Source organism: Humulus lupulus, chromosome 4 (assembly GCF_963169125.1).
Source record: "Humulus lupulus chromosome 4, drHumLupu1.1, whole genome shotgun sequence".
NCBI lineage: Eukaryota > Viridiplantae > Streptophyta > Magnoliopsida > Rosales > Cannabaceae > Humulus > Humulus lupulus.
The window spans coordinates 106,631,036-106,703,124 of NC_084796.1; the positions used below are offsets into that span (position 1 = coordinate 106,631,036).

General features: G+C 39.2%; 3 protein-coding genes across 3 annotated transcripts; all 3 read right to left on the reverse strand.

Annotated features, from left to right (window-relative positions):
* Positions 1-18,833: 18,833 nt before the first annotated feature.
* On the reverse strand, positions 18,834-20,252 carry LOC133832460 (uncharacterized). Its single transcript, XM_062262800.1, has 3 exons — positions 19,784-20,252; positions 19,548-19,690; positions 18,834-19,454 (listed from the first exon to the last, which is right to left on the reverse strand). The coding sequence occupies exons 1-3, from the start codon at positions 20,250-20,252 to the stop codon at positions 18,834-18,836; spliced, it is 1,233 nt and encodes a 410-aa protein (XP_062118784.1).
* A 906-nt stretch (positions 20,253-21,158) lies between these two features.
* On the reverse strand, positions 21,159-22,873 carry LOC133832461 (uncharacterized). The gene is made up of 3 exons (XM_062262801.1): positions 22,664-22,873; positions 22,143-22,510; positions 21,159-21,900 (listed from the first exon to the last, which is right to left on the reverse strand). Exons 1-3 carry the CDS (start codon positions 22,871-22,873, stop codon positions 21,159-21,161), a joined length of 1,320 nt encoding a protein of 439 aa, XP_062118785.1.
* Positions 22,874-22,908: 35 nt separating this feature from the next.
* LOC133832462 (uncharacterized) lies at positions 22,909-26,362 on the reverse strand. The gene is made up of 2 exons (XM_062262802.1): positions 25,889-26,362; positions 22,909-23,373 (listed from the first exon to the last, which is right to left on the reverse strand). Exons 1-2 carry the CDS (start codon positions 26,360-26,362, stop codon positions 22,909-22,911), a joined length of 939 nt encoding a protein of 312 aa, XP_062118786.1.
* Positions 26,363-72,089: the final 45,727 nt, after the last annotated feature.

A 72,089-nucleotide genomic window follows, 5' to 3' on the forward strand; every position in this document is an offset into this window, starting at 1 on the left:
GTTTTACTGAAACTTTTCTTTTACTAGTTTTTGTGTGTTTCTCTTCTTTCTTTATCATGCTAATCTGTACTTCACCGTCATTAGCATTAGGCTGTTTCCAAACGTTTTTGGTACATGGGTTTTGGTTTAGGTTTATTGAGTAGGTTCTAAAATATACCTAGGATTGTGATGTTCATAAACTGGGTAAATCTTTGGGTGATTCCTGGGAATTTTTTTTTTTTAAAACACCCATTCAACATGTAGAAGATGAAAGGGTTTTATGGCTCGACATTGGGTTGTTTAGGGGCTACGCTTCTTGGGCAGTTTTGCTCTAAACCGCTTCCCCAGGAGGGTAGTGGCTTGATTCTCTGACACATGGATCCCTAAACATCAGGGGTCTGTTGGGTTACCTAGGCGTGTAGTATAGATAGCGCGTGGCACCACACCGCGGGCTGAAATTGCATAAGCTCGTGTGTTAGAATCCTCAGCCTTTCTTTGGTATTTCTTTCCCGTATAAAATTCTAGGTTGCCCACTAAGGTTTCCATCGTTCTTGTTCGATAGGCGAGCTAATGGCACCCAAGAAGAGTGCTTCCAAGAAGAACGCAGCTGGCTCATCATCTCAACAAGCCAACAAAGGGAAGGAGGTCGCCTCTGAGTCCACCATCCCCCAGTTCGGCCCCGTGTTGGAGAAGGAGGTCGCGGTCGGACTTGATGCATTTTTCGAGGCCGAGATGATAGTCTCCAAAATAACGACCTAAGGAAGGCTCAACAAGATCATGCTATCCCACAACATCGAGGTTGGGATGGGCGTTCTCATCGCCCGACCTCCCTTCACGGGAGAGAGGAGCTATGCACCACTCTAGGACGATTTCGTGGCCTGGAGTGATGAGCACTTAAAGGCCTGGGCCTTCCTCCCCCTCGATCAGTACTTCGATGACTTTCTCAATTACGTGAAGTTGGCATCATTCCAGCTCCCCCCAAACTCATACCAACTGTTGGTGGGGCTGAAGTACCTCTTCCTAAAGCAGATGTGGGATGTCCCTACCCCTGCGGATATCTTGTACTTGTTCTGCCTCAAGTCTAGCTCGGACCAATGGGGACGAGGCGACGAGTTCTACTATCTGACCCGGTTTCCAAACTCACCTGCAATCATCGAGCTGCCCAACCATCCCAACGACTTTAAAGATCAGTTCTTTATGTCGAATAGGTTTTGCAACTACGAGCACCGGTACTTCAACCGTCCTCGTAAGTCTCATTTCCTTTCTTAGCTCGCATAATTATTATTTCCATACTTAGTCTTCTCGCGTGTATGCTAACTAGAGTATCTTCGTGCAGCCATTTTTGCGAGGACGGCAAAGTCAGTGACCCTTGGGGGTCAATATGATACCTTGGTTGGGCTTCCGCCCAGCGGGAAGGACTACTGCCAGCTCGTGTCTGATGACACGATGTTGGCGTGTAAATTAATTTCTGAAGGCCAGACTTTGGCCTTGAGAAGGACGCGAGCTAACTTCCCGATAGCCCACGAGCTAGTGCCCATTCCAGAGGGAGGCGCTGCTGCTGACGACAGCGAAGAGCAAGAAGAGGCCGAGGTGCCGCTCGTGCGAAAGAGGCGAGCTCCTGAGGCCGCTCGGAACCCTGACGCGGACCGAGCTCTATCGGGGGCAGCAGCCGGTCCCTCCGGCCAAGGTAACCCATACCCTTTTAGGAATCTAGATAGGGCTGCCGCCGACCTTAGGCTAGTTAGGTTTAACCCCAACCAGCTCGTACATCGCCACCCTAGAGACCCTACCCGTAACACAACCTTACTTCAGTGTGTGGATAAATTAGTGGTACGGTACGACATGGGCTGTCCTAAAGGAACTGTAATCGTAGACAACACTCTATCTTTTAGGTCAGCCCTTTTTGAAGAGTATGGGAGCAACCTTAGGTCGTGGGACTCCCTGCGCCAGGGGATTCTCGCCTCTGGACTTAGGAAATATGTAGAGGAGTCCAGCCCTGAACTAGATACTGAGCTCGAGCCTCCCCTAATCCAAGAAATTGTAGATTTAGGTTCTCCTTCTCTTGTAATGGTTCTGAGGCCGGAGGTTGTGGCAATAGACTCCTCCTCTAGCTCGGAGGGCAGGAATTTTTATAATATCCTATACATGCATACATGCTTTATGTAGACTGATGAATTTGTACACATATTGACGTACTTCCCATTCTTTTTCAGGTGAGGAGATGGCACAACAAGGGGATCCTGACATCCACGCGATGTTACAGGAAGGGAGATCCAGCTCGGGTCCCCTCGTGAAGAAACTCCGGCCCACATCAAAGAAGACGCCTCCCTCGGCTACGACTGTTTCCAAATCCCTGGCGAAGGGGAAAGGCCCGGGCTCGGGAGCTCCATCTGCCGCAGCCCAGGAGAAGAGGGGTCCGACTGCACCTCCTCCTCGATTTCCCTTAGCCCCTGCTCGGGACCAAGGAGCACCAACTGGTCTTCCAGCTCTGATGGTCCCCACCGCCACCTTGCGCATCCCGGTGAACACCCAGGACCTGGAGCAAATTCCAAACACTTTTCAGGGGACTGTCTATGAGACGGCGAATCATGCGGTGGAGCACTTTTTTAAGGCCAAGCCAACGGACCTGAGGGCGATCGAGGAGAGGAGCCCGAAGAATGTTATGGAGTCCGCTTTGGGGATGAACCTCATGGTAAGCTAACTTTCCTTGACCTAACATATTCTTTTTGATTTTATCCTGGTATGTGCCTAACTGTTTTCTTGCTTTTTGCAGGCGGTCTTGGCTCAACATTGCAACATAGCTCAGGCCAGGGCCAGGAATAACGAGCTTAAGGCTGAGCTCCAGACTGCTCAGGCCGCCCTGACTGCGACCCAAGCTACCCTTGCCGCCGCTCAACAAGGCGAACAAAGCGCCAAGGCTGCCTTGACGGCGGCCCAAGCAAGCGAGCAGGCTACAAAGGCTGCCTTAACCACGACTCAAGAGGGCGAGTAGGCTGCAAAGGCTGCCTCAGCTGCCCTTCAGGCCAAGCTTGCAGGGGCCAAGGCCAAACAGCTGAAGGCCGAGGCTGTTATTCAGGAGGAAAAGAAGGCCTCGACATCCTCCATGGAGAGCATGTTTTACCACTTCTGGGCATTCAATCAGGATGGCAACTTCTCCTTCATGGCCTTCGAAGTATGGGGGCACTACCTCAAGAAGTTCAAAGCTCGGCTTCAACAAGAGCTGTCGTTTGAGACTGAGGAGGCCTCTATCGCTGGAGAGCAGGAGATCGAGGAGGTGACATCCTCAGAGCGGCCTGGAGGGTCTTAGTTTTTGTCTTCATTTACTTTACATGTTTTCTTTTGTAAACATTTGCCTTTTTTGGCTTGGTACGAGGTTATTTTCCTCGAGGCAATTTATTTATAATTTCAGTATCTATTTTTTTTTTCTTATGTTTCACGACTTGTAAATATAAATTTTTTTTAGGAAATGACTCTTAGGTCGAGGTAGATACTTCGATTTTGATCGTAACCAAAATTGACGCTGATTTATATTCTACCTGTTAGGTATCAGGCCTTGGACCCGGTTGTATTCAGGGTTTTTAATTAAAACTTAGTTCGTGTTAGTTTTATTGACACCTCGCGTATTTAGAAAAAATTGGTTAATCAATTTTACCAACTTCCAAGTTTCGGACCTGGTTGTATCCAAGACAATTAATTAAAACTTAGTTTGTGTTAGTTTTATTGACACCTCGTGTTTTTTTAGAAAAAAACATTAGTTAATCAATTTTACCAACTTCTAAGATTCGGACCTGGTTGTATCCAGGATATTTAATTAAAACTTAGTTCGTGTTAGTTTTATTGACACCTCACATTTTTTTAGAAAAAAACACTGGTTCAACAATTTTACCAACTTCTAAGCTTTGGACCTGGTCGTATCCATGATATTTAATTAAAACTTAGTTCGTGTTAGTTTTATTGACACCTCGCGTTTTTTTAGAAAAAACACTGGTTAATCAATTTTACCAACTTCTAAGTTTCGGACCTGGTTGTATCCAGGATATTTAATTAAAACTTAGTTCGTGTTAGTTTTATTGACACCTCGCATTTTTAGAAAAAACACTGGTTAATCAATTTTACCAGCTTCTAAGTTTCGGACCTGGTTGTATCCAGGATATTTAATTAAAACTTAGTTCGTGTTAGTTTTATTGACACCTCGCATTTTTTTTTAGAAAAAACACTGGTTAATCAATTTTACCAACTTCTAAGGTTTGGACCTGGTCGTATCCATGATATTTAATCAAAACTTAGTTCGTGTTAGTTTTATTGGCACCTCGCGTTTTTTTTAGAAAAAACACTGGTTAATCAATTTTACCAACTTCTAAGTTTCGGACCTGGTTGTATCCAGGATATTTAATTAAAACTTAGTTCGTGTTAGTTTTATTGACACCTCGCATTTTTAGAAAAAACACTGGTTAATCAATTTTACCAGCTTCTAAGTTTCGGACCTGGTTGTATCCAGGATATTTAATTAAAACTTAGTTCGTGTTAGTTTTATTGACACCTCGCATTTTTTTTTAGAAAAAACACTGGTTAATCAATTTTACCAACTTCTAAGGTTTGGACCTGGTCGTATCCATGATATTTAATCAAAACTTAGTTCGTGTTAGTTTTATTGGCACCTCGCGTTTTTTTTAGAAAAAACACTGGTTAATCAATTTTACCAACTTCTAAGTTTCGGACCTAGTTGTATCCAGGATATTTAATTAAAACTTAGTTCGTGTTAGTTTTATTGACACCTCGCGTTTTTAGAAAAAAACACGGATTAATCAATTTTACCAGCTTCTAAGTTTCGGACCTGGTTGTATCCAGGATATTTAATTAAAACTTAGTTCGTGTTAGTTTTATTGACACCTTGCATTTTTTAGAAAAAACACTAGTTAATCAATTTTACCAACTTCTAAGCTTCGGACCTGGTTGTATCCAAGATATTTAATTAAAACTTAGTTCGTGTTAGTTTTATTGACACCTCGCGTTTTTTAGAAAAAATACTGGTTAATCAATTTTACCAACTTCTAAGTTTCGAACCTGGTTCTCGGGTTATATGCCCCCCAAGTAATCAGAAAGTGAGCTTTCTGGGTTACTTTGGACCAACGCTACCATCCGAACTAACACGCAGATGAAACCATATAGAGATATAAAAAATACACAATGCCTTTTATTTCTCAAATTAAATGGCTTTTATAATTGAGCCTTACATAGACAGGTGGTACGATCATTGATAATACTTTTTTAGGTACATAGTGTTCTAGGTCCATGGAACTGTTTCTCCATTAAGCCGAGCCAATTTGAAGGTTCCCTCCTGTATGAGTTCCACTATTTGATAGGGCCCTTCCCAACTCGAACCCAAGGCACCATCTTTGGGGTTCTTGCCCGCTAAAAAAACCCTTCGGATTACCAGGTCGCCTAAACCAAAGGTACGCTTCTTGACCTTTGAATTAAAATAACGAGTGATTTTTTGCTGATAATGTGCGAGCCGTAGCTGCGAATCTTCTCATTTTTCATCAATTAGGTCGAGGCACGCATTGAGCAATTCATCATTCCGCTCCTGGCTGAAGGTCTGGAGCCTATGCGTGGTTATCTTTGTTTCGAAGGGAAGGACGACCTCACTCCCGAAAATCAAGGAGAACGAGGTATGCCCCGTAGAATTTCGGTGAGAGGTCCGGTACGCCCACAGTACACGTGGGAGCTGCTCGGGCCAGACTCCCTTGGCCTCGTCTAACCTCCTCTTAAGGCTTGCTTTGAGAGTTTTATTTACGGCCTCGACCTGCCCGTTGGCCTGCGGGTAGGCAACCGAAGAGAAACTTTTAATTATGCCGTGCCTTTCACAAAATTCGGTGAAGAGATCGCTATCGAACTGGGTTCCATTATCTGATACAATCTTTCTTGGCAGTCCAAACCGGCAAACAATATTCTTGACCATGAAGTCGAGGACTCTTTTTGAGGTGATTGTTGCCAAGGGCTCCGCTTCCGCCCATTTCGTAAAATAATCAATGGCCACCACTACATAGCGAACTCCTCCTTTCCCCGTGGGCAGGGCTCCAATTAAATCGATTCCCCACACCACGAATGGCCATGGGGACGAAATCATTTTCAACTCGACTAGTGGAGCTCGGGTGACTGTGGAAAATCGCTGACACTTGTCACACTTTTGGACATAGGAGATGGAGTCCTTTGATAACGTGGGCCAAAAGTACCCCTGCCTTAATATCTTTAAGGCTAGGTTTTGCCCCCCAGCGTGATCCCCACAGAAGCCTTCATGCACCTCTTGCAAAATAGTTTTGGCTTCCTCTGGCAGAACACACCGCAGAAGAGGCAAGAATGGCCACGTCGGTACAACATCCCGTCTATGATTGTGTACCTTGGAGCTTGATAGAGCATTCTCCTCGCGTCTTTTTGCTCATCATGCAATTTCCCTGTTGTAAGATACTCTATTATGGGATTCATCCAGGTCGCCCTGATATCGATCATCTCGACCTCCATCGCACTCTCTGCCACGCTTGGACTTTCCAAGAATTCCCCTGGTACTATGCTCAGAGTCTCGGCTTCTTTGGAGGTAGCGAGTCTAGCCAAAGTGTCGGCATTGGAGTTCTGCTCGCGAGGGATCTGCTCGACTAGGCCATATTCAAACCCGGACAACTCCTTCTTTACCTTGGCCAGGTAAGCCGCCATCTTGGTCCCCCATGCTTGATATTCCCCAGACACTTGGTTTACCATGAGCTGGGAATTGCTGTAGCATTGGACGGCCCTGGCCTTCAACTCCTTCGCCACTCTAAGCCCGACCAATAAGGCTTCGTACTCGACTTCGTTGTTGGACGCTACGAACCTGAACCGCAGCGCGGAGTGGAAACGATGCCCTTCTAGAGATATCAAGATGATCCCAGCTCCAGACCCGTTCTCGTTAGATGAACCATCCACGAAGATTCTCCATAATGCCTGCACTGGTTCTCTCAAGGGCTCCTTCGATACTAAGATTCAGCTCCGAGAAGTCTTTTGCTTATATAATACACTGGCTTTTGAACTCGGTCCTCTTCCCGGACCAGCACGACGCCGGCTGCATTTTCTGTCATAACTAAATAAAGAAAAATGGGCTCTTCTGCCATTGGTTTAGACAATACTGGCGGCTCGGCCAAGTGTGTTTTTAGATCGAGGAAAGCCTGCTCGCACTCCTCAGTCCATTCAAACATTTTGTTCCCTCAGAGCAAGTTATAGAATGGTAAACACTTGTTAGTCGACTTAGAAATAAACCGATTAAGGGCTGCCACTCTTCTTGTTAGACTCTGGACATCTTTATGTGACTTGGGCGAAGGCATTTCTAGTAGTAATCTGATTTTGTCAGGGTTCACTTCTATTCCTCTGGTGTCGACTATGTACCCCATAAATTTTCCCGATGCCACTCCGAAAGTACACTTCTGGGGGTTTAGACTCATACTATACTTCCTCAGGATCCCAAAACATTCCTTCAGGTCAGAAACATGGTTATCGGTAGCTTTTGACTTGACCAGTATGTCATCAACATACACTTCCATGTTTTTCCCGATCTGATCAGCGAACATTCTGTTGACCAATCTCTGGTAGGTCACCCCAGCGTTCTTCAGCTCAAAGGGCATGACCTTATAACAGTAAACGTTGGTCGAAATCATAAAGCTATTATGCTCCTGGTCCGCGGGGTTCATAGCGATCTGGTTATATCCAAAGTAGGCATCCATGAAGGACATGAGCTCGTGCCTCGCGGTGGCATCCACCAATTGGTCAATCCTTGGCAAGGGGAAACAATCCTTGGGACAGGCTTTGTTCAAATCAAAGAAATCGATGCAGGTCCGCCATTTCCCATTTGGTTTTGGGACCAGGACAGGATTGGCGACCCAGATCGGGTATTTAGCCTCGCGAATAAAATCGCATTTTAAAAGTCGAGCTACTTCTTCTAGGGCCTCAGCACGGTTTGTACCCAGGCGCCTCTGTTTCTAGGATTTCGCAGGCATGCTTTTGTCCAAGTTAAGCGTATGCATGATGACATTCGGGCTGATCCCTACCATGTCTTCATGGGACCAAGCAAAAACATCTAGATTTTCTTGTAAAAATTCTACCAGCTTCGCCTTTCTATCAGCGTCAAGATTTTTCCCGAGCTTAACCACCCTCGAAGCATCTTTGGGATCGAGGTTTACTTCTTCGAGTTCTTCAATAGCCTGGAGCTTGGACCTATCTTCACCTATTCAGGGATCAATATCCTCACTCAGGGTGGTTCCCCTGCAACTGACTTGTTGAGGTTCTTCCATCCCTGGATCAGCTCTGACTTCCTGGGATTCCTTGCCTCTATCCTACACGGCCATCATTTGCTGCCCGGGTTATGATTTTCCCTTCATGGAAATGCTATAGCATTCCCTGACAGCGAGTTGATCACCTCAGATAGTACATATTCCCATAGTCAAGGGGAATTTGATCACAAGGTGGCGGACAGAAGTTATGGCTTCAAATGCCATCAGCGTCAGCCTACCCAAGTTTGTATTGTATGCGGTCGGACAATTGACGAACACAAACTCGAGCAGCTTGGAAGCACTTCGTGGTCCCTCACCCAAGGTTATCACCAACTTGATCATCCTGATAGATGCCGATCCCTCGCCAGAAAATCCATACAACATCATGGAGGTTGCCTTCAGCTCGGTCACATACAATCCCATTTTCTCCAGTGTGGACCTGAATAGCAGGTTCACAGATTTCCCGTTATCAACCAGTGTCTGCCTAACTCTCCAATTGGTGAGCTGGGCGGTTATGACCAGAGGGTCGTTATGCGGGAACTGGACATGACTAGCGTCTTCTTCAGTAAAACTGATTGGTTGTTTCTCCAATTGTTGTTGTTTAGACAAACGCTGCTCTGGGACGAACTCAACTCCATTGTGAGACCTTAGCTCATTGACATACCTCTTCTAGGCATTTTTTCTCGTTCCTGCCGGATGAGGGCCTCCGGAGATGGTTGTTATCTCTCCCCTGTTATTGGAGGAGGGGTATCCCGATTCACCTGAGCTCCGGTATGATTCGCGGGGGTTCCAGAGCTGATTGAATGTTCGCCCAGCGAGCTGATCAGGGGTGACTCGATTCCGGGCGTATTGAGCCAGATGCCCGACCCTGATGAGTGTAATGCCTCGAATTCTCCGATGATGTTTAATGGCGGGATTAGTAGGGCGGGAGGGCCATACTTGTTTAATTATGCCATTAAAGGATATTATGCATGTATATGTGAATTATATTATAATATGATGTTAAATGCATGCATGTGGGTCCACATTTTAATTACAGGGGTGTGATGGTAATTTGGCCCGTTGAGGGCATAATTGTACAATTGTATGCATGTCGATGATATGTGTTGAGACCACATTATAATGTGGGTTGGTTCGAGCTATTCGGCATGAGACGATCTTAGAATATTGATTAGCGATTTAGTCACAACAGGTTTATGTGCCGGGGCTTGGATTGAGTCTCAGGGTGATTTTAATGATTAGAGCGTTACCGGGTATTAGAGGGTAACGAGATGTGAATTATTGGTGTTTGAGATTATCGAGAATAGCGGGAATTGGAGAGCGTTAGGTATGATTAACGAGATAGGAGGAAAGTACCAGATATGCCCTTGGGAGCCTTTAGAAACTATTAATTGACATAGGGGTAAAATGGAAATTTCACCCCTAGGATAGATATACCTGATGTTGGCTGAAAGAAGATAGTGAAAAACAGAGCATGTTTAAGAGTTCTCCCATGTCTTCTTCTCTTCACCTTCCCTTGTGATTTTTGAACCAATTTTGAGGATTCAAGCTTGGGAAGCAAGCCTTGGGAGTTTGGGAGTGTGTTCTATCATTGAAGAGCATCATAAGCTGAGCTTTGGGTAAGTTTCTAACCATGGAATTCTCTGGTTTGCCCTGTTTTGGTTTTGTTTTGCAGCTGAGATTTCTAGGGTGAATACTTGGTTTTGTTGGGAGTTTTGGCTAGGGTTCCTATGCTTGTGATGTTTGGGATGTGTTAGGATGGTTTTTGGGTTCATTTGGAATTAAGAATGGGATTTGGAAGCTTGGGAATCAGGTTGGAATCGAAGGAGATGAAGAAGGTCAGTTCAAGGGAGTTTGGGTCTGGAGGTAGCGCTATAGCGCCCACCCTAGGGCGCTACAGCGCTCCTCAGGAGGGTTTTTGGCATGTTGGTGGTTCTGAGTATAGCGCTAGGGCGCTAGGGGTTGAGTGCTGTAGCGCTACCCTGTTCCTTCTAAGTCCCGTTTTGAGTGTTTTTAAGGGTTTTTGACTTGGGGTTTCAATCCTTAAGGCCCGGGATCGAATTTACTCACCGTGTGGGCATGTTTCGAGGTCCCGAGAGTGGTGTTTAGGTTAAGACCCTATCTATGTTGATTCTCATTAATGGAGGTTATAATTGGTTGTGATTAGGTAACCGCTAAGGAACTAAAAGATCGATCGTTCTCAGGGGTCGCCCTTACTATACTTCTCGCTCGAACCTGAGGTAAGAGAACTACACCTTGTGTATATGTGACATGCGAGTTTGGTATTGAGGCATGTTGATTGATAAATGTGGACATGGATTGCATATTAAATGCTAGTGAATATTGATTATCTGTGTATGGCACTGACTAGTCAGGGACACTGACCTAAGAGTCAGAAACGGCATAAGCGTCCTGAACGCAGGGCCGAATGAAGATTAGATCTAATCAATATCAGCATTGAATGGCTCTATGGCGTTAATGCTGGACCGGCTCTAAGGTCGATGAACTTATAAGCGCTTGACTAGTCTAAGACTAGTTATTCGAAGCCAGAGCATATGGCCCCGATGACTGCTTGTCACATGGCTAGGGAACGCTGTTCCAGGGTTATGACTCTAAGGTCACGAGGAAGGTTATGTTGGTGACCATTCACCATACACCTATCCTGTTCAAACTTATGAAGGATTCACTTACCAATTAAGCCCTGGTGATCCTATCATCACATGGCTAAAGGGTGCCGTCCCCATATTGGTGACTTTTGCGACGGTCACCTATTTTTTTGGACTGTTGGTCCTGAATGATTATTACAGTCATTGTTGATATTATATAATGTTTTATTATGCTTTTCTTGCTGGGCCTTGGCTCATGGGTGCTATGTGGTGTAGGTAAAGGGAAAGAAAAGCTCACCCAGCCTTGAGTGGAGAGCTTAGGTGGTGATGTGTACATATGCGGCCGCTTGACCACCACGGCCAAGGCGTTCTCAGAGGAACTAGGGGGTTTACCCTATTTTTGCCGCTTAGGTCGGCAGAGTTGTAAATTTGAATCAGTAATGACTATTTTGTACTGAGAACAACTTGTAAATGTTTTGATTAGCTCTGCAGAGCAGTTTGTAATGAAGATATCCATTCCCTTATTATTAGTTTTTCACCTTAACATGTTAATTACACTTAGAGCACGTTTTTTACCAAAGGACTCGGGTAGCGAGTCAAATTTCTGGTCCACCGTTCACCGTAACTGTTCTGTGGTAACCAGGGCATTATAATGAGGGTCTCGATCTCATCCTTCAAATGCCTAAGTCATCGGTGTTGTGACCAATGCCATTGTGGAATCGACAAAATTTTGAAGGGTCTCTCTTCGCCCTTTGATTTTTTAGAGGCTCCGGCTTCTACCACGGAAGGCGGGCAGAATTTGCCAAGAAGATGCGCTCCCTGGTATCCGTGAGTTCAGCGTAAGTTGCATAGATTGGTTTAAACTTCTCCACGGGCTTATTTTTCTTTGAACCATTCTGGCCCCCCTCGCCACTTCCCTTCCTCTTGCTACCTCCCCCTTGGTTATTCTGGGTAACGACATTGAGTCGTAGCTGTAATGTCCGTTACCGCTCCAACGGGCTGGGCAGGGACTTGGCTGGTTCCTGCGACCGAAGCTCGCGCCTCTTCCAGGTTGATCCATCTTTGAGCTCTGTTCAGGAACTCATCCACGGTGTTGACTCCATTTCTCTGGATCTCTTTCCACAGGTCGCCTCCAACAAGGATTCCTGTTCTCATCGCCATAAGCCTAGAGCTTTCATTTGCATCTCTAGCTCGCGTAGCAATGTTGGCGAACCTACTCAAGTAAGCTTTCAGAGGCTCTCCGAGCTACTGCTTTACATTTTCAAGGGAGCCTACCTTTATCCGAGCTACTTGGGAAGCCTGGAATTCCCTCTTGAAGTCAGCGGAGAAGCTCTTCCATGAGCTGATAGAATGATTTTTCTATTGCTTGAACCATTGCCTAGCCGGTCTGACCAGAGTTGAGGGGAATACCAAGCACCTTAACTCAGGTCCGATGTTATGGGCCATCATAAGGGTATTGAACATCCCCAAGTGGTCGAACGGATCTCCGTCTCCGTCGAATTTTGATAAATGGGGCATCCTGAAACCCAGCCGCGATGTTGGGGGCGAAGAGCTCGAGCTCGTCCCCTGAATCATATTCGTCTTTCTCCTTTTCTGATAGGAGTCTTTTCATCAGTTCCTCCATCTGGGACAACCTTTTGAGGGTTGGGTCCTTGGTTCCCTGGGGCTGTTCAACAACTCCTGTCTGACCGTACGCATTTGGTGGGTTATTGTCCCTCCAAGTTCGAGCTTGGTTTGGTGGGACATTCTTGTTATCGCGCACTTCGGAAGGACTTCCCTCGCGGTGAGTGCCACTGACTCCATCGCGAGCTGGATTGGTTCTTTGTGAGTTTAGGCGATCTAGCAAATGAGTATGTGGATCAACTCGAGGGTTTTGAGCTGAACTCAACTGATTCCTCAAATCTGCGCTGGTCCTATCACTTCGACGACCCTCCATCCAATAGCTTCCATTAGAGAAGCTCAGATCTTGCGGCCGAGGATGGGGATCTGGGATATTCCCGCGTGCTTGTGGGACATGAGCAGGGGCAGCGGTGGGAGGATTCCTCCTGCTGTTTCCGTAGGTAGGAACATCTCGAGCCGAATGAGGTGGGGACAGATGCCTTATCAGCGATAGAGGATGCATAATTGGTGAGGCGATTCTCCTCCCATCTGGTCGGACCAAGTTAGCTCGCGGTCGCTCAGCTCCACCATTTTTGGTTCCCTGTGTCTGGCGATTTGATCGTGGTATAGGGAAGTCGGTTAGGACATGCCATCTTTGTGAGTTCGTCCTTGACCGTCTATGTGGGTTGCCATGGGCATTTGACGGTGGCGCTAAACTCGGAGTCAAGGTTCTGACCGATCGGTTGACTCGTTGATGATCCCTGGGAAAGCCACCAAACGGGGTTTCTTGGGGATTGTGCGACATGGGCGCAGAACTTGGAGTTGAGGTTCTAGCCGATCAACTTGGCCTTGGTTGACTACCCCGGCGGGACTTACGAGTCCCGCCTTGCCTCTTTCTGACGTTAACGTGGTTGTAAGAGGGGTAGCCGAGCCAAGACTTCCTCGATTTTCTTGTTTTCTTTGGCTAGATGGCTCCTCAACTACATGTTCTCCAACTCTACCGCAGTCAAGTAATCTGGGTTCGGATTTGGCCGTAGAGGCGCTGAACTTCCAGTGTCATCGTGGCCCATCGGTTGCTTTCCTGACCGCTGCTGAATCTCTGGGTTTTGTTCATCGGAAACAGCGGTATGGTGAGCCTCCTGCCCACCATGCTGATCCGTTTCATTACCGTGCCTTGAATAAGTGACCACCATGATGAACTTTCATCTGAATATTTTTCAATGGCACTAATTTGCAACTCTCAATGAAAGCACCAAACTATCGACGCGGTTTTTTGCCAACAGTGTATTACATAATTAGCTGGAGAAAACTAGTGCTTAAGGATAAACCGCAATACGAATAGCAATTCTTAAGGAAGCTTAGAATGAGATAGTTAGAACACTCGTTCCTTTTTATGTGGTTCGGAGGCTAAAATCGCCCTAGTCCACGAGTCGATATTATTACTGTATCTCTCTCTATATTTTAACAAAGTATTTGTATTACACAGAGAAAACCCAACCCCTTTTCTATCCAAGGTCTTGGTATTTATAGAAGAACCATCCCAGGATAGGTGTAGGGGTCATCACGTGAATACCCATCCCATTTGTGAGCTGTCTTGCACAAATGGTGAATATTACAATATATATTAAGGTATGGTCTAATCATTAGGTAAAATTGATCATGGGTCATCTAGCATAATCAGACATGTGATATTTGATCATGCATGTTTATGTTACATGTCTGAGAATTCAAGGATAACAGACATGTAGTGTCTGACCACACATGTTTATAAATAACGTATCCAGGTTTATAAAGACTCCTGGGTATGACAGATTGTCAGAGTACCACGACCTGAACATAATGTCAGCTTGCGCCTAGGAGGCTGTGCTTTATATCCATCTCCAGATCGTGCCTTAATGCTTCATATTCCTCAACTCGTGTTATCACCTGGGGAATCGCACTGCCTTCGCAGAGGAGATGTTAACTTATAGATCCTTTAGTACTGTTCTTAGATAGCCAGCTGTACTCGAGCTGCATACAAGACACAGGCTGAATATCAGGGCGTACAAATTGATTTACGTGTTAATGATAACACAACCCTCTCAGGTATTTATTCAATTATTAATGTTTGTTAATCTTTATTCAATTATTAATGTTTGCTAATCTTTAAAGTTTTTATTTTAGATTATTGATCTTGATATTCTAACATCTTCATCTTATTTTTCTATTATGTTTTAGATGTTATCGGATGTTTATTTTGTGTGGGTGATATTGAGATTGTTGAATGTAGTTGGGAAAAAAGAGACATCGAAGTTTTAACAAATTAGTAAGTATAAGTTAATCGATAAATCTTCAAATAGATTCTGTAGGATCATTAATTGAAAGAATTTCCACTGTCTCCAATGGGGTGGAAGCTATTATGAGTTATAATATATTTATATTTTATTTAATTATTATTATTTAAAATAAATATAAAATATAAATATATATAATGAGATCATCAAGAAGATGATGTTGTACTCTAAAAACTCTTCAAATCACTCTATTTATTTTCTTCTTTAATCTAATTTTTTATTCATTTTATAGATTATAATAATAATAAATGTAATTTTTAAAATTTAAATGAGATATTTATAAGATATTATTATTTAAATATAGATAAATATCTCTTTATAAATCTATATATATATTCCAAGTATTCTTTATTAATATCATATTTTCCTCTAATCTAATTTTTTTTCTCTTCTTCTCTCTAAATTCTTTCAATTTCATTTTTCAATGAATTCCAATTCATATCTGCAAAAAGTAGATGATGTGGCACTCTAAAAACTCTTCAAATCACTCTATCTATTTTCTTCTTTAATCTAATTTTTTTTATTCATTTTATAGATTATAATAATAATAAATGTAATTTTTTAAATTTAAATGAGATATTTATGAGATATTATTATTTAAATATAAATACATATCTCTTTGTGAATCTATATATATTCTAAACATTTTCTATTAATCTCATATTTTCCTCTACTCTAAATTCCTTTTTTTTTTCTCTTCTTTTCTCTAAATTCTTTCAATTTTAATTTTCAATGAATTCCAATTAATATTTCTAAATATGATTGATTTACGTGTTAATGATAACACAATCCTCTCGGGTATTTATTCAATTATTAATGTTTGTTAATCTTTAAACTTTGGGTATTTATTCAATTATTAATGTTTGTTAATATTTTAAGTTTTTATTTTACATTATTGATCTTGATATTCTAACATCATCATCTTAATTTTTAATCATATTTTAGATGTTATCAGATGTTTATGTTATGTGGGTGATATTGAGATTGTTGGAGGTGGTTGGGAAAAAGAGACATCAAAGTTTTAACCAATTAGTAAGTATAAGTTAATCGATAAATCTTCAAATAGATTCTGTAGCATCATTAATTGAAAGATATTCTACCATCTCCAATAATGTGGAAGCAATTGCGAGTTCTAATATATTTATATTTTATTTAATTACTATTATTATTTAAAATGAATGAAAAATAGAACTATAATTAATATAATCATCTTATTTTTATCTGTTTATTTGTGGTTAATTAATTTACTATTATTATTTTAAATTTAAATAAGATGTTAATTTATTTATTTATAATAATATGTTCATATCTATTTTTGTAGACTTTTTTTTTTTTAAATTAAAGATATTTTATAAGAAAAAATATCTTTTTGTATATGAATATAAATATAAATAATTATTTTTTAAATTAGTTAAATATTATTCTCGATGGATATTATTAAATATATTATTATTATTATATGTGAAGTTTTGGTACAATTTGAATTTGAATCTTATAATTATGATACAAAAGCCTATAATCTCTCTTAATAATCATTCCTTTTTTTCGGAAGAGATACGAGTAAAAAGACAGGAAAAAAATCGAAATTTACCATCCTATCAAAATATGCTAATACATAGAATTTAATATATGTATATGTATTGTATTATCTTTTAGTAGCAATAGTATATAATAACTTATCACACCTGTCAACTTCTAAAACTAATAAGTATGAATAATGTCACTGATCAATAACATATTTGCACATTTAGGAAGTTACCACACAAGGTAAACAATAATCATGTCCAGAAATCCAATTCATCAAATCTAAATAAAACGATCTCTATGCATAAAGGAACTTAATAATAGGAAGCAAAAAACCATTAAAACTTGGCCTTATAGAATTAAGCTATTCGAGTTCAATTTGTTCATAAGCTCAAATAATCAACAAATCAAAATCTGGGACACTGTCATTGCCTTGACAATAATGTGATAACCCACTTGAAGAAATTTTATTTGGAAAAAACATAAATAATATCTATAAAGTTCGTCATCAGATATATTTTAAATGACAATGTCAAAATTAGAAAATATTACACGGTTAACGGTCTCTATGCATAAAGGAACTTAATAATAGGAAGCAAAAAACTCTTAAAACTTGACTTTATAGAATTAAGCTACTCAAGTTTCATTTGTTCCTAAGCTCAAATAATTAACAAATCAAAATCTAGGATATTGTCATTGCCTTGACAATAATGTGACAAGTCAATTGTAGCAATTTTATTTAGCAAAAACATAAATAATACCTAGAAAGTTCGTCCTTGGATATATTTTAAATGACAATGTCAAAATTAAAAAATGTCACACGATTTTTTTTAGAAAAAATAAAAGGAGAATTCAAGTCTAAATCTCTAATATATTTCTAATTTTTCTATATTTTTTATTATATTATATTTTATTTAATTTATGATTATTAAATAATTAAACAAACAAAATATCTAAAATCTTCAATAACGGCAATGCCTCTTCCCTAACTCTTTTTTTTTAATATTTTAATAACTAATTTTCTAATAATTATTATAATAAATCAACCATATATAAATTCACATTTATCTTGAAAATTTTCCAATTCATGATAATCTTTTTATTGTTTCATATTTCATATTCAAAATTTAAAATATCTTAAGTTATCTATAAATAAATAATTTTTTAATAATTATAATAATAAATAATCATATATAATTGACATTTATTTCAAAAATTTCCATCTGTATTTATCTTTTTATTGTTTTAACATGTCAAATTTAAAATAAAAATATTTTTGTTTATATTTAAATAAGATATTTAGGACTAACTAATTTTTTAATAATTATAAATGAATCATATATAAATTGGCATTTTTCTTCAAGATTTATTGTTTTGATATTTCAAATTTAAAACCAAAATATCTTAACAATTAAAAATATCAACATGTATATACGTGATACTAATTTCATTGAGAACATTATTAATTAAATTAATAAAAATATTTATTTTAAAAAAATGAATGATTGTGCAAAATGTCATGATTTATAAAATTTCTACCCTAAAAATATAAAAATCTTAAAAAAATTTATATAAACAAAAAACAAAATAACGCAAAGCGTATAAAATAATACTAATATTAAATAAAAGCACACATACAACAAGTAGTTTGAATTTTATTTTTGGCACTTTAATTATTCAGAATTTCTCGAAAACTTGGAGGAGACTCGCTATATAATGAACATTATCATGAAGAAAAAATTTACGATCAAGACACTCTTACGTATCCATATAAGGAGCATATGTGTACGGGTAGCGTGAAAATGAATCCCTTACATACAATCTCCCAAAAATTATTTAAAAATGTATATTTTTTAATATTACAAAAAAATGTGCGAAGTGCGGTTATGTTTTCTAGTATTAACATAATAGAATCAAAATTATTAATAATTTGTTTTCAGTACTCCTCTCTTATTATATTATTATCTATTCATATTAACAAACAAATTTTAAACAAAATTTATTGACACTCTAGAATAATTAATGAGTGCTTTATTAGCAGGCAGCGGCGGAGGGAGGTGGGGGCATGTGCTCCCACTCAATTTTTACAATTTTTTAAAAAAATGGGGTTTGAACCCACCCCCAAACATACGCACACAAATTATAGTGGGGTCAAATAAATAATTTTGTCTATTTTGTATATAAGTTAAAAAAATATTACATACACGTACAATACATATATATAAGTAGTGTGGTTTTTGGTATAAAACAAAAACTTTGATCAACCATTAAGTTTTTTTGATCAAGAAGAAATAGCTTCATTGAACAACCAACCAATACATCTGAACAGGCAATTCACCCAAAAACAATCCAACCTACACTATACAAACAAAGAAAGGAACAAACTAAACACCCAAACTAATTACATTAAAGTTTTCATATAAAATTATGTTCCTGTAAAGATAACTTCCTATTTTTAACAATGAAAAATCTGTACTGGACAATATTCATGACATCCCTTGCTATACAGTCAGCTGTCCTAGTAAACCCATCAAAAATACATCTGTTTCGGTTCCTCCAAATGTAATATATAACAACAGCCAAATCATATCGGTAATAGAGGAGATGATTCCAGGTCTTCTACTTGCAATCCAAACTGTCCAACTAATAAACTCACCAGGCCAAGCTCTAAACCCCATCCAAGCAAAGATTAAATCAATTATCTTCTTAGAAAGACAACACTCAAAGAAAAGATGAGTGTGACTCTCATTATGGGAACCACAAACAGGACATAACAAACAGTCAATAGTAATACAAAACCTGAGCATGTTGTCTCTAGTGAGAAGCTGAGAGTTAACCACTTGCCAAAGTAAGAAACGATGCTTAGGAATAGAAAGCTTACACCAAACAACTTGATGATATCCCACCGGCTGTTGCCTCAAGGTACTATTATAGAGTTTAGAAGCCATAAACCTCCCTGTTATACAAGCAACATTCACCTCAGCTAAGCTAAATTTTCCCCTCATATGACAAAGCTTCCTCCGATTCCAGTTGCAATCAGGCTTCAACTTGTAGTTCCAGAAATTAGAGCCTTTCAAGTATATTGAGTTAATCCATTTGACCCACAGTAAATCATGCTTCTCCTAAATGGCCCAAATATATTTAGCTAAAATAGCTTGATTCCAACTAGAACCATCCCTGAACCGGAGACCACCATAAGCCTTAGGGAGGCAAACCTTCTGCCAAGAAACAATATGGATCTTGCTTCTATTTCCAGTTATTCCCCAGAGAAATTCATGGCAAAGTTTTTCCACTTCCTTAACAACACTTCGGGGAAGCACAAAGATGCTCATCCAGTAATTACGAAGCCCAAATAAAACTGAATGAATGAGCTACATTCGACCAGCAAAAGACAGGTGCCTACTAGCCCAAGTATGGAGCCACAATTTAATCTTTTGAATAATAATGTCACAGTCTTCATGTTTCCACTTAGTTGGCCGCATAGGATCCCCTAGATAATTAAGAGGAAATGTCCCTTCAGAGAGTTGAATCTCACGATCTATAATCCTTTTATCTGTTGCATTAACTCCTCCAAAAAAGATGTGTGATTTACTAGTATTAATAGAGAGCCCTATTGCAGCACTAAAATCCTCAAGAGCTACTTTGAACACTCTAACAGCAGAAAGAGTCCCCTTGCAAAATAAAATAAAATCATCAGCAAAGCAAAGATTAAGGAGTTTAAGACTTTTACACATGGGGTGAAATCTGAAAGTGGAATCATGAGCTGCCAGTTGGAGACCCCGAGTAAGATACTCCATGATTAGAACAAACAAAAGCGAAGACATAGGATCACCTTGACGCAGCCCTTTCTCTCCCTTGAAACTACCTTGAACCCTACCATTCATAAGCAAGGAGTAAGTTGTGTTTTTCAGGCATGTCATAATCCAACCTATAAACTTCACAGGAAAGCAAAAGCATTTAAAAGATCTTCAAGAAACCACCAATCAACAGTATCATAAGCTTTGCTTAAGTCTATCTTAATAGCGCATCTAGGAGAGGTAGAGATCCTCCCATAATTCTTGATGAGATATTGGAAAATCAAGATGTTATGAGCAATGGATCTACCCTGAATAAAAGCTCCTTAGTTCGGTTGAATAAGATCAAGAAGAACCATGGCCGTACGAGAACATAAAAGTTTAGAGATGCACTTGTATATGGTAGAACAACAAGCTATAGGTCTGTAGTCTACAGTCCGAGAAGGATTAGCAACTTTAGGAACCAATGAAAGAGTTGTATCATGGAGCTCAGAAGGGAATATCCCCTGTCTCAAAAACATGGCCAACAGCTGTACAAACTTCACCACCAATATCCTGCCATAAAACCTTGAAGAAACCAGAACCAAAGCCATCAGGACCCGGGGATTTGATGATGGGAATACTGAAAAAAGCATCTCGAATTTCCTTATGAGAGAAAGGTTTCAAGAGAGAAAGCTGCTGGTCAACCGAAAGCTTGGTACCCATCTCAATACAGTGTAAATTGATCTTAACAATAGCTGAGCTTGGACTTCCCATATAACTTCTAAAGTGATCCAAAAAGTGAGAAACTACATCAGGAAAATTATCTATCAAGCTACCTTGTTCAGTGATGTAGGTTGCAATTCTATTCTCTTCTTTACGCTTCTTCAAGCAAGCATGAAAATAAGAAGTGTTCATATCTCACTTCCTTATCCAAGTTATTTTTCTTCTTTGAGCCAAAAAACTGTGGTACATGTGCTCCTGAACAGTAAAAGCTTCAGCAACAACCTTAACTAACTCTTGATACCCATAGTCTCGGGGGTGAGATTGAGCTTAGAGTTGAGCATCCTGGTAAAAATCCTTTGCCTTCTGATATTTCATTCCAATATCTCCAATATTGTCCCTGTTAAACCTCTTCAATATATGCTTCAGCCTCATAATCTTCAAGTAAATGGTCCTCAAACCAGTCCCATTTATAGGTTTCCTCCAACTATTCAGAACCACCTCTTTGAAATCTTGATGTTCAGTCCAAAAATTATAGAACCGAAACAATTTGATACCCATATTCTCCATGGTCGTGGTAGAAATAACACACGAACAATGGTCAGAGACAACTTCCCACCGAAAAAATGCTGTGGAGTTAGGAAAAGAATCAAGCCAGTCCTCATTAGTAAAAACATAGTCTATCTTAGAGTATATTCGAGCTGGTCCATCTTGATTATTAGTCCAAGTAAAATAAGAACCAGTACTCTTAAGCGACTCCACTTGATTCCCAGCAAGCCATTGAGAAGGATCTGTCAACTCTAGTTTGGAGACAGGTTTTCCACCATTTCTATCCTTAACAGTAAATATAGCATTAAAATCCCCCAATATAATCCAAGTAATAGCAGGGAGCGGGAGCCTAGGTAACCTTTTCCACAATCTCTTCCTTCCCTCCATTGTATTGAGCCCATAAACAAAAGTGGCACTGAAAGCATGCCTCTGACCAGCCATTTTAACAACACAGTGTACATACTGATTAGTCTCCTCTATAATAGTAACCCTCACAAAAGTCTTTCGCCAAATGACCAAAATTCTGCCTTCAGTAACACAACTTGAATAAAAATCTCAATTAGGAAGTTTATGCGCCATTAATTCCATGACTTTATTCCCCCTCATTTTAGTTTCTAAAAGAGTACCAACCCCTACTTTATTCCTACTACATATATCTATAATTGCTGTCTGCTTATTAGTACCATTCAATCCCCTTAAATTCCAGCTCAATATGTTGTAATTATCCATAAGAAGAGTTAGGGACAGAAATACCTCCTTTCTCACCGTCCACCTGCTCTTGAAGCACCTAAAATGCATTTTTTTGGTTCTGTCCTTGTCCAATCAGATAAAGAACTAATAGCTTCAACTGGTCCTTGTTTGGAAAGAGTAGCCACTTTCTTTGGAGTTTTCCACCTAGCTTCACTGTTATTTTGTCCCTCAGCATCAGTAGCAACATTAGCCGAACCCTTCTTCAGATCAGGTACATCAACCATAGGTTGGTTGCCCTTATCCCTCTCCTCCTCTAACTCATCTTTAGGTTGAGCACCCTTCTTGACCCATTGAGTTTTCATTTCCTTACGACAATCCACCATGGAATGACCATATCCAGAGCATACTTTACATTTAATAGGAAGCCATTCATAATCCACCCCCTATTCCACAATCTTTCCATACTAATTAAGGAATTGTATACTCCTAGGAGGATTATCTGTTATATCCATTTCCACAAGAACTATAGCAAATTGAACTCTAGAGCGCTCTCGAATAAATTTGTCTACCATGATCAATTTACCTAGTGTACTCACAAGTGCACTAAGGCATTTACTTCCCCAATACTGAAGACCTATGTCATGTAACCGAATCCACAAAGGAACTGAATGAATTAGTCGAACTGGGCTGAGATCAGCAGTCCATGGTTGGATGATAACAGGTTTCCTATCAAACTGAAGGATACCATTTTCCAGTACATGGTCTCGAGTAGCATCATCGTTAAATTTGACCATAGTCAGCCCCATTGTCATTCTAGCAATCTGAGCAATCCCCAGATGCCTCAAACTCTTTTGATGAACCCTTCAAAAACAGCCATTGGGGGATTAGCACCAAGAACCATACAAATTACTGCAGAGCTCCAATTAGCAGATTGACATTTGACCTCTTCAATATCAACCCTAGCAATTTTTCTACCATCTTTGAACAAAGGTCCAGCATGCTCAAGTTTTTGGTCACGAAAGGAGAGTTTACCCGCCATAAACTGTTGCCATTGATTGTGAGCCGAGGCCTGATAATCCCCTTCCTCCACCTTGTCCGCCCAGCTAGAAGGGTTCAACTCCAGAGTGGCCATCCCAGAGCCCCGAAGATCAGCTTCCTGGTTTCCCCTAAGTTCTACCACTCGAACCTTTTCAATATCTAGATTCAGTCCCTTAGATTGAACTTCATCTTTAGAGATTGTATCACCAGCAGCATTGCCTTCAAAGATCGCAGCATCAACAACAGTGCCTTCCTGGTCCTTCTCATTCTGAATTGCCAGAGTGTCCTGATCAACCACACGAGACACGGGCTTCCGAGTCTATTCCTTCTTCTTCGCCATGGAAGAGAGCAAACCGAGTCACAACCCTCGATCAACCAATAAGGTTAATTATGAGACATTTAAAAAAAATCTCACCTAATTTTGTTGTTCCTTCTTATTTAGTGCTTCTTCTTTTTTAATATTTATTTACATTTAATTTATAATGACTTATTTTTTTATGAAATAATTATACTCCTATTTAAATTTATATGCTGTTTTTAGAAATTTTGAATTATTTACGGTGTCGAAATCACAGTTCAAATATTTTGTGGCACTCGTGTATAAAAAAGCAAACACGTGTGTTAACATAAATGTTTGAACCATGTTTTCGGTCCCTTAAATTATTCATACTTTCCTAAAAATTGGTGTGATGTCTGTTATGACTACAATGTACACAATCATATAAAAACAATTAAGATTCTAACTATCTACATACCAAAAACATAAATGGTACACCGGTAGCCCATTTTGGGGAGAAATTTCTCAATATTTTTTATATCAGTAAATTTTTTTGTCCCTACTGTACTTTGTCGCTGGCTCTGCCACTGTTAGCTAGTAATGTTTTTTTTTCTCATAATAGTAGCACATTTTTTAAATACAATAAATCAATATATTTTGTGTTATTAGCAAAACGAAAGTACATTGAATTATTGGTGTTAATTATGTTGTAGATTTTTCAATACGCAAATGCACGCAATCGAACAAGTAGTATATTTAAGTAAAGTGTCGAACCCATAAGGATTGTTTACTAATTATCAAGAATCAATCTTTATTTTCAATTGATTTAGATGAAATTGCATAAGTTATTAAATAAATTAAATGAAATAAATATCAAGAACAAAAAAAAACTCAAACAATAAAATTCTAATTCAATTGATTAAATATACGGTTATCAATTTCATCAAGTATCCACCTATACTTCTCTAAAACAATTTCCAGAATTCCTACATCTATCGTGATAGCGAATTACAATTGCAAATTATATTATTATTAGGACATATAACTCTTTACAATAAGCAAACTTCCTACATCTCTATAGTAAATTAAACAAATTGTAGGCATTAAACACGTAATCCATAAGCTACACAAATCATACGGGTACTCTCGTCCAATACAAATCTATGATTATTTGACTAAAACATATTTAACCTTCACTTATCATATTTTAGATTAAAACCATATAGATCATGCAATTGGAGGCCAATCAATCACAAGCATTAATTACAAATCAAATAATTCACAATATTGACAAGAAATTCATAAAAATTGCATTAGATAATTATAAAGTTTCAAGAAGAATCCATTAATACCCTAACAAGAAAATTATTTCATGCTGGACATAAATAAATCCATAAAATTAGATCTAAACAACACTATAGCAGAAAATAAGATAAGAAGAGAAGAAAAATAGTGATAAAATATTGAATCTACAATCCTTAGCCTCTGTCGAACGTTTCCTTGAGTCTCTAGGGTTCCACCTTCAAATTTTGACATAATTATGTGAAATACTCATTTTGCCCTTCCTAAAAATGCCTTTTTCTGCACTCACTGAATCGTGCGCTGCGACTCAAGAAGAAAGCGTTGCGGCCCTAAAGTGATTGCGCAGTGGCTCAAAAGTCCAGCGTTGTGGCCCTCGTTAAAGCTAGATTTTTTCCTTCTCTGTCTCCCATAGTGTTGCGACCCTTAAGACACAGCATCACAACTCAAAGTAATTTTTTTTTCAAAATTCCTCTTTTCAATCCCGAGAACCTCGTCGAAGGCTATGATCATTCCAACAGAGATCTCTTAACTTCAGTTTCTCTAATTTAGGCAATTCATGCTCAGAATCTCAATATATCTCCATAATTTGGTCAATTTTTCTATTCTGCACAGGATCCTGAAAACACTAGCAAACACAAGCGTCATACTGCACAAACACAATAAAAAAGGCATATAGATTCCCTAAAATTACTCTCCGAAACACTGTAAAAACTAACCTAACAAATTATTTGAGTTATGTGGCCCTTTATATATAGTTATAATATATAAATATTTATAAACCATCTTCTTACACAAGCATGCATGTGGCATAAAAAATTTTGGTTGGAGATTTGACGTACTTGTATGGTTGTTTTATGTAAAAGGAATGATATAATCCTTTCTAACCTTCCATGATATTTTATTATTGGTTCTTATCTCAACACATCTGAAGCATTTAACTGTAATTGTTAACCAAAAAAATTAATTTGCTTTATTTTTAATTATGATAAGAATTAATTTGATAATTATTTTTGCTGCCGAAACACGTGAAATTGTGGTTTCTTCTTGAATTGAATAAAAGAACTTGCTGCCCCAGTTAAAATTCCTTCAGAATAAGGTTCTTATCATGCCACACCTTGGTACGTTCCTTGTAGATTTTTTCATTCTCATAGGCCTCGTTTCTAAATTCTTCTAATTAGTTCAATTGCAGCAACCTTTTCTCTACCGCTGCCTTTGTATCCATATTCAACCTCTTCATGTCCCAAAATGCATGATACTCCAACTCAACAGGTAAGTGACATGCTTTCCCCAAGACTAGCCTATAAGGCGACATACCAATGGGAGTTTTGAATGTTGTTTGATATGCCCAAAGCGCATCATCTAATTTCTTGGACCAATCTTTTTGAGAGTTGTTCATCATTTTCTCAAGGATACTTTTAACCTCTCTATTTGAAATTTCAGCTTGTCCATTCGATTCAGGATGGTAAGCTAGAGTGGCTTTGTGTCGAATGCCATATCTTGCACACAAAGCATCAAAACTTTTATTGCAGAAATGACTCCCTTCATCACTAAGTATTGCTTGGGGAGTGCCAAAGCGGGTGAAAATGTTCTTGTGAAGGAAGTTTATAATCACCTTACCATCATTTGTTGGGGTTGTTGCTGCTTCAACCCACTTCGAAACGTAATCTACAACCAACATTATATATCTATTGTTATGCGATGATGGAAAATGGCCCATGAAATCTATTCCCCATACGTAAAACAACTCCACCTCTAAAATCGTTGTCAATGGAATTTCATTCGTCCTTGAAATATTTCATGTTCTCTGGCATCGGTCACATGGCATGACAAAGAATCCATACTATAAGCACTTTTGCAGCTGTCCTCGAACCACCACATTCAAGAGTATGGCACAGAGTCAATATGGAATTCATTTATTCTTCAGGCACACAACGACGAATAATCTGATCGACATAGTGCTTATAAGGAATTTGTTCCTCCCAATAGTAATGCTTAAATTTTGAGTAAAAGTTCTTCAGTTGCTGTCTAGATAACTCATGAGGCACTATGTTAGCTGCTAGATAGTTCACATAAACTGCATGCCATGGCACTATGAGATTCTCATTCACTTTAAAAAATTGATCATCAAGAAAATCATCGTTTATCTGGACTTCTTTCATACTAAGACTCTCTTCTACTTCAAGTCTAGACAAGTGATCTGCAACCAACTTTTATGTCCCCTTTTTATCTTTGATTTCCACATCAAACTCTTGCAATAGTAGGATCCACCAAATCAACCTGGGCTTGGAATCTTGTTTTGTCATAAGGTATTTAATTGCTGACTGATCAATGTAAACAACCACCTTATTCTTAATGAGATACAATCTAAATATGTCGAAAGCAAAGACTATTGCCAGTAATTCCATTTCTGTAGTGGCATACTTCATCTGGGATTTATTCAAGGCCATGTTGGCATAGTAAATGGTACGAAACATGTTGACCCTCGTTTTGGTCAACGACACGGAGTCAAGAAAACGACAGAAAAATAATACAAAGCTTGAGAAAACAATCTAATGGGAAATAAAGAACACAAAGAATTATGGTGGTTCGGCCCCAGTGATTGGTAATAACCTACGTCCACTTCATACTATTATTAATATTGAGCTCTAAAGGTGTGATCAAAGAACTAGGGTTCTTGAGTTTCACAGACCTTAGAAGGAGAAAACAATACAAACGATGGATAATAGTAATATAATTCGGAAAAAGAGAAAAAGATCCCCCTCCTTGAGCTATTTCTTGTGTATTTATAGGCTCAAGAAGGGTTACATGAGTCAAGTAATAATATCTTCCCTTAATAAACGGATCTTCAGGTCATAATGAAGAGATATTCTCGGATATCATTACAACTGTACAAATTTATTCATAAATAAATGGAGTATCCGACCAGGCTGATCGTATATAAAATTTGAACTTCTCATACGGAAATATCTCTGGTTGATATGCGAGCAGTATCTCTGCCTCGTGTCGGCCACGTGTCAAAAATTCTTGCCACGTCATATACAGCTGTTTTTTGGATAAACATTTTCCCCCCAAGTTTATTTATTGCGACCAGCAATAAGTAAACTTAGGAAACTCACCTTTCGTATGTCCCACGAAATTTGTCAGAGCCTCTCGTGCATTCTCGAAAACTGTGACCTAATCACGTCCAATCATGCATTTTCGGTTTCCAAGTAACCTTTCCAATGGCTATTACACTCTCTCATGCCTTGAAAAAGGTAACTCATGATTACCCCTTTTCAACACATCTCAGCTTCTATAAATAATCCTCACATTTACCTTTTAACTTTTTACTCGCCATTTTCTTTCCAAGAACTCTCAAGAACTCCATCTCAGAGCTCAAAACTTCGAAGGTCTTCCGTCGCTGTTCTAAGGATCCTTCGTTCGTTTGTCCAAAGTCACTTCACTTCAGAATCTCCAACCTTCATCTAGGTAAATTTCCTCAACTTTTAAACCCCTTGAGATGCCATGCATACTTCTTTTGAGTTCTGAAACTTTTTGTGTTCTTGGGTAAAAATTCGTGAGGATTTTATGTATACCATTTGATGCTTGATAGGGTAGTGTAGTTTCGCTCTGTAGGAGTTAGGAACCAGTTTGATAGTCAGGATCATAGGTTTAGGGCGTAAAATTGAAGTAAAAATTCAATTTTTAAGCTAGCTGAAAAACTAGGTTTAACCCGCCCCTTTGGAGTTGAAAAAGCTTTTTCCAGAAAAACTTTTTACTTTCACTTTTTGATCCATTTTTCAAACTGTTCGCATAAAACTTAGTGTTTCGGTTAGAATGCTGCTGGTCATAGACGCGAGCAACGTTATTCTAACTTTCAACATAAGCTCCCAAGCTGTGCGTCTTATCTCCTCCTTTCTCTGTTCGCAGTTTACATGCAAGACCCGTGGGGAGGAGAAAGACCCATCGACGACAACTTGCTACCTCAAATGCTCGAGGACGAAGAACAACCCTCATCATTGATACCCGAAATTTCATTTTCTCGTGCCAATCCAAACACTTCCCCTGTCTTGACTCAAAATATGGCTCGCACTAAAACCAAAGCCCAGAAAAGGATAACTTCCGATCCTTCTCATCAGCCTGCTCCTTTGGCTGATGCTTACTCGACCAGTGGTCGAGATGAAAATGCTCCTGACCCCAACATCCAAAGACATGCTCGACCCCGACATGCCATTCAGCCAAATGTTGAGTGACACTTAGTCCCTGAGAGCAGAGTGACGATCCGAATGATCGCCAATTATATAAGGAAGTACGGTCTCACAGGGGTGACCCTAGTCAAACCTAACCAAGACCAAAGGGCGAATCTGCCTGGAGGCGCCTTCAGCGCCTGGTCGAGGTTTCATATCGAGGCAGGGGCTGCCTTGCCTTTTCACTCATTTTTTCAGGAGGTGGCCAACTATTTTGGAGTTGCCCCCTTTCAAATAACCCCAAACTGATATAGGATGCTCGCTGCACTCTATATCCTGTATAGCCACAAGAAATGGCCCGTGCCAACGCCTCATGAGGTCAACTACCTGTTCGACCTCAAATCCAACCCCAACCAAGAAGGCACGGGGTTTTTTCACTTCTGTCATCAGGAAACCGGGCGCAACTTCCTGACTGACACCACCCACATCTCAAATGTGGGGAGGTACTACCAGGAGTACTTCCTCACAACTCACATGATCGCAGACAACCTGGCCTTCGCACAAGGAGGTAAAACTTTCGTATCACTGGCTGTTACTTCTTCACTTAGTGTTCCCCTCTACATTTTCTTAAACTGTTAATGTCTTCCAAGCCCATGGTTGCGACCAGACCCAACTCCAGACATGGAGTTGAGATCGGTGCTCCTAGCCAGCATGACTGATGTAGAAAAAAGCGTCAAGTATCTGGTTACGGAGGCTAACCTTAGGTTGTTCTGCCTCTTGACCCCTCAACCGGACATGAGGGTGCCTTCAGCAGGGAGTGCCTTTGCCGAGGAGGAACCCGAGCAACAACCTCCAGCGTCACCTCCACGAAGGAGATCGACTGGGGTCATGATCAGGGAACCTACTGGCACTCCTCCAGCAGAGAGGCCCTCGGCCCCCTTAGGGAAAGGAAAAAGAAGGCCACCGAGCCTGTCGAACTCTCTGACGATTCATCGGATGATAATGGTATAGTTATTTCGATTTTAGACAATTTGCTAATTCCCTGTCATCTATTCGACAGGGACGACAATTTTAAATATGCTCCACATTTAGGTCCATACTTCTTCATGTCAAAGAGTGAGTATTAGACTAGTAGAGTCTATAGGATAGCGACCAGTAATAATAGCTCGAGTATTTGACTTTGCAATCCTTCTTTGCTTCTTTTTCTGATGTAATGTACTTGGTCATTCATGCTATCTCACTGTTCACCTTTGTTCTTCTTTTTCAGACATGTAATCCGTCAATGTGTTCGACATCTACAGCACTCTTGAGACTGCCGCGGCTCCCCCGAGCAAGAAGAAAAGCAGTAAGAGACACCACGGGGAGAGCAGCAAAGCGCCTCAGACGAAGAAGGCTAGAAATACAGGCCCTTCAGAGGATAGGCCCTCCTCCACCACAAATCCATCTTTTCCTCGCGAGCAGCAGACTCCTTCTGTTCCGGCCGGATCGACTCCTCCTCCCGCGGCCCCGACCGACCAAACTCAGCAGGCTGATCTTGCTTCAACCGGGGGTGAGATGGTTGGTTGCGCCTTTAAATTGGTCATGGAGAGGATTTCCAAGATTGCGAAGCACGACTGCTGCCGAGAGGCAATGGCTGCTACAGAGACGATAGGAGTTGACCTGATCCTGAACCGTGCCCTGAACGAGTTCACCAGTGTAAGTCATCTTTTTCTGCGGAAACAGGTCTTCTTTAGTTTATTGTTTGTCTAACTTCTATTATGACTGTAGGCCATGCTGACCCTCATTGCCGGCCGAATCTGCTTGGGTGCCGTCACCGAGAAGGCCAGAACTTCGGAGCAACGGCACGAGGATGAACTTAAAGCTGCTGAGGCCAAACATGCTGAACAACTGGAAGTGGTGGTTAAGGAAAAGGCCCAACTGGCTAAGGAGTTGGAGGAGAAGCAGAGGTCTCTGGAGAAAGTTCACGAGCAGAGGGACCAATTTAACGAGTCTAATCGCTTTAACTTCCGCATGGCCCAACAGCTCGAGGTGGACTTGGTCGCGAGCAGGCAGGAGACCACTACTCTGGAGGGCTGGATTGAGGAGTAGGAGAAGGCCAACGCCAGCAACTTGGAAAGGTACAAGAATGCCACTCTTCGATGCTTCTATGATTTTTGGAAGCATAACAAGGGTGAAAACTTTGACTACCTTCCCGAGAATGCGAGAGATGCCGAGCTTGCTCGCTGCGCTGCTCAGCTGGCTGAGGAAGAAAGATCAAGGGTTCCTGCTTCCCCTAAAATCTCACTGGCTGCTGGGATGGACGGGGCAGACAACGAGGCTACGGGCGTTGTCGACCAGAACCTTCCCCAAGATCCTCTGGCTCCTCAAAATCCTTGAGCTCCTTAGTCTTTTCTGTTTATGTTTCTTCTTTTTAACTACACGACCTATGGGTCGTGATGTAAAAACAATATAATTTTTGTTTGCTGCATGGGCAGTTTTTACTTTTACTTGAACAATTACATCCGAGCAGTGACTGCTCGCGGTGTAAAGGGATTTGCTTTGATATTATAATATATTTACATATTATTATAACATTTGTTCGCATGACCGAACTTAGCATAGCACTTTGGTTTGATTTAACAAAATAACAAAATTTTGAAAAATACTCTAAGTGCTTTAGCATGCTTTCAATTATTTTGCTTATGTGTTTACATACCTTTTAATGACATGCTTTGCTTACTTGTACCTTGTATGCCCCCCAAGTGATTGGGGAGCTTTAGGTCCTTGGTCACTTGCCTTGACTAGAACCTGCTCGAACATTACTGCTCGTAGCAATATGATTAGAATTATAATACAACAAAACAACACACGTAATGAGCAAATACTTGTAATAAATACAATAGTTGGCAAGAAATGACTGGCTGAGCACAGTCCCTTTTATTTCTCGTAATAAATGGACTAAACATGTCTGTACGAGTGATCAATAAGATCTTACACTTTTCCAAAACTTGTAAAAAGTAAATTTATACAAGCCAATTCTTTAAGAAGAATTGTTCATTGGTAATACTTGCGCAGGTGTTCTCCATTCCAATAGCGAGGAACGAGATCTCCGTTTAAGTGGGAAAGTTTATAAGTGCCTGGGTGAATGACTTCATCAATCTGGTAAGGCCCTTCCCAATTTGGCCCGAGTACTCCAGCAACTTGGTCGCGGGTGTTAAGGAAAACTCTTCGGAGTACAAGGACTCCAACATTGAATTTTCTTTCTTGCACTTTAGAGTTGAAATACCGGGCGACCTTCTGCTGGTATGCAGCTACTCGGAGCTGGGATTGTTCGCGCCTTTCATCAATCGAGTCCAGGGATTCCATCAGTAGCTAGCTGTTAGAGTCCTGGTCGTATGTTAATCTGCAGTGTGAGGGTGGATCTAACTCGACAGGCAACATGGCTTCATACCCGTACGCTAAGGAAAATGGGGTATGACCTGTTGCTGTTCGGTGGGAAGTTCTGTACGACCAAAGGACTTCAGGCAACTGTTCTAGCCATGCTCCCTTAGCTTCTTCAAGTCTTTTCTTCAGGGTATCCTTCAGCATTTTGTTCATTGCTTTGACTTGCCCATTCGGCTGGGGATGAGTGACTGAAGAAAAGCTTTTGATAAATCATGCCGTTTGCAGAAGTCTGCGAATAGATCACTGTCATACTGGGTGCCGTTGTCTGAGACGATCTTTCTTGGTAATCCATAGCGAGAAACGATGTTTTTGACTACGAAGTCAAGCACTTTCTTGGTCGTTATGGTTGCGAGTGGCTCAGCCTCGGCCCATTTGGTGAAGTAGTCGACGACAACCACTGCGTACTTTACACCACCCTTTCCTGCAGGCAAGGATCCGATTAAATCTATTCCCCAAACTGCGAAGGGCCATGGACTCTGTATCTACTTTAACTCGTTGGGAGCTGCTCGTGGGATTTTAGAAAATCTCTGACACTTGTCACATCTTCGCACGAACTCTATTGAGTCTTCATTCATGGTTGGCAAGAAATATCCCTGCCTTAGGATCTTTTTTGACAGGCTTTGCCCCCCAACGTGGTCCCCGCAAAAACCTTCGTGCACCTCTTTCATTAACTCTTTGGCTTTCTCCTTTGTAACACATCTGAGAAGTGGCAGTGAGTATCCCCTTAGGTACATGATTCCATCGACCAGGATATACCTAGTAGCTTGCCACTGAAGGGTCCTAGCTTTGTTTCTATCCGCTGGTAGCACGACACTTGACAGATACTCTACATATGGTGCCATCCATGTATTCGCCATCTGGATGACCAGAGTGGTTTCTACTGCTTGGATGCTTGGTACTGATAGTCGCTCGACTGGCACTATGTTTAGAGTATCAGCATCTTTTGCACTTGCCAACTTCACCAAAGCGTCCGCGTTGGAATTCTGATCGCGAGGTACTTGCTGGAGATTGTATCTGTCGAACTGGGCTAATAGATCCTTTGCTTTGTTCAGATAGGCGACCATCTTCAAATCTCGTGCCTGATACTCTCCCAAGACTTGGTTCACCACCAGCTGAGAATCACTATAGATGTCAAGCGCTTTTATGTTCATATCCTTGGCTAATCACAGTCCAGCAACTAATGCTTCATATTCAACCTCATTGTTAGAAGTAGTGAAGTCAAATCTAATTGCACAGTGAAATCGATGTCCTTCCGGTGTTATCAATATCACTCCTGCTCCTGCGTGGGATTCGTTAGATGAACCGTTTGTGAACAATTTCTACGAGGGTGCTTGGATTTGACATTCAGGCTCCCTGGGCTCCTTAATCTGCCCATCACCCACGGGCTCTGTGAATTCGGCGATGAAGTTAGCTAAGGCTTGTCCTTTTATCGCTGCTCACAGCAGGTAAGATATGTCGAACTGCCCGAGTTCGACTGCCCACTTTAGTAATCTTCCGGCAGCCTCTAGCTTTTGCAGGACTTGCCGAAGAGGCTGGTCGGTCAATACCGTAATCGGATGAGCTTGGAAGTAAGGCCGCAGCTTCCTAGAGGCCAAAACTAAGCAATAGGCTTACCTTTCAATGGGGGGATACCTCAATTCTGCTTCGAACAACCTTTTGCTTACGTAATAGACAACCTTCTACACACCTTCTTCTTCTCTTACAAGAATAGCACTAGCTGTGTAATCCGTGATTGCCAGGTAGATGAACAAAGTCTCTTTATCGACTGGTTTTGACAGAATGGGTGGTTGCGCCATAGGCGTTTTTAGTGCTTAAAAGGCCTGTTCGCACTCATCTGTCCATGCAAATTTCTTATTGCCTCTGAGTAGATTGAAAAATGGGACGCACTTGTCTGTTGATTTTGAAATAAATCTACTTAGAGCAGCAATCCTCCCGGTCAGGCTTTGGACATCCTTAATCTTCACTGGTGACTTCATCTCGATCAGGGCTTTTATTTTCTTGGGATTAGCTTCAATTCCTCTTGAGTTAACTATAAATCCCAAGAACTTCCCTGATCCTACTCCGAAGGAGCATTTAAGGAGATTTAGCTTCATCCTATATTTATTCAGGACGTTGAAGCATTCCTGCAAATCCTTTACATGCCCTTCTGCTTTCTTTGACTTAACCAGCATGTCGTCGACGTAAACCTCCATGTTTGTACCGATCAGCTCCTTAAACATGTGGTTGACGAGTCTCTGGTAAGTCGCACCAGCGTTTTTCAAACCAAAGGGCATCACCTTGTAACAGTAGAGCCCTGTATCAGTTCGAAAGATAGTGTGATCCTCATCAGGGGGATGCATACTAATTTGATTATACCCAAAGTATTCATCCATGAATGAGAGGATCTCGTGTCCTGCAGGGGCATCGACCAGCTGGTCGATCCTCGGGAGTGGGAAACAGTCTTTGGGGTGGGCTTTATTTAGGTCTATAAAATCCACGCACGTACGCCACTTTCCATTTGGCTTGGGCACGAGTACGGGATTAGAGACCCACGGTGGATAAAACGCCACCTTGATGAATCCATTCTCCTTCAGCTTCTCGACTTCCTCTTTCAAGGCCTTTTATCTGTCTTTGTAACGCCCTGGATAGCCATGACCGTTACACTGTGTGTTTATAAAGTGCCAGACTTGCTAATCAAGTCATTTAAATAAAATCGTGTTATTGAACTATAAAGGAACTAGGGTTAAAAGCGTTTTGGTCTCAAAAGCCACATTTTCATTAAAAAAGCATCATCTGTTACATGGGATCCCAAAAATATTAAGTTCAAAGACCGTTTAAAAAAGACACAAGGTTTATATACAGCAACCGACCATACTAAGGAAAAACAAGCAGTTAGGTGATCCCTGTCCTGGTCCACTCCTCGACCGTGGCGGTCGAACCGCTGGCTATGTACATTCCACCTCGGAGCTCTCCACCTCAAGCTTGGCCCAGCTTGCCTTTGCCTTTACCTGCACCACGTAGCACCTGTGAGCCAAGGCCCAGCAAGAAAACATAACAACAGAGCATAAACAATTAGCAGACAAGTCAACATCTCACATTGTATCACATAAACTCAGCCATATCATCAATCAGTTTAATCAAGTATTCCACATACTAGGCATATCAATTCATAACATATACAGTACACAAATGATAACTAGGGCTAGCACCCTTAGGCTGCTCCTTCCGTTATCCCATTGTCCTTGGCTACCAGTGGCCAATCAGCGCTCTGTGCGCTAAAATCATGTATGACACTCTTAGACCACTTTTACATGTCCCATGGCGTAATACCAACATTGACACGATACTACTCTCGGGAGCACTTAGTACCATCACAATCATACAACCGAGTGCAGTTTTCTTACCTTTCAATTCACTAGTTTCCGATGCCTCAAAGCCGCGAGCACGGTCCTCTACCCCGAGCCTCTCCAAAGACCTAGTCACAACACAAATGAAACATCCTTTGTCACTAATCAATCCAAAACTACTTCCCGGAACCAATCCCACACTCTCGGAATCCCCCAAATCCCTAAAACAATGCACCGAAGACATCCCCCGAACCCCCGGAGCAAAGGCTCAAAATTGCAAAATCCCATGTTCTGAAATTGGCCTAGCACCGCGGCGCCCAGCAAGTCAGAGAGCTTGCTCTGCCCAGATTCAGCCTCGCGCCGCGGCGCCCAAGAACAGGGCCACGGCGCTCCTTCGCGAACCCAGATTTCTGGGTTTTCCCTTGTGTTTTTCCCGAACCCAAATCACTCCAAATCATCCCAAATTCATACCTAAGCCCCAAAACCAATTCAAAACCCCAAATAGACCATTCAACAACCTATAAACACTATAATCTAGCTCAATTACACAACCACTCACAGAATTCATACTTAAATTTCATATTCAAACCCTTGAACCAAAACTTGAGAAATAGTGCAAACTAGACCTTTAGATTCCTAAGCCATAACAGTTATGAAAATTAAACATGATACACTCTTACCTCAGTCAAGAACCCAGCTTGAATTCTCCTAAACTCTAGCTTCAAATCACCTTCTCTTTTGATTATTCCAACTCTGAATTCATGCAAAACTAGCCACTAACTTGTCTCAATTCATGCTTATCCTCTAAAAACCAGACTTGAAACTTAAACAAATCATAGACAAATCCTTACGTCTAAGTAATCTTGGCCTAGGCTTGATTTGATTACTTCAAACCCCTCGATTCTCCTTCCAAGACTCAAATTCAGCTTCCTTCCTCTACTTTTCTTTTACTCTATTTCTAGGTCTCCAAAATTCAGCATAAATCAATTTCCAAAGTGTTATACGTGATTACATTTTCCTTCAGCTGAAACTCATCTAAACCACTGCCAAAAGACCACCTTATCCCTCCACTAATACCCCTTCCTAACTAAACCTCAAGGGCACACTTGTCCTTTTACTTCCATTACAATTCTACCACTTTTCCAACAAAACCTGTTACTCTCTATGGTTACTAACAGTTACACAAGTTACCAAATCACCAGTTACCATTATCTAGCTTTCTAGGACCGTCTCGGCACGTGCATCGCATTGATATCACCACACCCACACGGTACAAATCACATAACATAATACACATAGTCGTATAACATGCTTTAAATCATAATCATGCATCCTAATCATTAAAATCACACATAATTCCCATTATGCCCTCCAGGCACACTAATCAAGGCCCTTAAGCCTAATTAGTGAATTTGGGTCGTTACAACTATCCCCTCCTAATGAGAATTTCGTCCTCGAAATTTACCTGAATAACTCAGGATACTGATCCCGCATAGTTGTCTCAAGCTCCCAGGTCGCCTCCTCGACCTTACTATTCCTCCACAGCACTTTAACCAGAGGAATCGTCTTATTTCGCAACACCTTATCTTTTCGATCCAAGATCTGAACTGGTTGCTCTTCATAAGCCAGATCCGCCTGTAACTCCAAATCTTCATGCCTTAATACATGAGTCACATCTGAAACATACTTCTGGAGCATGGAGACATGGAACACATCGTGAACTCCAGACAACGATGGCGGCAAAGCTAACCTGTACGCCACCTGACCAATCCTTTCCAGGATCTCGAATGGTCCAATGAACCTAGGGCTTAACTTGCCCTTCTTACCAAACCTCCTCACCCCTCGCAAAGGTGAAACTCAAAGAAAGACGTGGTCCCCAACTTGAAACTCCACGTCCCTACGCTTAGGATCAGTGTAGCTCTTCTGCCTACTCTGAGATGCGAGCATCCTAGCCCGGATCTTCTCTATAGCCTCTCTTGTCTTCTGTACCATATCCGGCCCCAAATACCTCCTCTCACCCATCTCATCCCAATGGGTGGGTGATCTACACTTCCTCCCATATAACATCTCATAGGGGGCTACTCCAATCGTTGACTGATAACTATTGTTGTACGAGAATTCAATCAACGGAAGGTACTTACTCCATGAACCCTCAAAATCAATCACACATGCTCTGAGCATATCCTCCAACACCTGGATCGTCCTCTCAGACTGTCCATCAGTTTGAGGGTGAAAGGCTGTACTGAACTTCAACTGAGTCCCCAGAGCTCTCTGTAAACCACCCCAAAACTTGGAAGTGAAGATAAGATCCCGGTCTGACACTATAGACTTAGGAACCCCATGGAGACGTACGATCTCTCTCACATACAGCTCAGCATACTGATCCACAGTATATGTCAACCTCACTAGAAGGAAATGGGCTGACTTCGTGTATCTATCCACTATCACCCACATCGAATCATGAAGTCCCACTGTCCTGGGTAAACCTCCCACAAAATCCATAGTAATGTCTTCCCATTTCCATTCAGGAATACCCAAGGGCTGAAGCAACCCTGCTGGTCACTGATGCTCATCTTTCACCTGCTGACAGGTTAAGCATCTGGCAACGTACTCTACCACATCCTTCTTCATCCCGGGCCACCAATACAAAGTTCGCAGATCCTGATACATCTTCGTGGTACCCGGATGAAGTGAGTACGGCGTCGTATGAGACTCATCTAGTATCTCTCGTCTGATCCCCCCATCAGCTGGAACACAAATCCGTCCCTGATACCGAAGTAAACCTCAGAAACAGAATAGTCCTTAGCTACTCCCGCTAAGACATCCTCTCTAACCCTCTGTAACTGAGCATCTACCAACTGCCTTTCTCTGATCCGCTCTAGCAGGGTCGACTGCAGAGTAATATTAGCCAACCGGCCCACCACCAACTCTATCCCTGCTTTAACCATCTCATCAGCTAACTCCCTCGAGATCTGAACCGAACTATACAACTGACCTGGACCTCTGCGGCTCAATGCATCCGCCACCACATTGGCTTTCCCTGGGTGGTAAAGAATATCACAATCATAATCCTTTACCAGCTCCAGCCAACGCCGCTGTCTCATATTCAGGTCCTTCTGTGTAAAGAAATACTTCAAGCTCTTATGGTCAGTGTACACCTCGCACTTCTCCCCATAAAGATAATGCTGTCAAATCTTTAAGGCAAAAACCACTGCTGCCAGCTCCAAGTCATGAGTAGGATACCGGTGCTCATACTCCTTCAGCTGTTGTGATGCGTAAGCTATAACCTTCTCATTCTGCATCAACACACAGCCTAAGCCCAACCTCGACGCATCACAGTATACCACAAACTTCTCTTCCCCCGAAGGAAGACTCAACACTAGCGCTGTAATAAGTCGTCGCTTCAATTCTTGGAAACTGTCTTCACACTTGTCTGACCAGATGAACTTCAAATTCTTTCTTGTCAACTTTGTCATTGGTGCCGCTATCTTCGAAAAGCCCTCTACAAACCGTCTGTAATTGCCTGCCAACCCTAGAAAACTCTGCACCTCCGAGGCATTCCTTGGCCTCGGCCAATCTCTAACTGCCTCTATCTTAGACGGATCCACCTTAATCCCATCCGCACCTACAATGTGTCCAAGGAATGTCACTTCAGGTAACCAGAACTCACACTTCTTAAACTTAGCGTACAACTGCTGTTCTCTCAACCTCTGAAGAACCTGCCGAAGATGAAACTCGTGCTCTGCCTCTGAACTGGAGTATACCAAGATGTCGTCGATGAAGACAATAACGAACTGATCCAGAAAATCCTTGAACACCCTGTTCATTAAGTCCATAAAGGCTGCTGGGGCATTGTTCAAACCAAAAGACATGACCAAGAACTCGTAATGCCCATATCGTGTTCGGAAGGCCGTCTTAGGTATGTCCTCATCCTTGATCCTCAGCTGGTGATAACCAGATTGAAGATCAATCTTTGAGAACACCGTCTTACCCTGCAGCTGATTGAACAAGTCATCAATCCTTGGTAGGGGATACTTATTCTTAATTGTTAACTTGTTCAATTCTCGATAGTCAATACACATCCTCAGAGTCCCGTCCTTCTTCTTAACAAACAAAACTGGAGCACCCCACGGCGAGTAGCTAGGTCTGATGAACCCCAAATCCAGAAGCTCCTGCAACTGTATCTTTAACTCTTTCAATTCCGTCGGTGCCATCCTATATGGTGCCCTCGACACTGGCTCTGTCCCTGGTGCCAACTCAATAACAAACTGAATCTCTCTACGCGGCGGAAACCCAGGAAAATCCTCAGGAAACACATCCAAGAACTCATAAACCAATATGGTCTCCTCTGGTCCAACTGGTAAAACTCTGGTGGTATCCACCACACTAGCCAAAAAGCCTATACATCCACCCTGTAACAAATCTCTGGCTCTCAATGCAGATATCCTGGGTATGCGGGGTCCATGCACCGCTCCCACAAAGACAAAGGGATCCTCGCCCTCTGGCTCGAAAGTTACCATCTTCTTCCTACAATCAGTGGTAGCTCCATACCTAACTAGCCAATCCATACCTAGAATCATATCAAAGTCCCCCGTGTTCAACTCAATCAAGTCTACTGATAACTCCCTACCATCAACTATCACTGGTAGTGCTCTAATCCACCTCCTAGATACTACCAGTTCTCCTGTAGGCAGTATAGTTCCAAATCCTGAAGCACTATACTCACTAGGTCTACACAGTCTATCAATCACCTTATCAGATACAAACGAATGCGTAGCACCAGAATTAATCAAAACAGTAAAGGGAGTGCCAGCACTAGAAAGCTGACCTGTCACTACCGAGGGACTAGCCTCGGCCTCCGCCTGCGTCAGGGTGAACACTCGAGCTGGAGTCAAGCTGTCCACCTTTCCTGTCTCTCCCTTCTTCACTGTCGGGCAATCCTTCCTGAGGTGTCCCACAACCCCGCACACATAGCAAGCTTTAGCCCGACACTCGCCCGGATGGCGCCTCTTGCACCTCGTGCACTCTGGATAAGTCCTCCATGAATCACCGCCCCCCTGATGACCACCCTGAGTACCCCGACCTCTCCTATCAGGACCAGGAGCGGCCGGTGCATTAGGAGTCTTTCTCTTTAAGTCACTGGGGCCTCCGCCCCTACCAGAACCAAAGTATGGAGGCACCGCCCTGCGACCCTCCCTTCTCACAGCACTCTCTTTCCATATCTTATTCTCCGCTTCCTCAGCGGTCAGAGCCCTCTCCACAGCCTGGGCATAAGTAGTCACTCCAGAAACTGTGGTAATTCTTACATCTCGGGCTATCATAGCATTCAGCCCTCTAACAAATCTGTCTTCCCTAGCTGCATCAGTAGGCACAAGATCCGGTGCAAACTTCGCGAGTCTGTCAAACTTCAAGGCATATTCTGTAACTGTCATACTGCCCTGAACCAGCCCCACGAACTCACTCACTTTCACTGCCCTGATGGCAACATTATAATACTTCTGATTGAACAAATCCTTAAACCCTTCCCAAGTCAATGTAGCAACTTCTCTAGTTTGTGATGCCACCTCCCACCAGATTCAGGCATCCTCCCTCAGCATATAAGTGGCACAGGCCACCCTGTCATGTCCTTCCACTCTCATAAAATCAAGAATGGTAGTGATCAAAGTCATCCACTGCTCAACCTTCAGTGGATCTGGTCCACCCTCAAAGATCGGGGGATGCTGCTTCCTGAACTGCTCATACAACGGTTCCAACCTATTCCCAACATCAATTGGCTGTACCACAGGTACCATCGCTGGTGGCACAATAGGGGCAACACTCCCAGATGGAGCCTGCTGTAGAATTCGAATCTGTTCATCTTGGCTCTGAAGCCTAGCTTGCATAACTGCCATTAACTGCTGCCAGTTTTCAGGGACTGGCGGAGGGGTCTGACCCCGGTCATCATCTCTAGCCCCAGGCCTGCCGGCTAGCCGTGTGGATTTCCTTGAACGCATAACTATTCAAGTCAATCTGCAATCAACGACTCAACAATTAGGCCATGATGACAGGGTAATAATCCTTTCACACTCCAACACAGGAACTCCACCCATTGATAAGCAATCAGAGAATAGTAATTTACCCAAATATTCATTCACATGCACAGCAATGCTAATAAGCACGCCTCAATAACATCATGCAATAGTAAAGGGCTAGGCCCTATCAGTATCTCATGCTCCCTATTCATCAAACAGATATCAACAATCATATCTCACTCAAATCATTTAAGCACATAATCATGAATACACAATTACCAAACCCTGAGTTGAGCTTGTCTCTCGCGGCGAATGTACATATCCAGCCAGTCTTCAGGACCCATAAACCTAGGACGCTCTGATACCAAGTTGTAACGCCCTGGATAGCCCAGACCGTTACACTGTGTGTTTATAAAGTGCCAGACTAGCTAATCAAGTCATTTAAATAAAATCGTGTTATTGAACTATAAAGGAACTAGGGTTAAAAGCGTTTTGGTCTCAAAAGCCACATTTTCATTAAAAAAGCATCATCTGTTACATGGGATCCCAAAAATATTAAGTTCAAAGACTGTTTACAAAAGACAGAAGGTTTATATACAGCAACTGGCCATACTAAGGCAAAACAAGCAGTTAGGTGATCCCTGTCCTGGTCCACTCCTCGACCGTGGCGGTCGAACCGCTGGCTATGTACATTCTGTTATATTATTTTATAATATAATGTAATATTATATTATTTTATAATACAATGTTTTAGTTTAAATAAATGTGACATAGAGTGTCACATATTGTAACATATAATAGAGAGTTACATTATTTGGATATATATGAAATATCCAAACATGTAACATATTTGGTGTTACAAATTCATCACAAATTTGTAACTCCTAAATATCACCCATTATTGTGTAGATTTGTTGTTACACAATATTGAGATGAATTTCTTAAAGCCATATGAGAAATGGCTGATAGAGATGTGATTTTAACTCCCATATTGTGTATGGAAGTTACAAAATCAAATGGGAATAAATTGGAACGTTTTGGAAAAAACTGAAAAAATGTGTTGCTGAAATTGACTGAGGGCCGCGGCGCCTGGAACAAGTGCCGCGGCCCTAATGGCTGACAACTTCATATAATTTCGGTTTTTATCCAATTTTGAACGATTCCAACAGCCAAGTAACTCCCAAGTCTCTATTTTAATTCCATAAAACACCCAATTAATCATTGGTAATAGCCATGGGGTTGGTGGAATTTGAAATTCAAAGGGTGTCTCTAAACTCTATAAATAGGAGCCTAATGCTCACTTGTAAGACATACCATTTCTATCCACTAAAGCACTTGGCTAGAAACACCTTGAGGCTTGATAATTCCATCAAGCATTTCCAAAAATCTGAGAGAGATCCCTTAGTGCTTGAGTTAGGGGGAAATAAGCTTTTGGACAAAGGTTTTAAACCTTGTTCAAGTTGGTGATCCCCAATCCTCTTCACTTAGGTTGTGTAAGTGAGAGTTTGTTTGTGGTTTATGTTCTTCCTTTTATTCTATTGTTCTTCTTCTTATTCTCTTGTTTTATTTACATGTATATTTTGTTTAAGAGTTGTAATCTCTTCATTTGGTCCAAACACTTTATTTTATTTGTAACTTTTGTTTTGAGTTGTATTTTACTATTCTCTTCTTCTTCATCATCTTCTTCATTTCCTTTGTTTTATTTGTATTTTCAGTTATAGAGTTGTAACACTTTATTTAATCAATCTTGTCCATTGTAATATTTTGCATAGAGTTGTAACATTATCTTACCATTTCCATTGAGGCAATATTATTTTTCCTAACATTCAAAAGCTTATCCCTTTTTGTTTCAATGGAAGGGGAGACAATCAAAATCATGAACCAAGACCTAGTGAGATTGGATAGGTTTGATGGATCCAATTTTACTAGGTGGCAAGACAAGGTGAGGTTTCTTTTAACCACTCTCAAAATCGCCTACATCCTTGAGTCTTCCTTGGCACCTCTAGCCGAGCCATCCGACAAAGACACTCCCGAGGAGGTGGAGAAGAGAAGGAAGAGGGAGGAGGACAATCTTCTTTGTAGGGGTCATATCCTCAACGCCCTATCCGATAGGCTCTATGACCTCTACACCGAGACCAAATCGGCCAAGGAGATATGGGATGCACTTGAGAAAAAGTTTAAGGCGGAAGAGGAAGGTACCAAAAAGTTTTTGATATCTCAATACTTCGATTTCAAATTTTTTGGTGATAAACCTATTCTTCCTCAAATTCATGAATTGCAAATTATTGTTAATAAATTGAAAGTGTTAAAGATTGAGCTTCCCGAGGCCTTTCAAGTTGGTGCTATAGTGGCTAAATTACCACCAACTTGGAAGAGCTATAGGAAAAGAATCCTTCATAAAAATGAGGATTATTCTTTGGAGGAGATCCAAAAACATATTCGAATCCAAGAGGAATCGATATGTAGAGATAAAATTGTGGAGGGGTCTAATGGAGAGACTTCCAAGGAAAATGCGGTGTCACAATAAAAACATCCCAAAAACAAAGGGAAAAAGGGTAATGAGAAACCTTTGGGTCCAAAAACCAACCCAAACAAGTTTAAGGGCGAGAAATGTCCTTGCTTTGTGTGTGGAAAAAAGGGTCACTATGCTAGAGAGTGTAGACATAGAAAAGACCAACAAGGACCTAAGGTGAACGCAACTCAAGAGGAAAACATAGTTGCTACCCTTAGTGAGGTGAATGCAGTCCAAGGCAAGGTGAAAGGGTGGTGGTATGACACATGTGCCACCGTCCATGTCACCTATGACAAATCATTGTTCAAGACCTTTGAAGAGTCAAAGGGCAACCATGAGATACAAATGGGCAATGAGGGCAAATCCAAGGTACTTGGTAAAGGTACTATTGATGTCTACTTCACCTCCGGCAAGAAAGTTACATTAGTGAATGTACTTTATGTTCCCGAAATGAGTAGAAACTTGGTAAGTGGTGATTTGCTTGGCAAGCCTGGCATTAAAGCCGTTTTTGAGTCCGGTAAACTTATACTTACCAAATCAAATGTATTTTTGGGAAAGGGGTACTCTTGTGAGGGTATGGTTAAATTGTGCACCAATGATGTAACTTTCAATGTTATCAATAAAAATCTAATTCCGCCTATATTGTTGAGTATGATTCTTTATTTTTGTGGCATCTTAGACTATCGCATATAGGTTTTTCAACCATGAAAAGAGTAGTAAAATGTGGTATGATTGCATGCAATATTAAAAACTATGGTAAATGTGAAACATGTGTTAAGGCAAAAATGATTAAGAAACCATTTCCTAGTGTAGAAAGATCATCTAATTTACTAGATTTAATCCATAGTGATCTTTGTGAATTAAATGGTGTTTTAACTAGAGGTGGTAAAAGGTATTTTCTTACTTTTATAGATGATTTTAGTAGATATACCTATGTGTTTCTTTTAAAGCATAAAGATAAGACTTTTGATGCTTTTAAATTGTATAAATTAGAAGTTGAAAACCAACTAAATAAAAAGATTAAGGTGATAAGAAGTGATAGAGGAGGAGAGTACTTCTCTAATGAATTCAATACATTTTGTGAAGAAAATGGTATAATTCATGAGTGCACTGCACCTTATACACCACAACACAATGGTGTTGCCGAAAGGAAAAATAGGACTTATCTAGAGATGATAAATTCTATGTTGGTGTTTTCTAAGTTGAACTTCAACTTATGGGGTGAAGCGCTTTTAACCGCTTGTCACATTCTTAATCGAATACCGATGAAGAAAAATGAGATATCTCCATATGAGTTATGGAAAGGAAGAAAACCCAACATAGGGTACTTCAAAGTGTGGGGGTGTCTTGCATATTGCAAGAAAACCGAACCTAATAGAACAAAGTTAGGCTCAAGAGCCATAAAGTGTGCTTTTGTTGGTTATGCCAACAATAGTAAAGCTTATAGGCTATTAGACTTAGAGTCTAATATTGTGATTGAATCTAGAGAAGTTGAATTCTTTGAGAATATGTTATGTGACAACAATTCTCAAGCTTCAACATCTCTAAAGGAGAATTTGTTATATGAGAATAATTCTCAAGCTTCTACATCCAAAGTTGATTCTCAAGAGGAGAATTCTCAAAAGGATGTAAAGCAACCCTTTGAACCTAGAAGAAGTCAAAGGCTTAAAAATCATAAAAGTCTAGTAGTGGATTCTCAACGAATTTCATTCTACATGGTAGAAGGAAATAGAGAGGAAGTCATTAGGAAAATTCCTATTGTACTTCTCATTGAGGATGATCCTAAGACTTATAGAGAAGCTATGCAATCGAGAGATAGTGCATTTTGGAAAGAAGCCATCAATGATGAGATGGATTCCATTCTTTCCAATAACACTTGGGAATTGGTAGACCTCCCACCGAGGTCTAAGCCAATTGGGTGTAAGTGGGTATTTAGGAGAAAATATCACACTGATGGCACTATCCAAACCTTTAAAGCTAGATTAGTAGCTAAAGGGTTTAGGCAAAAAGAGGGTATCGATTATTTCGATACCTATGCGCCTGTTGCAAGAACAACTTCTATAAAAATTTTGTTCGCTTTAGCTTCTATACACAACTTGTATGTTCATCAAATGGATGTCAAAACGGCATTCCTTAATGGTGACCTCAATGAGGAGGTCTATATGGAACAACCCGAAGGGTTTGTCCTACCAAAATATGAACATAAAGTTTGTAGACTTGTAAAATCCTTATATGGATTGAAACAAGCTCCTAAGCAATGGCATGAGAAATTTGATCAAGCCATCATGTCTAATGGGTTTAGACATAACAATGGAGAAAAGTGTTTGTATTCCAAAACTTGTAAGGGATATGTGATCATTGTTTGCTTATATGTGGATGACATGCTTATTCTAAGTAATAGCATGAAAGGGATAGAAGAAACGAAGAGGTTTCTATCATCAACCTTCATGATGAAAGATCTTGGAGAAGTTGATACCATACTCGGTATCAAAGTAAAGAAACATAGTGGGGGTTTTGCGTTAGGGCAAGCCCACTATGTTGAGAAAGTATTGAACAAATTTAACCATCTCAAGGTTAAAGATGCCAATACTCCATTCGATCATAGTGTAAAACTAGAGAAGAATGAAGGAAGAGCGGTGGCTCAATTGGAGTACACTAGTGCTATAGGGAGTCTAATGTACGCTGCCCAGTGTACTAGACCTGATATAGTATTTGCGGTAAGTAAACTTAGTAGGTTTACAAGTAATCCAAGTGTGGATCACTGGAAGGCAATTGGAAGAGTCCTTGGTTATCTCAAGAAAACCAAAGGACTAAGCCTTCACTACTCCAAATTTCCTTCAATATTAGAAGGATATACAGATGCAAGTTGGATATCTAATATTGGGGACAACTTGTCCACAACTGGTTGGGTATTTACACTTGGTGAAGGTGCAATTTCTTGGGGTTCCAAGAAACAAACCTGTATATCTCATTCCATTATGGAAGCGGAGTTCATAGCTCTAGCTGCTACTGGAAAAGAGGCCGAATGGTTAAGGGATCTGTTGATAGAGATTCCCCTAATCAAAGATAATGTATCTACTATATCGATACATTGTGATAGCCAAGCAACATTGGCTAGAGCATACAACGGAGTGTATAATGGGAAGTCTAGACATATTAGTCTAAGACATGGATATGTAAGAGAATTGATTCAAAGAGGAGTCATCTCAATATCCTATGTGAGAACAAGTGAAAATCTGGCAGATCCTTTCACTAAGCCACTGACGAGGGATTTAGTGGCTGAATCATCTCGAGGGATGGGACTTAAACTCCCTAAAGAGATTCACGATTGATGGCAACCTATCTTAACACTAGTTATTCAACCAGTGTTAGGTTCAATAGGTAATAACAAGTCAATCAAGTGAATATTAGTTGTACTCAAAACAAGTCCCATCTGAGATATTGAGTACTTGTGTGTTACCAAGTGGAGGGTTAAAACCGAAAGGTTTTTTAATAGAATTCAGTCTTGTAAAGACAAGTATTTTTGGTAACAAAATACTGTAAAAATTCTACCTATATGGACCTAGGGGTGGTGCCGTCTCTCATGAGAATTGGGAGTATTCTCAAGAACGTCCATGAATGGAAAGTGCACATGGCCATTAACGGTGCAAAGCGAGACATAGAGGTCTCAAGTGAACATCGCAAAAGTGTGTGTATTATCACCGATTTGTCATCATGAAAAGATGGTTCAATGCCCAGTGTAACCAAATTTTCGACAAATTTTGTGATAATTACACTATAGTAAAGTTCAAGTTGAAAAACACTTTACTTTATGCATCAATGCAATGACTCCTATAAGAGAGAGTTCTTATTTAATCAAGTGGGGGATATGTTATATTTTTAAATATAATGATTGATTAAATAAGTGTTACAATAGATGACTATTTAATCTAGCGGGGGAATGTTATATTATTTTATAATATAATGTAATATTATATTATTTTATAATACAATGTTTTAGATTAAATAAATGTGACATAGAGTGTCACATATTGTAACATATAATAGAGAGTTACATTATTTGGATATATGTGAAATATCCAAACATGTAACATATTTGGTGTTACAAATTCATCACAAATTTGTAACTCCTAAATATCACCCATTATTGTGTAGATTTGTTGTTACACAATATTGAGATGAATTTCTTAAAGCTATATGAGAAATGGCTGATAGAGATGTGATTTTAACTCCCATATTGTGTATGGAAGTTACAAAATCAAGTGGGAATAAATTGGAACGTTTTGGAAAAAACTGAAAAAATGTGTTGCTGAAATTGACTGAGGGCCGCGGTGCCTGGAACAAGCGCCGCGGCCCTAATGGCTGACAGCTTCATATAATTTCGGTTTTTATCCAATTTTGAACGATTCCAACAACCAAGTAACTCCCAAGTCTCTATTTTAATTCCATAAAACACCCAATTAATCATTGGTAACAGCCATGGGGTTGGTGGAATTTGAAATTCAAAGGGTGTCTCTAAACTCTATAAATAGGATCCTAATGCTCACTTGTAAGACATACCATTTCTATCCACTAAAGCACTTGGCTAGAAACACCTTGAGGCTTGATAATTCCATCAAGCATTTCCAAAAATCTGAGAGAGATCCCTTAGTGCTTGAGTTAGGGGGAAATAAGCTTTTGGACAAAGGTTTTAAACCTTGTTCAAGTTGGTGATCCCTAATCCTCTTCACTTAGGTTGTGTAAGTGAGAGTTTGTTTGTGGTTTATGTTCTTCCTTTTATTCTATTGTTCTTCTTCTTATTCTCTTGTTTTATTTACATGTATATTTTGTTTAAGAGTTGTAATCTCTTCATTTGGTCCAAACACTTTATTTTATTTGTAACTTTTGTTTTGAGTTGTATTTTACTATTCTCTTCTTCTTCATCATCTTCTTCATTTCCTTTGTTTTATTTGTATTTTCAGTTATAGAGTTGTAACACTTTATTTAATCAATCTTGTCCATTGTAATATTTTACATAGAGTTGTAACATTATCTTACCATTTCCATTGAGGCAATATTATTTTTCCTAACATTCAAAAGCTTATCCCTTTTTGTTTCAATGGAAGGGGAGACAATCAAAATCATGAACCAAGACCTAGTGAGATTGGATAGGTTTGATGGATCCAATTTTACTAGGTGGCAAGACAAGGTGAGGTTTCTTTTAACCACTCTCAAAATCGCCTACATCCTTGAGTCTTCCTTGGCACCTCTAGCCGAGCCATCCGACAAAGACACTCCCGAGGAGGTGGAGAAGAGAAGGAAGAGGGAGGAGGACAATCTTCTTTGTAGGGGTCATATCCTCAACGCCCTATCCGATAGGCTCTATGACCTCTACACCAAGACCAAATCGGCCAAGGAGATATGGGATGCACTTGAGAAAAAGTTCAAGGCGGAAGAGGAAGGTACCAAAAAGTTTTTGATATCTCAATACTTCGATTTCAAATTTTTTGGTGATAAACCTATTCTTCCTCAAATTCATGAATTGCAAATTATTGTTAATAAATTGAAAGTGTTAAAGATTGAGCTTCCCGAGGCCAACACCCTTTTCACCATCATATTCACGATCTGTACATCCACGACCAGCGGATCGGAGTGTGGGAATCACACATGTTGGGCGTCGTCGTTAGAGAAGGTGATTAGTTCCTCCTCTGTTCGAGCCTATTTTGGTGCACGATCCTCGACACTCATCATCTCGATGTCCTGGTCGTGGCGTAGGGTTCGAGCATATCGTTCCCTCGCTTTTCCACTATCTCTTGCAAGATGTGGGCCTTCGTAGATGGTGAGTAGGGTACCTGCCATGGGAGCTGGCTGTAAAGGTGGCGAGCGTTGGCGTGCAGGCGCCGACTCGTTGCCACCTTGAGCCTCTCGCTGAGAACCTCCCGTGGCTCGTACATATCTTCTTAAATGTCCCTGTCTTATTAGGAACTCAATTTCTTACTTCAGCGAGTTACACTCATTGGTGTCGTGCCCGTAGTTGTTATGAAAATGACAGAACTTTGTTGAATCTCTCTTGGAGATATCTTTCCTTATTGGTGCGGGTCGTTTGTAGGGCATGCTCGAGCTGGTCGCCTGGTAAACCTTGGCTCGGCTTTCAACAAGGGCAGTGTAATTGGTGAATTTCAGTTCATACCGATTACCTTTGGGGTGCTTACTCTCGGAGGTCGAGGGTTCGCTGTTCGCCTGCTTTTTACCATTCTTACCATTGCCATTCCCGTTACCATTGGGCTTAGACCCGTTGGCGGCTTTGGCGGGTTCTTCCTTGGGCCCCTTGTCTTTTGCTGGTGATTTCCCTTCATTGGCAATCGCGTCCTCGAGCTTGATGTACCGATCAGCTCGATCTAAAAAGTCCTGGGTACTTTTAACCCCATGCTGTCTGAGGCTACTCCAGAGGGGAGAATGGCGCCTAACCCCAGCTGTTAGGGCCATCATCTTACCTTCATCGCCCACAATCTTGGCTCCTGCTGTAGCTCGCATGAAGCGCTGAATGTATTCCTTCAAGGGCTCCCCCTCTTTCTGGCGTATCTCGACCAGTTGGTTCCCCTCAGTGGGGTGCACATGACCCGCGTAGAACTGTCCGTAATACTCCTTCACGAACATCTCCCAGGATACTATACTTGCAGGAGGGAACTTAAAGAACCACTCCTGGGCGGCATCAGAAAGTGTCGCTGGGAAGTTCCTGCAGCGAGCATCTTTAGAGACTTTCTGAATGTCCATTTGTATCTTAAACTTGTTAACATGAGATACCAGGTCTTCATACCCGTCGAAATTTGGCAGAGTCGGCATCTTGAACTTGCTGGGGGTTTTTTCCACAACAATCCTTTGTACGAAAGGGGTGCCTCTCCTCTGATCGTACTCAATGTGTGATGTCCGCCCCCCGACTAACTGCTGCACAGCCTGGTTCAGGGCATCGATTTGAGCCGGAACGACTTCCGGAATTGCTGGGGCCTCTGGTGCCGGGGGAATGTACTCGTCATGCCTTTCTCGACGGTCGTTGAGTACATCCCTCAAATCATCGTCTCCTCGCCGTTGCTCGCTGGCTCCGAGCCGGCTAAAGACATTATTTTTCCTAGGCTGCCCTGCAGCTTTATGACCTGCTTGTCGGTCTTCTCTAGGTGGGGGGCTCCTGCCTCCACCTCTCTCTTCATTCCTCTGACCAGCATTTCCTCTGCCTGAGTCAGCCTCATTGTAGCCGTGGCCATCTCTGAACCGTGACTGGCTATGGTGCAATCGACTATTTCCTCTGTTGCCTCCTTGGGCTGGCATTTCCCATGCGTTAGGGGGAGGCCTGTGTTTGTCGGTGGGTCCCCGTGCATTGTCATGCCGTGGGGGCCCCCTGACCGCAGAGCCTGTCTCTGAGTTCCTTCTGTTCGCAGAAGGACGCTACCCCCTGCTCGGTGGATGCAGCTCTTCAACCCTGGGCGTCTAGGGCTACGGGGCTGTTGCCCGGCCCTATTCTGCCTTGGGCGCGGGGGATTGCCTCGACCAGCCTATGACAGAGGTTGCATCTCAGGATCCCTAGGTGGGATATCATCCTGAGGCATAGGTGGCTGCTCCGGCCTCTGAGGGCTTATTGGCTGGAGCGGAGGACTAGGATTGGGACCCCTTTGAGGTGGCCCGCTTGGGGGTTGATCAGGCTGGGAGGCTGGCGCAGCCTGATTCCTAGCCAGCTGGATGGCTACTTCAAGGGCTGCCATGGCATCCCTCTGTCGACGGTCCATCTCCGCCTGCCGCTCGCTCAGCTCCTGGAACTGGCGCTCTATCTCCCTTTGCTGCGATGCCATTATCTCTGTAGCATTCTCCTGATTGGCCCTCAGATTGGCCAACTCATCTTGCAACATCCCCAGTGTTGTCTTCAGGGTCTCAGAGTCCAACACCTCCTCATCAAACTTCAAATGGGGTTCATCTTCAGCCACATTTGAGCGAGGAGGCTGGGATGGTGCAGCGGCAACCTGTCCAATCTTCTTGGTAGTTTTTTCCATTAGATCTTCTTGAGTTCAACTCTCAATGAAAGCACCAGAATGTTGACCCTCATTTTGGTCAACAACACGGAGTCAAGAAAACGACAGAAAAATAATAGTAAGCTTGAGAAAACAATCTAATGGGAAATAAAGAACACAAAGAATTATGGTGGTTCGGCCCCAGTGATTGGTAATAACCTACGTCCACTTCATACTATTATTAATATTGAGCTCTAAAGGTGTGATCAAAGAACTAGGGTTCCTGAGTTTCACAAACCTTAGAAGGAGAAAACAATACAAACAATGGATAATGGTAATATAATTCGGAAAAAGAGAAAAAGATCCCCCTCCTTGAGCTATTTCTTGTGTATTTTTAGGCTCAAGAAGGGTTACATGAGTCAAGTAATAATATCTTCCCTTAATAAACGGATCTTCAGGTCATAATGAAGAGATATTCTCGGATATCATTACAACTGTACAAATTTATTCATAAATAAACGGAGTATACGACCAGGCTGATCGTATATAAAACTTGAACTTCTCATACGGAAATATCTCTGGTCGATATGCGAGCAGTATCTCTGCCACGTGTCGAAAATTCTTGCCCTTAAGACACAGTGTCATAGCTCAAAGTAATTTTTTTTTTCAAAATTCCTCTTTTCAATCCGGAGAACCTCGTCGATGGCTATGGTCATTCCAACATAGATCTCTTAACTTCAGTTTCTCTAATTTAGGCAATTCATGCTCAGAATCTCAATAAATCTCCATAATTTGGTCAATTTTTCTATTCTGCATAGGATCCTGAAAACACTAGCAAACACAAGCGTCATACTGCAAAAACACAACCAAAAAGGCATATAGATTCCCTAAAATTACTCTCCGAAACACTGTAAAAACTAACCTAACAAATTATTTGAGTTATGTGGCCCTTTATATATAGTTATAATATATAAATATTTATAAACCATCTTCTTACACGCATGCATGTGGTATCAAAATTTTTTGTTGGAGATTTGACGTACTTGTATGGTTGTTTTATGTAAAAGGAATGATATAATCCTTTCTAACCTTCCATGATATTTTATTATTGGTTCTTATCTCAACACATCTGAAGCATTTAACTTTAATTGTTAACCAAAAAAATTTGAATTTCTTTATTTTTAATTATGATAAGAATTAATTTGATAATTATTTTTCCTGCCGAAACACGTGAAACCGTGGTTTCAACCTTGAATTGAATAGAAGAACTTGCTGCCCCAGTTGAAATTCCTTCAGAATAAGGTTCTTATCATGCCACGCCTTGGTACGTTCCTTGTAGATTTTTGCATTCTCATAGGCCTCGTTTCTAAATTCTTCTAATTCGTTCAATTGCAGCAACCTTTTCTCTACCGCTGCCTTTGTATCCATATTCAACCTCTTCATGTCCCAAAATGCATGATACTCCAACTCAACATGTAAGTGACATGCTTTCCCCAAGACTAGCCTATAAGGCGACTTACCAATGGGAGTTTTGGATGTCATTTGATATGCCCAAAGTGCATACTCTAATTTCTTGGACCAATATTTTTTAGAGTTGTTCACCGTTTCTCAAGGATACTTTTAACCTCTCTATTTGAAATTTTAGCTTGTCCATTCGATTAAGGATGGTAAGCTAGAGTGGCTTTGTGTCGAATGCCATATCTTGCACACAAGGCATCAAAACTTTTATTGCAGAAATGACTCCCTTCATCACTAAGTATTGCTTGGGGAGTGCCAAAGCGGGTGAAAATGTTCTTGTGAAGGAAGTTTATAATCACATTACCATCATTTGTTGGGGTTGTTGCTGCTTCAACCCACTTCGAAACGTAATCTACAACCAACATTATATATCTATTGTTATGCGATGATGGAAAATGGCCCATGAAATCTATTCCCCATACGTAAAACAGCTCCACCTCTAAAATCATTGTCAATGGAATTTCATTCGTCCTTGAAATATTTCATGTTCTCTGGCATCGGTCACATGGCATGACAAAGAATCCACACTATAAGCACTTTTGTAGCTGTCCTCGAACCACCACATTCAAGAGTATGGCACAGAGTCAATATGGAATTCATTTATTCTTCAGGCACACAACGACGAATAATCTGATCGACATAGTGCTTATAAGGAATTGGTTCCTCCCAATAGTAATGCTTAACTTCTGAGTAAAACTTCTTCAGTTGCTGTCTAGATAACTCATGAGGCACTATGTTAGCTGCTAGATAGTTCACATAAACTGCATGCCATGGCACTATGAGATTCTCATTCACTTTAAACAATTGATCATCAAGAAAATCATCGTTTATCTGGACTTCTTTAATACTAAGACTCTCTTCTACTTCAAGTCTAGACAAGTGATCTGCAACCAACTTTTATGTCCCCTTTTTATCTTTGATTTCCACATCAAACTCTTGCAATAGTAGGATCCACCAAATCAACCTGGGCTTGGAATCTTGTTTTGTCATAAGGTATTTGATTGCTGACTGACCAGTGTAAACAACCACCTAATTCTTAATGAGATACAGTCTAAATTTGTCGAAAGCAAAGACTATTGCCAGTAATTCCATTTCTATAGTGGCATATTTCATTTGGGATTTATTCAAGGTCATGTTGGCATAGTAAATGGTACGAAACACCTTGTCTATTATTTGTCCCAACATTGCCCCTACTGCATAGTCGCTGGCATCACACATATGCTCGAAAGGAAAATCCCAGTTCGGTGAGACAACAATAGGTGTTGAAATCAGTTTATCCTTAAGCACCTTAAAGGCATGGAGGCACTCTTCATTGAAGTTGAATGGCACATCGTTCATCAAAAGGGTTGATAGAAGCTTGGAGATCACATAGAAATTCTTGATAAACCGTCTATAAAATCTTGCATGACCTAGGAAACTCTGAACTCCCTTTACTGACACTGGTGGTGGTAGATTCTCTATTGTTGAAATCTTGGCTCAGTCTACCTCAATTCCCTTGCTTGAAATCTTATGCCCAAGAACGATGCCCTCATTCACCATAAAGTGACATTTCTCCTAGTTCAACACCAAATTTGATTCCTCACATATTTTTAGATAAATCTTTAGATTTACCAAACAACTATCAAAAGAAAACCCAAACACCGAAAAGTCATCCATGAATATCTTTATACTCTTTTCGACCATATCTGAGAAAATGACCATCATACATCTCTGAAATGTTGATGGAACATTACACAACTCAAATGACATCCTTCTAAAAGCGAACGTCTCATATGTGCCTGTAAAGGTTATCTTTCCTTGGTCTTCTAGTGCAATGGCTATCTGAGGGTATCCAGAGTAACCATTTAGAAAACAGTAGTAGTTGTAACCTACCAACCTATCCAACTTCAGATCAATGAATGGAAATGGGAAATGGTCCTTGTGAGTAGCCTTATTTAATTTCTGATAGTCAATTAAAATCCTCCAACCAGTCATCGTACATGTTGGGATAAGTTCTTTGTTCTCATTATTAACTACCGTCATACCACCCATCTTTGGAACTACCTGAACTGGGCTTACGTATGCGCTGTTAGAAATATAGGGTAAATTACCCCTGCATCCAACCACTTCAAGATTTCCTTTATGACCACTTCCTTCATCGTCGGATTCAACCTTCTTTGAACATCTATGGTAGGCTTACAGTCCTCCTCCACCAAAATACGGTGCATAACAATTTAGGAGCTTATTCCCCTTATATCCGCTAAAGTCCACCCTATAGCCATTGTGAGCCCGCAATACCCTTAATAGCTTTTCCACTTCCATATCAGAGAACGATGTTGACATAATCACTGCTAGAGTTTTATTGTCCCCAAGATACACATACTTCAGATGGTCAGGTAGTGACTTTAGTTCTAGAACTGGGGGCTCTTCAATCGAAGGTGATGATCTTTTTGGTCCTTTTCCAAGTTCCTCAACTCTTTTCTTATTCAGTGGCCCAATTGAATTTATCCAGTGCATGTACCCCAAAACCTCATTACTATCCTCTTCACTGACATCACACTTGGTTAAGCTTGACTCGAGAAGGTCATCAACCTTTTCCTTAGTGGCCACCACATTATCCACTATATCAATTGAAAAACAACTATTACTGGCTCCACGATATTTCATGGCCCTGAATACATTGAATACCACCTCATATCCTTAAACTCCCAATCTAAGCTCTCATTTCTGAAAGTCAATTAGGGCTTGACCTGTAGCTAAGAAAGGCCTTCCAAAGATGATCGACACTGCTTCCTTTTCCATGTCTAACACTATAAAGTTGGCAAGAAATATGAACTTGTCTACTTTCACCAACACGTCTTCAATGATTCCGCTTGGATGCTTGACAGAACGGTCCACCAACTAAAGTGGGTTTCGCCTCACCTAACCCAAGTCTCTTGAAAAGCGAGAGTGGCATCAAGCTAATGCTCACATAATGCCTGCATACAGTCAATGCTTCCAATGGTACAGGGTATGGTAAAACTCCCTGAATCTCTCAACTTCCGTGGGAGTTTCCTTTTCCTGATGGCACTGCACCCTTCTGTCAACGCCACTTTCTCATAGTCACCCATCTTACATTTCTTCGATACTATTTCCCTCATGAACTTAACATAGCTGAGCATATGTTCTAAGGCTTCTGTAAAGGGGACATTGATATGCAGTTTCTTAAATACTTTGAGAAACTTTGCAAACTACTTATCTAGGTTGTTCTTGTGTAGCCTGATCATTCTTATATATATCATATGCACATGTATACAAATATATTAATATGCAATATTATTAATCATGCAATATATATATATAAATATACACATACTTATATATATATATATCATATGCACATGGATACAAATATTCAAGAACATAAATATTTACCTCTTGAAGCCTATCAAGTGTCCTTGAGTTTTTTCGTATATATCAATCTTCCTATCCAATGCTTTGAGTACTCAAACTACGATCTTCCGGAGTGTTCTCTACACCTCAAGATGTGTATGGGCACATAGAGAACATGAATTTGTAATTTAGAAATCACAAGTATATCTCAACACATGAGAACTTGGATTATGGCTTGAGAAGGGTTAAAATAAAAGAAGAAAATGATAACAATTTCTTGTCTGACAAATTCTGAAACTTTTTCTAAATTTTCACTCTCTTGTTTTCTTCTTGTTATTTTATAATATATATAAATTATATATTACCTTATTATTCCTAATAATAATAGTAATATATTAATAATATCATAATGATGATATGGATTGATTTAGGTAAATATCTAACTTACCAAATTTTAAAAAATCTATTTTCAAATTATTAATTAAAAAAATAAAAATAAAATAAAAACAATACTGATACTTTATCAGTACACTGCTACACGCATGGCACAGTCCCTGGACTGTGTCATGCGTGTATAGCAGTATTCCCTTTCAGGGATATTGAATTTTTCTTTTATTTATTTATTTAATTAAAATCAATCATTCCACGAAATATGTTATTATATTTTTAAGGAAAAAATCACAACCATAAATTTAAATTTGAAATTTGAAATTCAAATTCAAATTGATGATCATCATCTTTTTAAAATTCAATAAATCAAAAACTATTTTGACTTGCCAATTTTATTTTCTCCCACTCAAATAAAATAATTAATTTATATATATTTCGAAATTATATATTTAAATCAATAAACATATTTTCTAAAATTTAGTAATTAATTATTCAACCTTAATTATCTTATAATTGTATATTTGATTCAAAGAATAAAATTCTTCTCAAATTTCTAAATTACAGTTTTACTCTTGTATCAACTCTTACCTTAATATGGTGTTGATAGAGCCACCCTATGGACATATGGACCTATAATATCAAGCTCCAATAAATATTAGATTATTAATCAAAGCTCTTTGATTAAATAATCATATTTATTAATCTCATGATTACTCCACTATAAATATGAGATTGAACTCTTGATAATTATAGACATATATTTACAAACTACTTTATTACATAATAAAGTGTCAATTGATATAATCATTACATAAAACGTTAATCCTCTATTAATGGTTCATAATTAAAAGGGAATAAAATTATTTTTTTACCCTTTTAACTATATATTGTTCCTAGTGTACCATTGACTTTACTAGTGAAGGTTGTGTCATAACAAGTTTGCGACGTGGGCGCTCATAACCTTTTCAGTTCCAAAAGTCAACCCAATAGGGAACCATTACTGAATCTATAAGAAGATATAAATTTCATATATGTTAAACTATGTTCCCAACCATATATATCATTGAGTCCCCAAAACAATTATTCTTAGCTTGATCATTCTGACAAATCTTAACGCATGAATCAACAGATCAGATGACATATATAAGAGTTCATTGGTACTTCATGAATTAAGATATCGTGTATATGATCATCGTTTGATGTGTTTGATTAATACTATGAGACAATATTTAAACAAGTATTAACAAATCACATCTGGTGTAGTTCCATATATCACTATATATAAAGTACCTTCACTAAAGTGACATACTACACTAGTGACCCAGATCTACGTTACTTGTATTCATAATACTAGCGAATTGTACTAGCAGTAATTAATCTAAAGATTCCATAACTTTATTTTACTGTGAATTGTTTCAAGTTTATTATCTTAATCTCGATCCTCTCATACCAATATGAGATTAAGACCACATAGATAAACTTTGGAATTTTCTGATATTTACTTAATATTATCAACATAATATCGGACATGGTCTATATATATAATAATTCAATTCAATTATTTATTTCATTTAAAACATTTGCCAACTACAATTGCTTTAAGGGCACTATTCCTAACAATCTCCCACTTGCCCTAAAGCAAATTGAGGCATCTCTCTCAATGTGTCAATCAAATCATCCTGAACAAATTTGTCTAACAAAGTCTTTGTAAACAGTTTTGTAAGAAACTGTTTTGAAGCTATCTTAAAGATCATTACATCAATTATGTAAAATTGTCTTGAATTAAATTATACTTCATTTCATGTGTTATACCCTCTCATGATTTCTAGTTCTTCTAGAATAGTTGTATCTCCATGGATTTCGCAATGAGATACTAGTAGTTTAATCTAGTCTGAAACCCTTTCCAGAATGGTAAAGAACTCAACTAAATCAAATAGCATATTTAACTGCTCATAGCTGTTACATTTCAGTTTCTACGGTGAAACATACAATTATGAAATGTCCAATACATTTCCAGATTCATGTGTCTCCTCCACAGTTATGGAAACTGATTCTAATATCAATCTTTGAAGATTTCTACCTGGTTTAAAATCAGTTTTATCCTTTGGGATTTTAGGTCACTGCCTAAATATACAAATATATAATCTCCATTATATTCAAGATACTTAAAAACTTAAGTCCTTATAATTATTCAACGACTCAATCCATCATTGGATCAAAAACTGCTGACTATTCCCATTGTTTAACAAATGTTAATTCGAAGACATAACATAAACAATCTATCAATGAGTTGTAGGAATACTGTCTCATGTCCTTCTTTTCTAGTAAAATAATAAATGGACATTATTAATTAGATAATACATCCTCCTGATCGAGAAGACAAAAATTCTTTCTTGGATTTTTGTAAATTAAAGTATTTAAGCTTCTTATCTATATAAGTCACTTGAGACAACACCAAAAGATTGTTCTTTCAATCTCTATAGATTTGAATGTATAGAACATTCTTGGATTTTATAAATCTAATATTAAAAATGTTTAGCTAACTATTTCTTTTCTATTGATAATTTCTCTACATCATTCCCAATGATCAGAACGTTATCAATATTAAGAATAAGAATCACAACAGAATGTTTTTGGTCGAGATCTTCAAACAGTTTTGTCATGTTAGCCATTCAGTAAATACTACTTATACATCCATTTAAATTAATCTCATATTCCATGCATAAAGCAATGGATAAGAGTATGTAAACAAATTTAAGATTGGTTACAGTAGAAGGTATTTATTCGAGTAATAATGTAGCATCTCAGAATTTTACTTAGCTAGATAGTAATAGCTTGTGCTGTAGTATTTTTGCTTTCGTGGTTATTGGTTTAAGCCAGGATTTAGTTGGAAGCTCATAAAGATAGTTATGGATTTTATAAGTTTAGCCTATAGTTTAGAAATATTAATTTTAACATAAGGTTTGATTAATATAGTTGGTCCTAGAAATGTTATTTATTATAACCTAAGGTTTAGATAGAATAATTAAGAATGTGACACTTATCACATGTATGTTTATTAAAAATTTAAGGATTTTAGATGAATAAATTAATAAAGGATAAACCTAGGAAGTCTAGAACCTTCCCTCAACTGTTAGAATCACGTTTTACTCAGTCAAAGTTGTTTAAACAAACTTTAAGTGTGCTGAAAGTGTGCAAAAACATGTTTAATATATTAGCATATGCCGATATATCACAGCTATAGGGGCCGATATATCGTCTATGATTGATACGGAAAACACACCGACTTTGCACGAACGAAACCAAGGAGGCTTAGGATTATGGGGCAGGCGATATATCGCCTATAGGAGGCGATATATCAGCTCCCTCAGCATAGTTTGAAAATCCGTGGAATTCGAGCTAGAAACATCCCTCAACAACTTGGACTTGCTCTTGAACGTTTTTGACTGAGTTCTGGGCATCTGTTGAGTAGAAAATTCAATTTTTCTTTAGTTATTTATTCATTTTAAAAGGAGTTAGTTTCACTCCTTGAACTCTATAAATTGGACCTTTCACTTAGCCATTTGCATCATCATTCAAGCATTTTTCAGAGCCTCAAAGCTGCTAAGTTTGTTCTAGAGAGAAACACTAGGGTTTTGGGGTTAAAAGCTTTCAAATCCAAGCTTTTCTAAACACTTGGGAAGTAAGATAGAGTGATATTTAGGTATTGAGGTGTATATCTACATTCTAATCTATCCAAGGTGTTATTTATCCTCAGGTCTAGTTCATTATAGTTCCTCTTATTCTTTTCATTTTCTTCCCATCCTAACTTGTTGTAATGGCTTTTGGTTAGGTGTTTGATTCCTTTGAAACTTAAGGTTTCTGGTAAGTTCTTATCTTGATGGTTTAGATCTTCTCTTCATCTTATTTTCTTTAGAAAACTTATGGATCTCACTGTTTAGTTTTAGGAGCTTCCAATCCCGCTCTTGTCTCCAATATCCCGGTTTTTGGTAAGGAAAATAGGTTAGATTTTATGTGTTATGATTATGTTTATATGCTATATGTATGTATGTATGTATGTATGTATGTATGTATGTTTGTGTGTGTGTGTGTGTGTGTGTGTGTGTGTGTGTGTGTGTGTGTGTGTGTGTGTGTGTGTGTGTGTGTGTGTGTATGTTTTATGTTGTAGTCGCTTGGGAAATATGGTTACTTAGATAGAAAATAAGCAAATCCCAAGATTTTATCATTATCGTAGACTATAGTTATGTTTAAACCTACCTCGAATAGTAGTAAGAGGACCTAGATGGTTTATCATATACTATATTGTGTGTAAACCTACCTCTCATAGTAGCAAGAGGACCTAGATGGTTTCTATCACATACTATATTTTATGATTTACGTTTTTATGTCATACATTTTATGATTTATGTTTTATGTTTTATGAATTATGATATGTTTTAGCAATTTTTCCTTACTGGGCATTAGGCTCATTCTTTTTTATTTTAAATGGTACAGGAAAATGAGCTTGGAAGGTGGGACAGATTCGTGGCAACTTTGGCATGTGTATTGAGCGAGAACTGAATGAATGGACTGATGGGAAAGATCGAGGATGACGTTTATGTTTCGAGTCTTTTTAATTATGTATTATAATTTTTCGCATTTAGTATTTGAACGATTAAAAATAAAGGTTTAAGTTTTCTTTATCATTTTATGTAATAACAATGAGATCCCATATTTTGGATTTTTATAATAAAGTTCTATTATTTTATGTATGTATTCCAAAATAGTAGTTATGCTTAATATTTTTTAATGGTCCGAGGTCTGTAAGTTAGTTGGGTCGTTACAACTAAATTTTTCTTTCTGTTTATAGCCTTAGGCTATTAACCTTACTTTGAAAAGTCTGTTCTTTCCTCTATTCTCCTCTTCATCTTGAATATCCTGTTTCAAACTGAAGTTTAATGAACCTTAGTTGGATGTTCAAGAATCCAGATGTCATAGAATTCCAAATGTCATTTCTAGATTCATGGTGTTTCAACCATTGTTTTTTGTAAAAATCTTTTCATTACATACTAGTATGTGAATGAAATATTGTTAGATTGTGTTACACACAATCAACTAAACTTTATATTTGTAACGGAGTAGTTACTAACTAACGCTCCCACTACAATAATGCTTTACAAAATTTGTGATATTCTTTGGTTTTATCATTGTTAATTATCAGTAACTTGCTTACTTGACTTATAGTTATTATTTCTAGAACAATTTAACTAGAAAAATATAGTGATAATAATAATCATGCTTCATCAAAGTAGCATTTAAGAGATACAAACAATTTTGTAATATTTTATGATTATTAAATTGTTTTACTAAATGACTTTATGGAAAATTTTCAATTTATTCACATATTCACTTGTGAATCTCAACTTTTAAGTCTTTGATGTTGTACAATCAAACATGTACATCGTATAACAATTGTTAAAATTATAGAAATAATAAAGACGATAATGATCACTCATTATCTATTTAATCTTATCTAATATGATTATATTCCATTTCTAAAATAATAATTTTACTTAGCATTCTAGTTGTATGTGAGTTGGGTTTGAATTCCAAGTTCACATGCAATTTACTTGAATTATAAATTCGAGTTTAGACTTCCTTTTGATCAGATCAACAAGTCTTTAAGTGACTTTACTTTGAATGTTTCATGGAAAATTTCTACAAATTTTCTTTGTATTCAATAAAAAATAAACATATCTTAAATAAATGTCAATCAATAGTGACTTACAATTTATTATCTCTTTTAGCTTTGAACATTAAAATGTTCAATATACATCTCTATGTATTAGCTAAACGGTTATGTGATTTTTGAGCCTTTATTAGAGAAAGGTCATTTGGTTAACTTTAATTAATAGACTATATGAACAGGGAGAGAACCAATGAATGGTTCCAATAAAAGACTGTCTTTTATTTATTTTATGTGTCTAATTGATTACAAGCCAATCTCAAAAAAATAATTCACATATATGTTTCACTTAATTGTAGTTGGAATAATATGTCTTATTTATTAAATCTATGATTTGATAATGAATAATGAATAATTATCATTTATACTCATTGATGAAATAGGTGGAACAAATATATTTAAAAAATAACAACTAAATTTATTATTCAAAAGAAATATCAAATTTGTTCACTTATCAAATAAATTAATCTAAAATATAGTTTCTAGAAAGAATTCTAGAACTAATTTAAAGAAATAGACTTAATACAAAGTTGAAAATAAAAAAACTAAATTCCATGTTAGTTATTTCTTGGTCTACCAATTTGCAATCCTTTTCTTGTTTTTCTTTCGCATTTCTTTCTTTTCTTGAATAATGCATTTCTGAAAACAAGACAAAAATATGGTTTGTGGCATGAAAATTTGAATAAACTATTCAAACATATTAAAGGAGATGAACAAATCATATTTACCATTTCCTCTTGCTAACTTGTCAAGTGATCAAAAGAGTCTCTTTTGATTCTTTCCCGTATCTCGTATGTAGATCTAAGGTTTACATATCTCGATTTAATATCGTCAGGCACAATCTTTAGTATGCAATGACGAGCCAAATATTCAGTTCTCATCCAATCCGCATATTTTTTTATGATCATCATAATCAGATAAAATTGATGGCTCATCTAAAGGCACATCAATGATTGCATCATACACTTTTAGTTTACTCAGAACTATGTGTATGATTTTGTACCAATCATCAAGATTATTGAAGTTTAAATGAAAAGTACTTAGGTAGCCATCATAAGGATCCACTGGTTCTTTCACATTTTTGAGGTCCTTGATTAGGGAAAGAGAATTAACCATTGTTGCTGGTAATAAATAAATAAAATATAATGAATTAAAATATATAATAAATATCAAATTTTATTTGGAAAAGTAAACATGATGCATGAATGCAATATATAAAAAACACATAAAAAATATATACTAATCCACGATAAATTAATTTGAAAATTAATGGACCAGCCTTGGGGTTGGTCAGACTAACTCCAAATTAATTTTGAGACAAATCTTAATTTCATAAGTGAAAACTTAAAAATGTCTTTTTCTCTTTTGACTTATGAACTACCGCTAGTTTGTTCAAGATGCACTAGTCGTGCTCGAAAGCCTAGATATACCTTCAGAGTGTAACCCACTATTTTCAATTAATGATTTAACTCAAGAGTGTACCTTAGGATTTGTCAAACTTGAAATTAATCACTAATTATATTCTCATAAGAGAAGTCGACCTTGAGATAAAATAAACATATTCAGAAGCCTTTCCTTAGGGAGGCCGCAAACAGAGGCGACACGAGGCCCTTCCTATGCCTCTCGGTGTTCAACCAATAATGAAGACCATGATACTTATTGTCATAACTCTCTCTCCCACACACTATTTTTTTTTTTGGGAAATCAGAGAGTTGTATTCCAACATAACAAATCATTTACATCCTAACATCACCTTAAAGAAAAGGCCTGCACAAAGACTATACATATATAATCCATGTGTGTGTTTTCTATAGTTTCTCAAACCACTCTATATCTTGCTTGCCAATGTGCTTTGGCCAAACAAATAAAACTCTATTCTTAACAGTTTCAACTATCATCTTTACAAGTATATCAATTCTGGTTACTTTCAACGAACAATAGGCATCATTTCTAGCATGCCAAACATGATAGACCAGGGCAGCAAGGCTTATAGCAAAGCAGAGCATCTTAAACTTGCTTATCCTTGCTCGAGAAGTCCATCTAACCAACTACTGAAGTGAATCAGTAGTAGCTTTCCAATTGTGCCATTTTTTAACTTCCTTCAAACACATTTTGCTAACAACACACTCAAAGAACAAATGGGCAGCAGTTTCCTTCCAAATTCCACACAAAAGACAAGTACAATCCTGCACAATATTATGATTAAACAACCTATCCCTGGTTTTTAAACGGTTTTGAACAGCTAGCCAAAAAATAAACCTGTGCTTGGGAAGATTAAATCTACCACAAACCTCCTTAATCCAGTGTAACAGATCAGCTTCTAGCCAAATGAGATTGTACCCCTGTTTTATCTTGTATTTATTTGCCGAGAATTGATGCTCATCAACCAAACTTTTAAGTTCATTCTTCACTGCAACCACCTTCTTCCAATACCAACTACTCTGCAAAGGAGCAATGTAATCCCACCCACTATTTTGGAAAAATGTGTTTTTTTCCTTCACAAAATCAATATTTTTAAATTTACTTGTAAAAATAAATTTAATTATTCTTACCAAATGATATTCTAATAATTACTAATCCAATTAAGCAAAAAATTAAAATCGTGCCCTTAATTCTAATTTTAATTTTGCTTTAATTAAGAGAATATCATTTTTTTAATAAAACATTTTTCATTAAAATAACAACTTAAACAACTTTAATTTTGATTTACCATCTTAACTAATTAAGTCTAAGTTTATTATTATATGAATTATCATATATAAACATATAATAAAATATAGGATGTTCCTAATAGCATGTTTCTACACGAATGTAATGCATGCTAATTGCATACTTTGTGGGTATATGAATGACATGTTATAATGCATGACAAAATATTAAACACTTTAATCACATTCAAACATTTATAATAAGTAAATAAAAAACTTTTGGGTATTTCTAGGAAAAATTACAACACTTGCAAAAAATACATGAAAATGTAACCTATACTATCTAAGGTTTGATGAAAAGCACCTTGATCTCGAACCTTGAGATGTAGTTATGTTGAGCCAATGCCACCATTTTCCATATACAACTCTTAAATTATTTTAAACAATTTAAAAATAATTAAACTTTGGGTTTTAACACCCAAATAGTTTATAAGGTCCAATTTGAATTTGGGTAATTTAATTGAAAAATAAAATTAAAAAATTTAATTTAAATAAATTAAAATTCAAAATAATTTAATTTTGGATATTTTAATTAAAATAATTTTAATTATGGAAGAGAATAATTAAAACATTTTTAATTAAGGAAAATAATAAATATTATTTCAATTAAAGAAATTTCCAAATTAAAACTATTTTAATTCAATTTCATATTTTTAATTAAATGAATAATTAAAACAATTATGGTAACAACACATTAGGGTTTGTATGATACAAACCCTAGGTGTGTACTAATGTGGGGCGGCGGCAGGGAGGTTTGGCGGTGGAGGCTGCACAGCTCGGGGTGGAGCTGGCACAGGCAGGCACGGATTGGCAGAGGCACGCGACTAGGTAGGCACGAGCTGGCAAGGGCGTGCGCTAGGCAGGCACGGTGTGGGGTGCGGCTGGGTGCAGGCATGCGTAGGTGCATGGGCACGACTCAAGGCTTAGGGTTCGGGCTCGGGGCTCGGGCCATCTCAGAATTTCATCTAGAAATTTAAAAGAAAAATTACAAAATTTCTATGACCCAAAAATGGCTTACATTTTTCATCTAGAAATTTTAAGAACAATTCCTAAACCCAAAAGCACCATTACAAACAACCCTTAAGAATCCATCATCATGAATATAAACATCCATCCATTCAAACATATATCACATATAATATAAAAATACACATAGTCCCACACAACAATTAATAATATGCAGAGATTAATGACTTGCTCTGGTACAAATTGTTGGAAAAACAATCATAGTGCACAACGAAAATGATGTGGTGGGCCCAGTTTATTAAACACAAAATTTTTTTCTTCTTTCATATAAACAATTTATATGCTAAAGAAAACATCCAGACAGAATCATTAATATGCAATATTATTAATCTTCCAATATATAGATAAATGTTATCCTTGTTTTCCACTCGTGACACGTGGCATGACCCAATGGGTCCATGGGCCCTCTTAAGAGGTCCGGGCCCATCCTGAGCTTGGTGGACGGGGAAGGATGAAACCCCAGATAGCCCAAGCACCTAAAAAGGAACCGAGACTAAGATGGAGGCCCAACTCATCTTCCTAGTCCTAACCAACCTACATCCTCCAGGATGCCAATTGAGGTGGCAGTCTAACTAGTCGATTGAGATAGACCTTATCAAGAATCCAGGGAAGATACTCAGTGTCACGATGTCCATCTTGGCAAATGAACCCGAGTCCTGGTGAACGAACTAGGACTCTAGTAAGTAAACTGGGACATTAGTAAACAAACATGGACCAGACTTCCAGATAGGGCAAGCCTAGCTAGCCCCAATGCTAACCCGTCCCCATGAAATTTGGCAGTTGGTCTCCTCAACTAACCTGCAGAAGAGGGTATGCATAGAATATACATTATTCCTAGGAAACAGTACTACCACTACTCTGACAAATCCTGTCCCTAGGATCCCCTTAGAAGCCTATGCGTACTAGTCTGAGCTAACATACAATGGGCAGCTGTAAGGCTTAGCCACACTTGAGCTGGCCCAATGGGCCCAGATTAACTACATTTTATTATGTAACATTCTTTATATTATGGCTCCATTAGCGAGCATACTATAGTTACATCCCTATGGGCCTGGATTAATCCGACCCAAGCCCACTGCACTTGATTGTCTATAAATAGGGCCAGTTGTGCACTGTAGCAGGGATCCCAGATTTTATCATGTAAGCAATTACTCCGCTAAAACTTGTAGAAAACTCCATTGTCACAAACTCGCTAAGGTTTAATACTACTAACTCGTGGACTAAGGCTCATTAACACCCCAACCACGTAAAAACTCTGATTGTTCATCTCTAATTCTTTAATTTTAGCACTTACTTCTTAATATATTTCTAGTAGGGGTGTTCATAAAACCGCTCACACCGCACCGCAATTTGTGGTTTAGAACCCTTCGCGGTGCGGTTTGTATTTTTGCCAAACCGCGCGGTGCGGTGCGGTTTTAAATTTTATAAAAGTGGTTCAAACCACATCGCACCACATCATTATATATATATGAACTTTTTTATATTATTTTTTTTCAATTTTACTACATTTAAAGTTAATGCATAAATATTTATATAGTATAATATAATATACACAATATCTAGAAAAAAATATAATGTTTCATAGGATGCTAACACATATTCTACTTCAATCTAAAGATATTCCTCCTTAATTAAAATAATATTTACTTTTATACTACATTTTTTCTTTGTTATTAGTTTGTTATATTTTTATTGTTTTGCTTAAAGTTTATTAGCTTGTTGTACATTTAATTATTTTGTTAAAAACTCTATGGTTATGAGATTTATTATGAATCTTTCTTAATTATAATATTTAATTGTTAAATTATTTGGCGATAGGTATAAACCGCCCACACCGCATTTTTGCGGTGCGGTTTATGCAGTTTGAGGTCTATGCGATGTGAGTTTCGGTTTGGAAAATTGTTCAAACCACATAAGCGGTGCGGTCCAAAAAATTAGAGAAAAACCGCACCACCCGCACAACGAACACCCCTAATTTCTAGTTTCCAAAAAACTCGATAAACATTTTGGTGCTTTCATTGAGAGCTAAAGGAAACTTGAATCAATCTCGATCATCTACGAAAATGGTGAACACTAGACATACCATGTTTGATCCTGCTCACCAGCAACAACAAGACAATGGAGAACCATTGCCCAATCAAACATTTCCTCAAGACCAACCCGAGGATACGCCTTATCAGGGGCCCCTGCCCGACGATTCCTAGAACTTTGGGATGGGGGTGACTACGATGAAGGCTATTACGAGGAAGATGAAGGGGAATATGAGGATCACGAGGCCAAAAACCCCGTTGATCCTGACGAAAAGGATATGAATTCTGAATAGGAGGATCCAGAGGTGGTCCGCCTAAGACAACAGGTCTTAGAACAAGAAGCCAGGATAGCTGAACAAAAAGAGGCTACCCGCCAAATGCAAGAGTCTTTCCTGGCTCTTTAGGCCTTTATTGTTGCCCAAGGATTGGCAGCCAATCCTTCAGCCATTCCGCCTCCAGGAACGCAGCCGCCTGTCCCACCTATCAGGATTGGTGTACCCAAAGACACTAGCCCTATTCCTCCTCCGGGACCATCCCCACTTCCCAGAGCCGGCCCGTCGAATCCTACTCATGAGAAAGGAAAAGCCAAAATGGTCGATCTTGTGGGAAAAATAAACCCCCAGAAGAAAGCTCATCCCCTTCCAAAAACCGGGGCTACTCCAGGACAATTCCCTAGGAAAGAACGGATGAATCCTGTCCCAAGATGAGATCATAGAACGATCCGTAGAGGAAGTGCCCGCAGGGTATTAAGCCCCAAAACATCCCTAGAAAAGACGAAAGGGAACAACGCTTTTATCCCAGTTCCTCCATGAACAAGGATCACGAAGGGTGAAAACGCGGAGAAGAACCAGAAGCCATCAGTTCAGGAGACAATATTTCCCGAGTAGACTTGCATGATGGCCTTAATGCCCGAAAGGAGCGGGCCTACAAGGAAAAAATTCTCCTCCGAGGAGGCGACTTGAGGAATATCTCAACGACAGGAGGAGTGAGAGAGTCCCCATGGACGATGGAATGGCCAGACAGTTCATGAAATAGTTGGTCGCTCTTAAAAAAGTCATGGACCACTTGGTCCAGAAACAAGAAGGCGGGGGTTCCAATTCCAAAGAAAAGGAAAAGTATCCATGCACCAAGCACATATTGGATGTTGTGATACCAAAGGGGTTCAAGATGCTAGACCTAACCGCCTATATTGGGAGCACAGACCCTAGAGATCACTTGTTCCGCTACAATCGCCAGATGACTGTAGCTCATGTCTGTGACAAGAGCAAGCACTACACCAAATACCCATTTCCATAACACATCAATATAATACTAATAGAAAAGTATTATTGTAGAGTATTATATTGGGCAACTTTTTTATGTAAAAAGGGCGGTAATATTTTCACATCCCGCCACTTAGAATTTTTTTTTCATTTCTGAGACAGACACCCATCTCCTTTCTCTTCCCCATTTTTGAGACCTGAGACCCCATTTCTGAGCTTTCCTTCAACATTTCTGCCCATTTCCTTCAACATATCGACACAAAGAAGAGACCCATTTCTTCGACTTAGTCGTACGGTCTCCAAACTCCTCACACTCTCTCTCTCTCTCTCGTCTTTCTCTATCTCTCTGTCAACCTTCGATTTCCAGTCGTTGGGCTTCTCAAATTTGTTCTTCTCTTCGGTCTTGGCAAGCCAAGTAAGTAATTAGTTGTATTTGTTAGATTTATCAGCTTGAATCTCATAGAATCTATAAAATCTGTGGTTTTCAAAATTAATTTTTGATTTTGCATGTGTTTTCGATTTTGCATATTGATTTTTCATTTATTCTCCCTAAATCAGTGTTAAGGGATTAAAGATCTGCTCCTACAAAACTCCTCCCGCTGTGTCCAACGTCTCCGTTCGATCAACTTATAGGAACTTTGCAATCTGCTTCGTCGGAGGCGAAAGAATGATCGAGAAGCTGTCTCTGAGGATGATTGCCTGCGAGCTATAAGTAAACTGAAGGTAATATGGGTTAGTTGCCTTATAAGAAATTGTGTGGTTGTGGATTGTACTGCACATCTCCTCGCAAAGAGGATGAACAGAAATGTACTTCAGAGTGAGTTGAAGTTGCGTTATTATGATTTTATGCGGTTGCAGTAGCCAGTTAACCTAATTTGTGTACTTTTTTCACAAAGCTATTTGATAATTTATGTAGTGAATTAGTTGCTATTTATGAAACTTTGAATTTATTTTGGTTGATGCAAATTCAAATAATTTGTAGAACTTTGAAATAGTTATGCAAGCACGAACACACTAGCTCAGTTAATGTATTGCGATTTTTCTGTATACGAGGTTTAGGTACCAGCATGAGAGATTGAGAGTTGGGTTAAGTAAATCATTTTTAATTTTATATATGGTTGTAACATAAATTAAATGTTTTTCCTTAGAAGTTTCAACAATCACTTTTTATTTTTAAAAATTACAAGAAAAAGTGTGTAATTGCTGCATGGCTACGAGTTTAGGGTACACTACTATAATTTTTTATTTCTCTCTTGGGAGATGATTTGGCGAAATAGTTGTTGCCAATTGAACCTGTATATGCTGATGTTGAAGTTGTTCTGGTTGTAGAATTCATATATAAGCTTTCTTTTTATAGGTGAATAGGCATTAGAATTAATTTAGATTGGCATCATCTCTCTCTCTCTTTCTTTAATTCTCAGTTTGACACTTTATCATATTTTCTGTGCTTCTATTATAGAAAATGTCTCAAGTTGACGAGCTATGGGAGCGTCTAGTTCGTGCAGCATTGAAAAGAGAACGGACTGGGAAGGATGCGTATGGGCAGCCTGTTGATGGGATTGCAGGAAATGTTCCATCTTCCCTTGCAAACAATGGGGATATTGATGAAATTCTACGTGCTGCAGATGAGATCCAAAATAAGAATCCAAATATCTCCAGGATCTGTATGTTTCCCCCTTTCTTTTTTCCTGGCTGTACAATTTGGAACTCATTTATATGCTGTCATGGTTTTCTATCATATTTTGAGTTGTTAAGAAACTGAACTGAGTACTTATTAAGCCAAATTTTGTCAGTTAACAACATTGTGAAAATCTTGGTTTTTTTTTGTATACCTACAGTGTGTGAACATGCTTATTCTTTGGCTCAAAATCTAGATCCTGATAGTGAAGGAAGAGGAGTTCTACAATTTAAAACTGGATTGATGTCTGTCATTAAGGTGTGTGCTTAGTTTGAAATGGATAAACTTCACTTCTAGATTTTT

Excerpts from the sequence above, each read along its gene's own strand:
- LOC133832460 (XM_062262800.1), bottom strand. The coding sequence starts at position 20,252 with ATGACATGCCTGAAAAACACAACTTACTCCTTGCTTATGAATGGTAGG. Across the intron at positions 19,691-19,783 it reads TAAGTGGAAACATGAAGACT|TTTTATTTGGGCTTCGTAAT; the intron begins GTGACATTATTA and ends TCATTCATTCAG. Across the intron at positions 19,455-19,547 it reads ATATTGTTTCTTGGCAGAAG|GAGAAGCATGATTTACTGTG; the intron begins GTTTGCCTCCCT and ends TGGGCCATTTAG.
- LOC133832461 (XM_062262801.1), bottom strand. The coding sequence starts at position 22,873 with ATGGGGCTGACTATGGTCAAATTTAACGATGATGCTACTCGAGACCAT. Across the intron at positions 22,511-22,663 it reads GTAAATGCCTTAGTGCACTT|GGGGTGGATTATGAATGGCT; the intron begins GTGAGTACACTA and ends ATTGTGGAATAG. Across the intron at positions 21,901-22,142 it reads GCTTCAAGAGCAGGTGGACG|AATTTTGGTCATTTGGCGAA; the intron begins GTGAGAAAGGAG and ends TACTGAAGGCAG.
- LOC133832462 (XM_062262802.1), bottom strand. The coding sequence starts at position 26,362 with ATGTTGGTTGTAGATTACGTTTCGAAGTGGGTTGAAGCAGCAACAACC. Across the intron at positions 23,374-25,888 it reads ATATGGATACAAAGGCAGCG|AATGAGAAGGACCAGGAAGG; the intron begins GTAGAGAAAAGG and ends CTGGCAATTCAG.